General features: G+C 37.9%; 3 protein-coding genes across 7 annotated transcripts; 2 read left to right on the forward strand and 1 right to left on the reverse strand.

Annotated features, from left to right (window-relative positions):
- The first annotated feature begins 6,591 nt into the window (after positions 1-6,591).
- On the forward strand, positions 6,592-12,242 carry LOC135673846 (glutathione S-transferase T1-like). 2 transcript variants are annotated; one of them, XM_065183208.1, is made up of 7 exons: positions 6,592-6,734; positions 6,893-6,966; positions 7,705-7,765; positions 9,142-9,195; positions 10,001-10,080; positions 11,339-11,544; positions 11,853-12,242. In XM_065183208.1, exons 1-7 carry the CDS (start codon positions 6,670-6,672, stop codon positions 12,057-12,059), a joined length of 747 nt encoding a protein of 248 aa, XP_065039280.1. In that variant the 5' UTR covers positions 6,592-6,669; the 3' UTR covers positions 12,060-12,242. The 2 variants fall into 2 exon arrangements, with proteins under 2 accessions (XP_065039280.1, XP_065039281.1); XM_065183209.1 differs by having other exon boundaries at positions 6,684-6,734; positions 7,653-7,765.
- A 1,118-nt stretch (positions 12,243-13,360) lies between these two features.
- Positions 13,361-18,822, forward strand: LOC103973269 (glutathione S-transferase T1). Of its 2 annotated transcripts, XM_065183210.1 has the most exons (8): positions 13,361-13,725; positions 13,822-13,944; positions 14,081-14,154; positions 14,613-14,673; positions 15,738-15,791; positions 16,551-16,630; positions 17,267-17,472; positions 18,451-18,822. In XM_065183210.1, the coding sequence occupies exons 2-8, from the start codon at positions 13,880-13,882 to the stop codon at positions 18,607-18,609; spliced, it is 699 nt and encodes a 232-aa protein (XP_065039282.1). In that variant the 5' UTR covers positions 13,361-13,725; positions 13,822-13,879; the 3' UTR covers positions 18,610-18,822. The 2 variants fall into 2 exon arrangements, with proteins under 2 accessions (XP_065039282.1, XP_018676905.2); XM_018821360.2 differs by lacking the exon at positions 13,361-13,725 and having other exon boundaries at positions 13,750-13,944.
- A 10,391-nt stretch (positions 18,823-29,213) lies between these two features.
- LOC135673847 (valine--tRNA ligase, mitochondrial 1-like) lies at positions 29,214-49,363 on the reverse strand. Of its 3 annotated transcripts, none has more exons than XM_065183212.1 (22): positions 49,114-49,363; positions 46,859-46,906; positions 45,791-45,835; positions 45,050-45,112; positions 44,734-44,903; positions 44,581-44,653; positions 42,743-42,808; positions 42,541-42,624; positions 39,057-39,134; positions 38,777-38,860; positions 38,610-38,689; positions 38,344-38,401; positions 37,967-38,269; positions 37,700-37,870; positions 36,698-36,897; positions 36,173-36,575; positions 32,206-32,457; positions 31,630-32,127; positions 31,463-31,560; positions 30,999-31,098; positions 30,119-30,264; positions 29,214-29,591 (listed from the first exon to the last, which is right to left on the reverse strand). In XM_065183212.1, exons 2-22 carry the CDS (start codon positions 46,865-46,867, stop codon positions 29,435-29,437), a joined length of 3,138 nt encoding a protein of 1,045 aa, XP_065039284.1. In that variant the 5' UTR covers positions 46,868-46,906; positions 49,114-49,363; the 3' UTR covers positions 29,214-29,434. The 3 variants fall into 3 exon arrangements, with proteins under 3 accessions (XP_065039284.1, XP_065039285.1, XP_065039283.1); XM_065183213.1 differs by having other exon boundaries at positions 49,119-49,298; XM_065183211.1 differs by lacking the exon at positions 49,114-49,363 and adding an exon at positions 48,727-48,839.
- Between the last annotated feature and the right edge of the window lie 22,726 nt (positions 49,364-72,089).

The raw sequence follows: 72,089 nt of genomic DNA on the forward strand, positions 1-72,089 counted from the left end.
CAAGCAAACATGTCCGAAAAACACTTCATAGACAATGCAAGTTACAAACAGACTTTACAAGCTCTGAATAGTTGCACAACAAAGGGTAAAATGGTCCATTACAGACCGAAAAGCTCTCGAACGTGTCCACATGACACAACCTTTATTTACAAGCCTAAAGAGGCCACCAACCCAACTAAAATGGGACTTATAAGCCTTCGGCCGCCCCTCTACCTGCTATACAAGGCATGAACATGCCAAAAGACAACGGACAGACATAAGCATTACATCCAACATCTTGTTTAGAAGTTTGTCCGTTACATTCTCCCCCACTTATCCCTTCGACGTCCTCGTCGAAGCCTTTGTGAACACTGCAACTCTTCGCCTTTGCTGAGTCTTCAATCTTCCGCTCCAGTTGCAATGCGCCTCCTGGCTCCCAGCTGCTCTACGCTGCTGTTTTTTTTTTTTTTTTTTTGAGTAGTCGATCCTTTAATCCGCCATGCTGCTACAACTCACCAATGACTCTGACTCTGTTGGGGGGGGTTGGCTGAGTTGTGTTGATCCTTGTCGATTCTTGCGGATCCACCAAATGAAGGAAAATACCATCTTTTCTGCGCCAGTCTCTCAAAATTTCCACATGCTGCTTGAACTGGGTGGATGCTTGTTGGAGCTTTAACGAGCATCGCCTCGTAAACTTCTGAAGTTTTGGGTCCTTCCTCCACAAAATTTGCTCATTGACTCTTCTTTCAGTTAGTTGTCACATCCAAGTAGGTTCGCATCACTTCCGCTTTCGATTGGCATTTCGTTGGGAAATGAAGCGGACGATCTACTCTCAGTAGCACTGATCACCATTGGTGAGGATTTGACAACTATTGTCTTCCATTATCTTCGAAGGGTCTTTGAACTTGTGCAGAGCTCCTCTGCTGGATAGATAAGAGAACTGGGGTACTCGGTTTCGCCCATTCTCTTAAGAGTTGAGAAGGCAAAGGTTACTTTGACTTCGCCCGCCTCCTCGAGGTTGTACTTCATGCATCGAGCTGGTTACTAGTCTTCGTCTGCTCTTTGCTCACACTTCTGAAGCACTTGAAGTGTTTGCACTCCTTGCGTTGAGTTGGCTACTGTGATTCACCTTCTCAATGCCATCGAACTTCTGGAATGCGGGAAGTTTTCACCCCAACGTGGAGTAATTCTCTGATAGATGAGGTCGCCTTTGGGATTGTACCGTCTTCTCCATCAACCCTGCCGCCTACTCCACCGAGTAGCAAAGGTACAGCACCGCGTACTGCCTGCTTCGTTCCTTGGTCGTGCACTCTTGCATGACCCGAAGTCCTTCACTTACGGCTATCTTGATGAGAAACTTGTTGACACCGGTCTTACGAAGTTTCTTGGCCTCTGCCCTTCAGCCTTGTCTCGGTACTTGGAGATTGCCTCTGCATGCTCCACCTCCTCGGCCCTTTTTACGACCAAGCGCTCTCCCTCCATGAGAGCAAGGGATCAATGACTTGCACGGAAGTCCCGCCTCTGCAGTACCATGGCGCTGGCATGCCCATGGCCCTACTATCCGTCGCCTCGCCTCTGTATCCCTTTTCTTCACAATCAGTAGAGATGTCTCCGTGGCACTCCTCTGAGTCCACCTCCATTCTAACTGATGCTTGATTTTGGGTAGCTAAGTCCCTCTGGACTCGTCGTCGCTTCCTCGCCCCTTTCGACCCCCTGCTTCAACACCTCTGTGTTCTCCAAGCAGTCTGTTTGGTCGATGGAAAGACAGACTGCAACTCCCATGCATGGCCTCTGCCATCACGTTGTAGAGTTTGCACCGATTCTGTTCTCCTTAGCTTCCTTGGTAGCAACGTTCGCTTACTCGACCTTGTCCTCTGACTTGTCGGGCTCCCTTAAGCGAATATAAGCTCTGGAGCAGTCCAACTCTCCAGCTGCTTCGATCATACCTCTGTATGATCAAGTCCCTCCCATGGAACTCACTGGTACTTGCATTCGAACTTTTCCCTTGGTGGAACACAGCCCCCATATGCTGATGACCAAGGCTTTCATCCGATGCAAAATTCGATGCACGCCCGGAAGACCCGCCTCTGCGGTACCATGGCCTTCACTCCTTGAATCCATAGCCCTTCTTGCCGTCGTGTTGTTCACCGAAGTGGAGCTTCCAGTAGCTCCCGATCATACCTCCATATGATCTCATCCCTCACGGGACTCTGTCGTGTGTGTCGCATTGCCACGAACTGTTCCACCACGATCCGCTGCACTATGTCGCCTCCTGGTGACATCTCCATTGCATTCTGATCTTTGTGGACTAAACTCGAATTGTGAACCCTCCATGTGTGGCCTCTGCCAATACATCGCAGGGTCTCCTCCACCTTCGATTTTGTTCACTCCTTTGGCAATCGACCTTCATCCACCCACTCTTGGGTCACACCTAGATGAAGCACCACTCTAGGGCAGTCCGTCGCCTAGTAGCTCCCGAAGTCCACCGACTTCACTGTAGTTTGTGCACCATTGTCTGGATCCTGGGCCTCTGCCCCTACCAGCACAATCTCCGCTGCGCACTGCTTCCTTCATAGCAACTTGAATGGCAACACTGTGGCATATTCTTCAAGAGTACCCGCCTCTGCGTCCTCTTGCCCCGTGCTAAGACCTATTGAACCCAACTTCGCCTCCGCAAATTGAGTCGCCTTAGTTCCTCCATCAAATGCTCCTCCGAGATAAGGTGCATGTGCCCAGAAGCTCCCTTCATCTTTGGCACCATGCAAGATGAGTCCGCTCCGTCAGAATGGAGGACCCATGGAACAACATGATCCTACCCTTGCCTCTGCAAGAGTTCATGTCTTTGACCTCTGTCTAAGGAAAGCACTGTGCTTCTGCTCCATGTTCCAACTTCTCTGCTGGCTCCCTTTATGCGGCTTGGGTACTTCGCCAAGTTACACCCAAGTTGCTCCGCTCCTCGTTTTTACATTGAGTCGATGGTGGCCCTCGCGCCCTCCATTCCACGGGTCAGCCCTCCCTTGAGTCCGATCTCCATATCGACTCTAAGTGTGCCTTCATTTAAGTTGCTTCAGGTCGCTCCCCTACTTGATCTCGCAATGCATCTACCAATGCATTCTCTCGAGCGAGATCATGCGACAACTCCTCGCCGCTTGCTCAGTCCATCGAGCTTCGTGAAGTTGTTGTTTGTGAGGTACTCCTCCTCAACATGTGAAGTCTGTCTCACATGATTCTCCCTCTGGAGTGCCGAGACTTATCCCTCCTAGATAACTGTCCCATTGGAGCAACATCTCTCTTCGTTTCGGAGACCCCCATCCCCTTGGACTACTCCGATCTGCTGAACAAACTGTGCATTGTTCTGCCTCTTGCAAACGCACTTGCTAGATTGCGCCTCCACGTCAATACAACCACCGCTGCACCCCTCAAGGCCTAGCAACATGCTGAACTCGTTGCACATTTCAGCCTCCTCCGGACGTATCCTTTGCATGCCGAAGAGAAAGTTTCAATGCTCCATGGCGCCGAGTCTGGGTCGCCTTGGGATGGCCACGAACATTCCATCGTCCGCATACAAGCCCATGCATGAGTACCAAATTCTTCGAGTTAGCAATTCCCCTCACCTCTGTGAGCTTTGCATAACTCTTTTGGTCGTTGAACAACTCATTCCACCTTGGATGGTCTCATTCTTGCCAAGCGCCTCGCTTGCCTAGAGCACCATCAAGTATAGTTGTCAACGTTGAACCGTAGCTCAAACTTAGCCATCCCAACCTTTGTGCGCTCCGAATTCTTCCAAGCTTGCCTGTTCTCGTGGTGCCTCTTGCGCGAAGGGTTGGCCATTCCACTGAATGCCACTGTTAGATGCCCGCTCCTCTGAGCGACTCTTTTCCCTACATCTCCATGCCCGTTTTCCCTCAAACGGTCGCGCGTTGCTGACTGCCCTCAACGCAGCCCCGCAAGGTCCCCCACATTTGCATGTCAAGTGTTTCTATGAGTGCTTGTCCCGCTCTGATACCATATTGTCACGACCTTAGCTGGTTTTGCCTAAGGCGTGCGGCACCCTCGCGCGTCCGTCCGCAAAGGTCAGCCTCCCCGAAGCCTCCCATTGTCCCTTAGGACCAACAAAAGAGAGAACGGGTTAAAAAGAACGCCTCAATCGGGATCCACAAGCAAACATGTCCGAAAAACACTTCATAGACAATGCAAGTTACAAACAGACTTTACAAGCTCTGAATAGTTGCACAATAAAGGGTAAAATGGTCCATTACAGATCGAAAAGCTCTCGAACGTGTCCACATGACACAACCTTTATTTACAAGCCTAAAGAGGCCACCAACCCAACTAAAATTGGACTTATAAGCCTTCGGCCGCCCCTCTACCTGCTATACAAGGCATGAACATGCCAAAAGACAACGGACAGACATAAGCATTACATCCAACATCTTGTTTAGAAGTTTGTCCGTTACAGAACGTTGGCGTAGAATGGCAATGGAGAAGATTGGCAGCGAGAAGAGAGCTTGCTCTAGGCAAGCGGCTCTGATACCATGATAAAAAGAATAGAAGATAAGAACAATTATTGAAGAAGCTTTATTGAAGTAACTTTAGCTTAAATACATTAACATGTCCCTCTCTTATTTATACAGATTAGGAGAGAGGATTTTCCTTAACAGAATAGAGGATTTCCCTAAACAGAGTAGAGAGATTTTCTCATATAGTTGAGGAAATCTTATCTGCTATCACCTCTATATTTCTTTCTTTTGCACTAAATTTTGAAAGCAATTCAGGGACATGCTTTTCATAGGATTGAGGACAGAGGACAGTAGTTAGTTATCGAAACTTCGGTTTTGAAGCTCTTCTATAAGCAATGGAACTATGCAAATTGAGATAGCAAGAAAAGAGCACAAAAATTTTGTGATTCTAAATGTGTAAACTCCTCTGAAAGTGTTGAGTTCCTTTCTTCTTAAGTTTCTAAGTCATTCTAAGGGAGACGTGAGGATTACTTGTAAAAGAGAGTTGTAAAGATTCTCTTCTAAGCTTATGAAAAGGAGAAAATAATTGTAACAAAGATAATTGATCTTCATCCATTGAAAAGAAGATTATTAGTGAATACCGATGGCCTAAATGGAGGAGGAATCGAGAGTGGACGTAGGTCGCGATGATTGAATCACTATAAATTTGATGTGTATTTCCTTTTATGTTATTTATTGCTATTGCTTACTGATTTAATTGCTTACTACACTTATATTCTATGTTAAACACATTTTCGATACTGGTTTCATCGAACAAATTTTCGAATCGATTGTCCATTTTGAACCTCCCTCTCCCCCCTTTTAGTGTAACGATCCTAACATGACGTAACTCATGTGACAAATAATAATTTAGCTCATATGACTAAGTATAACCCAGCCCATGTGAGCCAACATTTCCCAACTAATATGATTAGGTCTTAATTGAATTAAGTTTAGTTTAAGTCAATTAATCTATTCGAATTAGGGTCTAAGTTAATTATGAACTATTGAAAAATTGATGCATCATATATTTATACTTTAATGAACTTCAAAATTTTATCTGAAGGTGTCTTTTGAAAATAATTATTTTTCTAATTAAATTAATGATATTTATGTGATTGTTATTATATGTGACTATGTTGAATAGTTAACATTGGAAACATATGAAAGGAGCTATGGGTTTATTACGGAGTCACTAATAAATATAGTCTAATAAGTCATATATTCTCTCATGAATGATTATGATTGACTATATATCCACCTTAGTCGGGTAGGCTGATTCCCTTTAGGAATTAGTAGTTAGATATAATGGTTAAATGATTTCTTCATCTTTTGTTGGGAGTACGATATAGGTTTTTGCTATCGGTGTTGGAAGGAATCTATCTCGTAAAATATATCTCTCCATCCAATATTAAAAGATTGCACCATCGGATATGATGTCTTTTTTATCATACTATAATATATATCACTAAAATTGATTGCATATTATTGATGTATGATCTTATTTACTGTATAAGAATTATCATTATTTTTTTATTGCATGAGTTTCATGATAAATTGATATATTATAATTTTATATTAAATTATTAATATTTATATATTTTTTATGAATATTAAAATTATTTTTATATTTTTCAAAAGTTTTTAAGATAATATACTTTTATCTTATATTTATTTTCAGATTACCTTACTATTTTATAATAGATCTAAGACTTAGGTGAATGAACTTTTCTCATCACTCATGCCCTACTAAGATGCTTTTATTTTTTCAGTTAAAAAATATTTAGTATTGTAAACATAAAAATTTCAATTCAAAGATATTTTTAAAAAAAATATGAATAATAAAATAATAATTTATTTTTTATAAATATAAGATGTGACATAAATTAATTTTACTGTTGGTTAGAAGTTATTAATCTGAATCTTTAAATGGATGTTAATAGTAATAATTTTTATATATGAAGGATTTTAATATTAGATGGGAGATCTGAATAAACCATTTCTAAACTTTTCAGTGATATATATATATATATATATATATATATATATATATATATATATATATATATATATATATATATATATATATATATATTTGTGTTACACTCAAGGGAAGGCCACATTTGCAGTCAACGCTACTCATCCTAGAGAGAGCGAGAGAGAGAGAGAGAGAGAGAGAGAGAGAGAGGAGATGACGCTGAAGGTGTACGCCGATCGAATGTCGCAACCATCACGGGCGATTATAATCTTCTGCAAGTAATATTTCCTAACGCAATTTCTTTACATTTTCGGTTTAATCTTTTCGATTAGATGTTGGATTGGGAAGACAAATCTCTCGCTTTCTATGTTGGGATTAGATTCGTCTCCCTTGGGCTCTACGATTTATCGTGGGAAATTTTGGTTCTTGAATTCAGGGTCAACGGCATCGATTTCGAGGAGGTGAGGATTGATCTCGTGAAGCGTCAGCATCGCTCGCCCGAATTCAAAGGTCCCGTTTTGCGACTCCAATTCATAGTTATGCCCAGCATATCTGAATCACAGACAAATCAATATTGAATAGTAATACTATGGAGTGAGATTTTACGAAATAGCATCTTCGCAATCTAGCTGTAAATTAGTGCTGTGAAAAAGCATGGGTTTGTTGAATAGTAGTAGTGATTGCAAGATATCTGTGTTATATGATAGTAGAATCTTGAAAAGCAATAAATAAAATAATTTTAAGAGATCGCTAATAATGATGCTTTGTTGATGTTTTTAGTATCCTATAAAGAGGATAACAGAATGTATAATCAACTAAAGATTTTTTATCTAGGGTTTAGGCAATACTATATATGTTCCGGATCAGTAGGAGGAAGAAAGTGGATTGAGCAAGGTTGATTATGGTTATCTTTTATAGCAAAAGTATGCCAAACGAAGAATTGAGAACAATGGAGATTATGGTTTTGTTAGATTACAATTCTTAGAATATCTACCATCATCAGTGGGGACACCAGACAGACACTTATTTGTCCATGATGCTCCTTATGTTTTATTTGACAGAAATAACTACTTTATCTCAATGTTTGAACATGAGAAATCATAATGTGAATATCTTGTTTCTGCCCTTCTGCTCAATCTAAATGTGCAAGCTTGTCTCATCTTTGCTGATTTACTAACTAAGCATACCTTTTTCAGTATACTCCACCTCTTTCTTTTCTGGATGTACTGACTCAGATGCTTTACTCAGAAATAAACCCAATGGGACAAGTTCCAGCTGTTGTTGATGGAAGATATAAGCTCTTTGAGAGGTAGATGTTGATTATTTAAGTTTTTGCTTAAATATATTATCTTTTAATGCTTCTCCTGTCCTTGATTACATGTGATTCCTTTCATGGTGGTAACTGAGTCTTCATTTAGGGCAGTGTCACATATCTTTGAATAATTTGTCCTTATAGTAGACTGCCCATTATACTGCTTTTATTAGGTTTTGTTTCATTGATACAATCAGCTCTTTTTGTTCAACTCACAGGCAATGGTTGCCATGTCATGCTGAGAACAACATGTTTCAAAATCATGTTAAGTTGAAAATTTTCATTTTTTTCTGTTTTTCTTTCCCTTTGCACTTATATGAGCATTTGATGTTGCTTTCATTTCTGGGGAACCAACCATGTGGCTGGTCTATAAATAGGTACTAAAGAGAAAATGAAAAGTATCCTAAACTGAAACAAAATATGTTAGGATTAGGTCTATATGGACTCAAATCAGAGACCTTCTCGAAAAAATAGATTAAACTGATTATTATCAAATAATACAAGCTGTTCCAAAGACCCAACATGAGTTTTGTTGCATTGGGTTCTTTCGTCAACTGTCTTAATGATCAGTAAGTCTACCATTATTGTATTCTAATCTAGGAGCAATACCAAAATGTTTCAATGAAGGGTTACTTTTTTTATACCTTTAACTGGTTGAATTAATCAACCAAATGCTCCTATTCCTTGACTTATGAACAAAACTTGAATCCCATCGGATCCCATCATTCTACATTTGTTTGTTGTTGCAGCACCTTTCTGGTAAGTTGTCATACATCAAAGTGGTATCAGATTTCTTTTCTGTTACCTTGTAATTTATCGCACATCCTGAACTTGATGCATTACCTTTTGAATGGCCCTTATGTAGACATGATGGTTTACTATGAAGATATTAAATTTTATGGGCACTTGAAACTCTAGAATAACCTTGGTATTCTTGAACAAATAAATGCTACAGTAGATATAAGTTTCAGGCCAACTTGAATAGACTCTAAATTCTCAAAGATAAGGGTAAAATAACTAATAACAATTAAAAGAAAAGGCCCAACAAGAACATTATGATGTCTTATGAATAAAGAATTTTCTATGGCAGTCATTTTACTTTCATATGTTTGTTTCATTGTATAATTTCCAAGTCTGAGATCACTGTCATGCTAATTTATCTGTATTATCATATATGCCTCATGAACATCTGTACCTTTCTTACTCAAATTGAATATTCATCTTATTTTAAATTTAATTCTAAATCTTGATAATTTTTTTATGTTAAATTTCATTTTGTTTATTCAATTTTGACATTTAAACATACCAAATATTTTTGTCTGCATCCGTCTTTATGGAAAACTGTATCTAATTGACTTATTTTTTTGGTCCAGTCATGCCATTTTGAGCTATCTTTCCTGTGCATTTCCAGGCATTCCGGACCATTGGTAATTTACAATGTGTCATTTACATTCCTTTGCTCTGTCCATCAATTGTGTGGGTTTATTCTCATACTATATTTTCTCAGACAACCTGATAGTCTCCATGGGGCCTTAGCTTTATGCTGTTGATAAACAACTAGTACATTTCTCTGATGACCTAATAGTTTTCTGAGGCTTAACTCTTATGTTGTCAGAAACAATTTATATACTACAGCCTTCATGTGAAGGTCATGATAGGTCAATTTTCATAAGTACTTATCTCTAATTTTTAAATGTTATAAACAACCATAAATCATCATTGTCAAGAAAGATAAATAAGCATATGGTACAAAACATTTTTAAGTTGCAATGGCATAACTTGGTATTATTGGATACTCCAAAATGATTTTTCCTTCACATTTGAGACAAAGGAATATCCAGTAGTAAAAGAATAATTTATCTAGCCTATCTCTTCTATTTGTTCATATAATGCTGGCAAAAGCTTAACTGGCTAACATTTAACTGCTCGCTCAAGCTACCTTGCTCTAATAATATTAATAAACAAACAATAGGAACAGGAGGAAAAGTGACCTTTGAAGTTATATCTTTATATTATGTAGGAAAACAATGGTTATACATTAAGTGGACTACTTGATACATTGGAAGCATACATCTATTTGATTCTTTATTAGTGAAAGATGTACTATTCCTTTTTGTTATGACATTAGACCATGGATGTCAGATAGAAATACCACTTGTACTTTTGTTTGTGTTCTTTATCATGGCCATCTCAAGATAAGTTTGACTTTGTAACTCGTGTTTTATATGGAAGGTATCCTGCTGATCTCTTCACTAGAGCCAAAATTCAGTCCATATTGGATTGGCACCACACCAACCTACGCCGTGGTGCAGGTATGAAAAAGCTCCATCCTCTCATTTCTATTTTCTGAATGAAGAACATGGACATATTAATTCTTATAATGCTAGTTTTCCTAAAGACATCCATGAGAAGAGGTTGAATTTATGTTAAAATATATCCAAGAAATTAACAATAAAGAAATACTTAAGGCAAAGGATGTGTTCACTAACTTAAAGAATCTAAGTTGCTGAGAAACTTAAATTCATGTCTTTAGACACAGTTGTGGTTGTGACATCTGATTCACCAACCATCTGAAGATTAAACTAGTGATGGTTGGGAATAACAATGGCAAAAATGATGAGTTTTAGTTGATTTCATGGCACATATCCCTATAAATGTTGGAGGGAAGTTCTTAAGAGAAATGAGTTGGAATATGAGCCCTCAGTTTGAGTTTGTTGGTTTCATATAAGACTTGAAGAATGTTGCCTTCATTTATTGGTTGTTCTCTTCCTTATAAGTTTTATTTCATATAGTAGACAAGGATTCCTAACACCCAGGGTTTGCAATACCGTACGTATTGGTCCGCCAGCAGATCGGCACACAAAACCGTCTGCTACTGGGCGGTATCAAGCATTTGGCCTCGTATCGGGCGATATGGGGCTATACCGGGCGGTAACCTTCGAAATTTCAATCATTACTAACCTATACCGGTTGGTATCGTTCGATTTCGACTATTATCGACTTGTACCAGTTGGTACTCGTCGATTTCGACCGTTATCGCCTTAGACAAAGGAGCTAGAGAAACCAAAGATTGATCCCATCGACCTCCATTTCTACAAAAGATTCAAAGCCAATGTTAGAGTGAGTCGAAGCGGCAGAGAACCAAAAGGGTCCTTTACTTGATGAGGTGGGAGATCCTCAACGTCTTGTACGTTTTATCACCGAAGCAATAGAAGAAGAGGAAGCGCATCCCTAGTAGGAGAAAAATCTCCCTCGGTCAGAACGTGACGGAAGGGGCTAGACAATATTTATTTCTAACTTAAAAACCCTATCCTAACCTTTTTTTTTTTTTTTTAGGTATTTTCGGAGGGTTTTATGCTTATTTTAGGTATACCGCTCGGTATGTCGTATCGTACCATATCAAGCAAAGCTCAGTACACTAGTACGATACGAGATTAAGAACCTTGCTAACATCAGAAACCAATGGGCATTCTTCGTCTTTTCCTTTTTCCATCACATCATAGTTCATTACATTTGTGATTTTCTAGTTTGATGAGACTTGACAGCCCGATTGCTTTTTATTATTTGCAGCAACCTTTGTTCTTAACCGTGCACTGGGACCTGCACTTGGTCTTCCATTAAACCCACAAGCAGCGAATGAAGCTGAAATATTTCTTAGAGCGTCCCTTTCAAAGATAGAGTCGCTTTGGCTAAAAGGAAATGCAAAATTCTTATTGGGAAATTTCCAGCCATCCATTGCAGATCTCAGCCTTGTCTGTGAGATTATGCAATTGGAGGTATGTCACTTGATGCATACTCATTGTGTTTTATGACTATTACATACAGTTATGGAAAAGAAAATATAATTTTATTTAAATCCATGCATTTTCTTATCATATCTTACAAACTACTACAGTATCTGTGGTTTTCAATAATTGTAATTTGCAAAGAGAAAAATAAGCAAATATGAATTAGACTGGATACAATATAGTGGGATAACATGAAGCACATGGATGCAAGATGCTAATCTTTGGAGCTGTCATCCAAATTTTGATACATCATAATAATTTCTGAAGCTATTTAATAGTGCATCCCTTTGCTTCAGGTAGTGGATGAGAAAGATCGCCACAGAATATTGGGGCCTCACCCAAAGATTTTGCAATGGATCGAAAATGTAAAATCTGCTACCAGTCCTCATTTTGAGGAAGTCCATGAGATTCTGTACAAAGTCAAGGCAAGGCTACACAGCAGGCTGGCCAACGCAAAACCTAACGATACTCATCTCAGCATGAAACCCAACCCGAAGCTTTAACTTGATCAAACTGGTGATTTGATGCAGCAGTTTACATTGCAGTGACAGAGCACTAAAACAGTGTTGCTATGTGTGTGTTTATTTTAGATGTTTCCGAAGGATTTAAAACAATCATTGAAGTTGTCTTATACGTGACGCATCATAAAAATAATGATCAAATCCAAGCTGCTGCATATTTCCATATGCTGATTGTGAAAGCTCTGCAGTACTGTGATATATTTATATTCCATGTGAGCCATCCTCTTCGGACCTTAATGGAGAGTTTATTTAAGAAGTCATTACCTATAATATGAAGAATTTCTTTTTCATATCACTTAAAACAATAGACCTTTACATGTTTTCTTTTGATTGTCCAAGTACATAGATGTAGAGTCAATTGTATTGCTTTCCTTCCACAAAAAAGGTCACCAGCTTCAGATGTAGAGAAAGAATTTGTTGGATATTTTTTTTGTACCCACCAGAGTGAACATTGGTGTCTTGCTAAAGTTGTTCCTTTGAGATTTTGCAAAATTGTGGATTCAGTTTCCAAACTTTTTACATACTGCATTGTGCAATTGGAAAATTTGAATCTATTTGGTGTTATTTACTATTGGGTGACTTTTCTAAAAATACCCATACTTTTCGTATTTTCAAAAGATATCCTTCTTTTATTTTTTGCCCAAACAATAAATACCCTTAATTTAAAAAAAATTAAAATACCTCTAAAAATTTTCATCTATTTCTTTACTAGTTTTCAACTGTTACAGTATTTTTATTTAACTCATGATAGTGTTTTATTGATTATTATAAATTCTTTAAAAATCATTAAAAAATATTACAAGTGATATCATATTATGACTCCTTAGTTTAAAATTATTACTCATAGATCATTACAATATCATATTTTTATAATTAATTTAATTAAGATTTAAAATCTATTTAGATTATTTACGGTGTTCTTAAGTAGGTTTTACAGTATTTTTATTTACTATGATAACCAAAAATACTATAAATTTTTTTTTGAAGAGTAAGTTGGGTTTTCTTTTAATTAAAGATATTATTTAAAAAATAAAAAGAAAAGAATCGATGGGAAAATACTCGAGATATAAATATTTTTATGGAAAATCGCCCATTATGATTTAGAGGTTAATATGTTGCCGCAACAAACTTTTCTGTTGATTAGTTCATTTAAGACAACCATGTCGTTGTAACGTCAATTCGATTTAGCCATTAAAAGTTCTTTGGATTTGCTTCCACATGAGGTCATATTTAAGTGTGAGGGTTTGCAATGTTATGATTCGTTCTTGAATGCGAATTGTCGCATCGGGAGAAAATGGATGAGAGTGCGACAAATATGTTTCGACTCGGCGGTGGTGAAGTAGATCGGAGATGAGCCCCGATTCATTGCTCGGGATGAGTTCAACTACCGATAGGGATTCGATCAACGCAAGCTTCCTTGGGAAAAAGACATCTCAACATTGGATCCACGACTTTGTGTACATCTTGATTCATTGAACTGTCGAAGAGGACGACAGTAATCAAAGTTCTCCCAGCTATGTGCCAAAATTGGCACCAAAAGATCGGTTGTCAAGCTCTGTTTCCACAGTAAGAAGACAAGGAAGACGAAGAACGGAGACCGTCCAAGAACGCGAAATTGTCCTTTGACAGTTCGATGGTGTTTGATTCAGTTAGTTGGGGAACATTGATTCAATAATAACTGTTGGTTCAATGATTCTTATTATTCGAAAAAGTTTCGTTGCTCATTTTTTTTTCTCTTATAAAGAGGATTTCATACTTGCAATGCACTCATACTGAGGATAGAAGAGGAGAGGAGAAGAGAGATGACGCTGAAGGTGTACGGTCATCGGCTGTCGCAGCCGTCGCGGGCGATTATAATCTTCTGCAAGTAATATTCCCTAACATTTTCGTCTTCGTCTTTCGCTTAGATGTCTCTCGTTTTTATGTTCGGTTTTTTTTTTTTTGTTTCTTCTGCTTTGATCTACATGACTATCGTGAGGGATTTGGGTTCTTGTTGATGTCAGGGTCAACGGTATTGACTTCGAGGAGGTGACGATTGATTTCACGACGGGCAAGCATCGTTTGCCCGATTTCAAAGGTCCCCACTAGTTAGCTCTCATCCTCTTTGTTCTCGTTTTCCTCATGAGTTGCAGGGCGATGGAATCAATCTTTCTTATTGTGTTATCACAGCTTAGTAACTGAGATCTCGAACCCTCCCTCTTTTTGCAAACATGTCGTCCTGAAGGTGAATCGAGCAAGGTTAACGAAAATGGACGTCATCTTTCACAGTAATAGTACACTAAACGAGCATCTGAGAACAATGGACAATTCGGAGGCTCTGCTATCATCAACTCTTTATGTTTTATTTCACAGGAATGACTACTTCATGTGAACTCTTGAGCTTAACAAATCATGTAGAGAATAACTTGTTTCTTTCCTCCTTAATCTGAATGTGCAAGCTTTCCTAGTCTCTGCTGATTTACGAACTAAGCGTAGCTTTCTCAGTATACTCCAATGTTTTCCTTTCTAGATGTACTAATTCAGATATTTTTCCAGAGATAAACCCAATGGCAGAAGTTCCAGCAATTGTTCATGGAGATTTAAAGCTCTTTGAGAGGTAGATATTGTTTCTTTAAGTCTATGCTTAAATATAATTTCTCTATGCACTTCTCCTGTCCTTGCGAAAAAGATCGATCAAAACATAACTCCTTTGACGGTGGTAACTGAGTCATTGTATCACGTTTGTCTGAACAGTTTGTCCTCATAGTAAACGGCCCATCATATAACTTATGCTTCATTTGATAGAAGTAACTCTTCTATCTTAATTCTCAGGCAATGTCTTGCCAAATCATTTGGAGAACACTATGTTTCAAAATTTTGTTTATCATAGCCTTAACTGCATAAAATAATCAACCAGACCCAAGATTTGCAGTACGTGTTGCTCCTGTTGCTTGATCTATTAACAAAACTTGAATCCCATTGGATCCCATCTACTCATCCATCCTACAACACACTGGTGTTGTAGCTTCTCTGGTAAGTTGTCATACATCAAGATGGTTTCAAAATTCCTTTTTCTGGCACCTTACCATGTATCAGTAGTTCTTTAATTTTTTGCAGCTCTGAACTTTGTATATCACCCTTGGGTAGACATGATTGTTCTTCAAGAAGACATTAAATTTTATGGGCAATTGAAAACACTAGAATGACTAAGGTGTCCTTGAAAGGAAAAGACAGATAAAAATAAAAACTGCTACTAGAGAAAGGGTTTCTAAATTTTAAACCGACTTGAACAGGCTCTGAATCATATGCAAAATTTAACATGAAATAAATCTGAAATCCCAAAGACCAGGATGAAACAACTATAACAATCAAAAGAAAGAGCCTCACATGAACATTATGATGTCTTATATAGATTTATCTGCGACAATGGTTTGACTTTCATGTATTTGTTTCCATTTTATGATTCTGAAGTCCGTGGTAGCAGTCATGCCAGTTTATATGTATATCTCATATATGATTTTCTTATATTCTCAAGTTGAATATTCTTAAATACTCTAAATTCAAATATAAATGATGAGGTGTTTATGTTGAAGTTTATTCTGTATTCAATTGTGATTTTACTCCACCATCCATCCATCCTTTCGCCAACCTTAATCTAATGACTTTTATTTGTTTGTCCAGTCATGCCATTTTGTGCTATCTTGCTAGTGCATTTCCAGGAGTTCCGGACCACTGGTAATTTATAATATGTCGTTTGCATTATTTCCTTCGTCTATCAATATGTGTATGTGTGTTTGGTTTGTTTTTTCATAAAATATTTTCTCTTGCAACCTGATATTGTTAGTGGAGGCTTAGCTTGTAGGACGTTCATAAACATCTATTGCATTTCTCTGAGATCTAAATAGTATTCCTTCAGGCTTTACTCATATTTTATTGAGAAGCAACTAATACTACTAATCTTCAAGTGTAGATCATGATAGGTAAAGTTTTGTAACTACCTATCTGCCCCTTTGAATGATATGAAAGACCAGAGACCATCATCGTAAAATGAGTTGAACAATCATATGGTAACAAACCATTTTAAGTTGCAAAGTATAGCTTGGTACATTTGCTACTTTAAAATTATTTCTTTTCCTTCCTGTTTGAGGCAAAGGAATATCCAAAATAGAAAAAAGAATTTACCTATCTATCTCTCAAAATTGTGCATATAAAATAATTTATGGTGATAAAAAAATGTTACAAACTGGTTGATATTTATTGCCCTCTCAAGCTACTGCCATCTCGTGTTACTAATAAATGAGGTAGAAGGAGCAGGGAAAAGATGACCTTTGAAGTTCTGTTTGATTATTTATGAGTGAAAGTTGTATTCCTTTTTGTGATGGAAATTAGACCAGGGATTTCCGGTGACTTTTTTCAATGCTACTATTGTTTGTGTTCTATATCCTAGTCATCTCGAAATACATTTTACCTTACGTTTCCTATCTTTTGTGGAAGGTATCCTGCTGATATCATCTCAAGAGCAAAATTACAGTCCATCTTGGATTGGCACCATTCCAACCTACGCCGTGGTGCATGTACGAGAAACCCCAGCATCCAATTTTTGTTCTGAATGTAGACAGTGAACATGATTTTTCTTATCATGCTAGTTCTTCTGAAGGCATCCATGAAAAGAGTTTGGATTCACGTTGTATCATACGCACCAAGTCAACAATAACAAAATATTTAAGCAAAGGATGATATCACTAACTTCATAGAAATTTGAAGTTGCTGATGAACTTAAATTCATGTCTTCAGACAGTTACGATTGTGAGCTGTGTGATCCACCAACCATCTGAAGATTAAACTAGTGACAGTTGTGTGGAATTGTGGATATTGTCGATAAGACAAGTTCTAGTCCATTTTATGATCCACATCGTGAGAAATGCAGTGGTTAGAGCCATGAGATGAATATGACCTAGTTTGAGTTTATTGGTTCAATATAAAATTGCAAAGACGTCAGAATGCTGCCTTTTCATTGTTTGCGCATTGCCTCCTAAATTTTTTGTTTTTTATTTTTATTTTTAACTTTTGTCTTAGTGGACAAGGATTATTAGAAGCAGAGGCCATTGGGATCTTCATCTTTCCTTTCCCCCATCACACCACATCACCTTCATTAGTGGGATGGTCTGATAAGATTTGATGGCCCTGATGATCTATATCATGTTTTGCAGTGAACTACTGTATCAACAGTGCACTGGGACCTGTACGCAGTCTTCCATTAAATCCACAAGCAGCAATTGAAGATGAGAAAATTTTAAGTGCGTCCCTTTCAAAGTTAGAGTCTGTATGGCTTAAAGGAGAAGCAAAATTTTTACTGGGAAACTTCCAGCCATCTGTTGCAGATCTGAGTCTTGCCTGTGAGATTATGCAACTTGAGGTATGATATTCCATGCAAACTGTACATTAGTATGATACCAGATCTATTAAGTTATGTTCTTGCTGTTCAGTATTGCATCAATAAGGAGAAAAAAAGATGGGTTTGCATGCAATTCATTAGTTTGGTATTATCAACTCTGCAATCAATGTGCTGCCAACGAAACAGAGCAATGAATAGAAATTCATAGTGCAAAAACCACTTCAAATATGGCTTAACCTGATTATTTCTGTTTGCTTTAAACATGACTCAGCCTGACTACGTTCATTTTCAGTGAGTTCTTCTTTCAGTCTTTGCAGTGCAATTCGTGAGCTATTATTTAGATAGTTTTTTGATTGATAGATGGAATTTTTTTTTATGAAACTCTATTACCGAAGACAAGTAGGTCATATGTTAAAGTTTTTATAGGAATCTGATGGAATATCTCTGACAAAGATGCAGCAGCAATTTGTGGTCCTCAGCCTACGAAGTCTTTATTAGTTTAGAGAGGGAAGATGAGTCTCAGTTGATGAAACTTTTTTCACTGCATATTATGCTAGACAAGATAAAGATAATGACCCACCAGAAAAGCATACTAAGTAGGATCAGTAAAGATATTGTTGAGCTATGGACTGAAATCTGATGTGTCGCCATCAAAGAATGAGCAAAGTTGGAAAGCATGCAATTTAGGTGTTTACATAAGAAATGTGCCCTTGGAATGAGAGTGCATTTTTTGGACTCGCAAGGTGACCAAGAGGACCAATTTCATCTTCGTAAGTTGAAGCATGCTAATTAAATAATCTAACACCTATGTATGAATGGTATCAAGAGAGCAATCTGCTTTCTGGAGCTCGACAGGAGTACAAGTAATAAAGTTAGTGGTCTAACAGGATGCAATAATCTTTGGAGGTGTCAGCAAAATGTTGATACATCGTACTAAGTTCTGTAGATGTTTAATAGTAGTCCTCTTTATTAATCATCTTGTGCATCCTTTTGCTTCAGGTTGTGGATGAGAAAGATCGCGAGAGAATATTGGGGCCTCACCCGAAGATATTGGAATGGATCGACAATGTAAAGTCTGCTACCAGTCCTCATTTTGAGGAAGTCCATGAGCATCTGCAGGAAGTCAAGGCAAGAATAGCATTATTGAAGTCAGCCTGAAATCCAACCCGAAACCTTTAATCCGATCGAACAGGTGATCTGATGCAGCAGTTTATATGTAGTAGCTTGCAGTGATTGTAATATAGCACTGAAATAATGTGCCCTGTGTGCGTGTTTATTTTGGGTCTTTGTGGTGTATTAAGAACAGTTCTTGAAGTTTTCCTATGTGTCAAACCTTCTAAATTAATGATTAAAACAACTGTTGTATTTGCATCTTCTATTAAAAATATTTATGTGCATAAGATAATAAGAGATGGACTGAGAGGTTGATCGAATATTGCTGAATTTGAAAAACTCAGTTTTTATCTACTAGGTTATGAGAGTTGAAGTATTTGGTTGAAATTTTATCCAACATATTTTAACATCTAAACATAGGTTTGATGGTGTAATCAAAATTTATCTTTGTCCCTTATCCTTTTAAAAACATATATGATATGGTAGACTAAACACATATTTTTAATTGGTGCACTCAATTTTATTTGTTGATCTCGAAACACGCACGTCGAGTAACAAAGAAAAAATTGGTAGAAAGATCACTTGGTTTTTCTACCAAGTGTCAAGATGGTCAAAACACGAGTTTTCAGATTGGCGTCAGAGTGATATAAATATAAAATACTTTATTGACAGTGATGGATATGTTGGATAGAATATTTGAAAGAGTGCATGACAGGTGAGATGTTTTTCCCTCAAAATTGATTCAAAATAATATTATAATCTATTATATATTTTCTGCCATGGTTTCGATGTTTATTTCTTATTTTGTATTAATTTACATCAATTTTCACTATTATTCGACACGTTTAACATAAAGTATAACAAAAATTAATGTAAACACAACATTAAATATGAAAATATTTGTGTAATGAGTTTATCTTGATAATAGAAAAGAAAATTAATAATAATAAAGAATTTGTGTGTTCTTAGTTCTGGACATTTGTGATTGCTGGAATCAAGCTGAGCTGTAAGGAAGAAAGACTTTCTGTTTTAAAAGTACTTAGCCAGGAAAACCTAACCTAAAATATCAATTATGTGGGTACATTCCATGCTGATAAGTGACCATATAGCATGAGGAGATTAGGACTCGTACAGTTCCATTGCAGTATGGAGCAATTACATGATGATGGCAGCACTTCACTATCTCCGTGAAGTTATGTCAAGATTTTAGGTAAGAATAAATTAGGTTTCTTTCGTAACTGAAAAGTAGACAACATCTCAAGGATGTTCTCTGACATCTAATTGCAAGAAATTGGCTGCGATTTCAGTACCACAGTTTGAGAATTTTAGAGAGGATAATGTTAGTAAACTATACACCAGGGGAATCAGCACAGCTTGGTTTGACTCCGAATGTCTAAGGAGGTGCCCACGAAGACTTTGGATCGGTCATCGGGTCGGGTCAAGCGGAGCATGTCGTCATCTGCTTCCTCGTTGTCAGGCCCTACACACAGGTCGAAGTCGGGGGGGGATGTTTTCCGATCCGACTTTTCCGAAGGTCAAGTTAGTAGAGTTCTCACTTAGAGTCCTTTACCAAGTTGTTCGAGAAAAAGCTCCCCTATCATAGCCAGGTAGTTGGCTTTTATACTTGCGCACGAGGGTTGATCGTATAGAGTTTGTTTAATGACTGGTGACCCCTGTAGGTGGCTAGCTCATACCTTCTGTACGGTTGATGTCTGCATCAGGGCAGTTTTGTACTTGGCTACGTCGTCCCAAGTTCCCGGGATCGACTTTGTACTTGATGACGTTGTCCCAAGTTTTTGGGGTCAGTTTTTATACTTGACGGTGCCATCCTGATTTCTCGGGGTCGGCTCTAATCTTGATGGCGCTGACCCAGGTTCCTCGGGTAGGGTTGTACCCAACGACCGAGGGTTGTACCCAACGACCGAGCATGGAAAGGAGGTTGAGGTAATCCTCTATTCTGTTGAGAAAAATCCTCTATTCTGTTGAGGGAAATCCTTTCTCCTAATTTGTATAAATAAGAGAGGGAAATGTTAATGTATTAAAGCATTTTCATTTCTTCAATAAAGCTTTTTCTCTTCTTCAATAAAGCTTCTTCAATAATTGTTCTTATCTTCTATTATTTTTATCATGGTATCAGAGCAGTGAGAAAAGCGAAGTTTCGCTCTTGCCTTTGGCCAGCGACCAACGTCGTTGAGAAAAGCGAAGCTTCGCCCTTGTCTTCGGCCAACGACCAACACCGCTGTAGCCACATTCCTAAGAGGCTCCATGGCCAATCCTCATAGCAACAATCTGCTTTTTTCCTACTCACGAAGTCTCTCGCTTGTAAACCATTCTTTGTATCGATGCAAGATCGGTATGTATATGAGGAAATCTCTCTATTCTGTTGAGAAAAATCCTCTATTCTATTAAGGAAATCCTTTCTCCTAATTTGTATAAATAGGAGAGGGAACATGTTAATGTATCGAAGCATTTTCATTTCTTCAATAAAGCTTCTTCAATAATTGTTCTTATCTTCTATTATTTTCATCACGTGACAGGTATGCTAAAATATGCCCTATCATTCTCTCCCCCCCGAGAGAACCATGCCTCGATTCCCTTGGGGCGTGGTTTTGTTCCTTGGCTTATGCGGGGCTGTATAGGCATGCAGAACCCATTGGCGGCACGTGATGGCAGATCGCATGCTCGAACAGACTATGTTGTTTCAAAACCGAGCAACTTTGGCACTGTTGAACGAACACTTTGATGCCCCGTGGTTTATCGACTTGGTTCCTTGAGGTTTGATAGTGTCGAACCTAGCGACTCGGATATTTTTTAAGATTGATGATGTCGAGCATAACGACTCGGGCACTTAAAGACTAATGGTGTTGAGTACAGCGACTCGGGCACTTAAAGATTGATGGTGCCGGGTATAGAGACTCGAGCACTTGGAAGACTGATGGTGGCGAGTGGAGTGACTCTAGCACTTGAAGACTGATGGTACCAATTACAGCGACTCGGGCACTTGTGATAAGAATGAATTAGCGCTAAGAGAGGGGGGGTGAGGGGGTGAATTAGTGCTGCGAGTGGAGTGACTCTTGCACTTGAAGACTGATGGTGTCGATTACAATGACTCGGGCACTTGTGATAGGAATGAATCAGCACTAAGAAGGGGGGGGGGGGGGGGGGGAGGAGTGAATTAGTGCTGCGGAAAAATCACCGGTTTTAAAATTTCTTCGTACGATGAAAAATCGATTCCAACGAAAACTGTTTCATAAAGATAAATTTAACTTGAAAGCATATGGAAGAGTGTATTGACAAGGTAAAGTACGTAAGGCAGTTTGTAATATAAGAGCTTAAAGTACATGCAAACTAAGTTTTATAGTGGTTCGATCGTCATGACCTACATCCACTCCGTCGATTCCCCTTCCGTCGAGGCTATCGGGATCCACTAACGATCTTCCTTTAATAGGCGAAGATCAACTACCCTCATAACTCGATTCTCCTTTTGACAGGTTCAGGAGAGAACCTTGACAACCCCCCTTCACTCATCTCTTAAGCAAGACTAACACTTTAGAGTTTAAGAAGTTCACACAAGATTACAATAGTGTTCTATTTTCTTTTTGCTATCAGTTGTGTGTATGTTAACCAGGGATGAGAGGCATATTTATAAGCCTCAAGTTGATTCAAACTTAGAGCCTCAAAAGGTCTCATCCCAAGTTTCCCGAGTCCTGGCGGTACCACTGCCTGTGCTGGGTGGTACCACCGCCTGCAACATTGACATTGGGCGGTACCACCGCCTAGTCTGGCGATACCATTGCCTAGACTGGTGATACCACCTCCTAACATAGTCTCGAAAATAGTGCCATGACGATACCACCTGTTAGGTCACTGTTTGGACCTTTCACTTGCCCAACACAACCTAACCTTGGGCCCAATTGACCCCTAATCGAGTTGGCCCAATTCCAACTCAATTATGTGCTAACTATGAAATTTAAGGCATACACTAAGTTAAATAAATTTAGTAAGTCTGGGTTTCTTTCAGCGAGCTTCCGACGATCTCTTGACAATGTTCCAACGGATTCCCAGCAAGCTCTTGGACTTCATGACGATCTTCTTAGTGAGTTCCAACAAGCTTCTTTGGCAAGCTCCTGGACTTCTCGGTAGAACTTTCGACGAACGTCTAGACTTTCGACGAACTCTCGAACTCCCAACGAAATCTCGTTCTTGACTCCGGGACTTCATTTTTGCTTTATGCTTTGATCACTATCGTAGTTAATCCTGCACAATTAAAACCAACTTCGATCTAGACAATTATTATAAAGCTTGAATCATGTTGTCCGGCATGTCATTGGTTCATCGATGCTTCATCCGATTCTTCGGCACATCATCCTTTCTTGCAACCTATTGCCCAATCAACCAGTTGACCTCCGTAACTCCGATTTTCTTGGCGTAATTTACATTCTTCTTAGCCAGATGCTTGAACTCATAGCTCGAAGGCTTCTGTCGATACATCAACTGATCCTTCGGCTCGACATCTAATCTTTTGACATATTTCTCTCCGGACCAACATGATTCTTCTTGCTTTGATTGTCTCTCCATGATCGAAGCTTCCTGCGTCACTCAAAATGCAGATCAAATCATAAACACTATCAATTGATTTCATCATCAAAATATAAGATTCAATAATCTTCCTCTTTTTGATGATAACAACCAATTGATGACGGAGTTAACCTTAACTCCCGGAGTTAAAACAAACTCCCCCTATCAATATGCCACATTGATAGAATCTTGAATTCAAGTTGAATTCAAGTCAAAGCAATATTTCATCATGAAATCATTATGAGTCCAAGCAACATAAAATTATGCATAATCAAAATTTCAATACATCATTCCATGCATGATTCTCATCGTAACTTCTCCCCCTTTGTCATCAACAAAAAGGAGAAGTGTAACTAGCAAGTGTTTAGACATGCAAGTTTTACAACATACAAGTTAGTTTACAATTTTAGCTTTTTTTTAAGATATGCAAGTTTACAAGTTTTGCTTCTTGAGATAGGCAAGATAGCACTTTTGCTTCTCTTGATATTGCAAGCTAGCAATACTTAATGATGTTCAAGAAAACAAGTTCTTTCTTCTTTTTTGAGAAGTGCAAGCTAGCAATTTTGCTTTTACTTCGAGATTTGTAAGCTAGTAATTCTTGCTTCTCTTTTGAGATGAGCAAGTTAGCAAGTTTTAGATATACAAGTTAGTAAGATAGCAAGTTTTACATCAAGCAAGCTAACAAATTTTGCATCATGCAAACTAGCAAATTTTATATCATTTTAGAACATGCAAGCTAGTGAGTTATTTCTCCCCCTTTGTCATTGATAAAATGAAGAGAATAACACAAAGGTGTAATTCATTTTTCTTTACATCAATTCTTTAAGCATTATATAAGGTATACAACCATAAATATAAAAGAATTATACATAAAGAAAATCATAACGTGAAAGATATCAATATCAAAGATCATGAAGGATCAAGTCATGATTCATTTTAATAAATATTATCTTTAATAAAATGAAAGAATCATGGTGAACGATCTTGATTTAACTAAAGTTTCAAAACATAATTATCAAGATCATAGTTAGTTTCATAGATCTTCTCTTTAGTAAGAAATATAGGAGATATAAGATTTTGATTCATAAATCTCAAGAATATGTAAAAGATTTGGATAAAAGTCATTCAAATTTAAATCACAAAAATTATTTTCATAGTCCAAGAGATTTATAAAAATGATATAAATAGATTCATCAATCACTTTTCGAAAACTCAATAAGATAGGGATTGAGAAGTTTTTTACAAAAATGTATTTCCTTTTTATTTCATACAAGCATGCCTTTGTCATTTATGCTAAATTAAAACATGCATCATTCATTAAAACCGAAAACCAAAGATAAAAATCATCGAGCCTTCCATACAAAAGCCAGCATCATCATCGAAAAATAATATGCAAATAATCAAGATATTCATTATTGCTTCTTTAAAACATATATAGAATTAATCTTTTTAGGCATAGAAGAATTAGATTTATATCTAACATTTTGTTGTATTTTCATAAAACATGTAATTATCATTATTAATTATAAAATTATTAGAAAGAGAAGCATGATATATTTTTTACAATTTTTTTTTACTGACTAATTTAAAAACAACTCATGAAAAGTATCAAGTTATTCCAAAATAAACTAATGGGGTTTTGGTTACCTCGTCATCGAAAGTCGTTAAGGCATAGTTAGCCACCTCACTTTTGTTGGTTTGTTTTTCATCTTCGGATGAATTTGATTCGTTCTAAGCCACCATGAGCGTTTTCTTCTTCTTTTGTAGCTTCTTCTTTTTAAGTTCATTTTTATTCTTTGAGTTCAAGGTTATCATCATCATCACTTGAGTTATCACTCAAGTGGTATTCTATTGTTCAAAGTGCCAAATCCTTCATATTCTTTGGAAGGTTGTTCTCATGTTCATTTTGTGCCATATAACTTATTTCATAGGTCATTAAAGACCAAATAAGTTCTTCGAGTAGAAAATGGTTCAAGTTCTTTGATTCTTGTATTGTCATTACTTTCAAATCCCAATTTATAGAAAGTGATTGTAAAACTTTATTCACAAGTTCAAGATTCGAAAAACTTTTACCAAGAGCTTTTAGACTATTGATGACATCCGTAAACGGGTGTATATATCTCCAATTGTCTCGCTTTGTTCCATACTAAATAATTCAAAATCACACATCAAAATATTTATTTTAGAGCCTTTAACTATATTAGTGCCTTCGTATGTGATTTCGAGTATGTGCCAAATGTCAAAAGTCATTTTGCAAGTAGAAGCTCGATTAAACTCATTTTTGCTCAAAGCACAAAATAGAGCATTCATAGCTCTAGCATTTAAAGAAAATATTTTTTTCTCCAAATCATTCCATTCTTTCATTGGAGTATAAGACATTTTATACTTATTTTTTATAATATTTTATAAATTTAAATCCATAGAAAGCAAGAAAACCCTCATTCGAGTTTTCCAATAAGTGAAGTCTGTCCTATTGAACATGGGAGGACGAACGATAGAAAATCATTTTTGAAAGCCAAAAAGAGTCATTTCTCTTAGTGTTAAATCAAATGAAAAAGGCGTAGCTCTGATACCAATTGGTTTTAAAATCACCGGTTGAATTAGTGTAGCGGGGGGGTAGGGGGTAGGGGGTTAAATTAGTGTAGTAGAAAAATCACCGGTTTTAAAATTTTTTCGTACGATGAAAAACCAATTTAGACGAAAATTGTTTCATAAAGATAAATTTAACTTGAAAGCATACGAAAGAGTATATTAAGAAGATAAAGCAAGTAAGAGAGTTTACAATGTAAGTAAAGAGTTTAAAGTAAATGCAAACCGAGTTTTATAGTGGTTCGGTCGTCATGACCTACATTTTGACAAGTTCAGGAGAGAACCTTTACAACCCCCCTTCACTCCTCTCTTAAGCAAAACTAACACTTTAGAGTTTGAGGAGTTTACACAAGATTACAATAGTGTTTTCTTTTCTTTTAGCTCTCAGTTGTGTATATGTTAACCAGGGATGAGAGAGATATTTATAGGCCTCAATTTGATTCAAACTTAGAGCCTAAAAAGGCATCATCCTGGGTTTCTCGGGTCCTGGCAGTATCATAGCCTGTGCTCAGCGATACCACTACTTGCAGCACTAACACTGGGCGGTACCACCGCCTGAAAGACTGTTTCTGGGCGGTACTACCACCTAGACTAGCGGTACCACCATCTAATAGTCTTGGAGACTGAGTCTGGGCGGTACCATTACCTGACATAGTCTTGGAGACTGTGCCACGACAGTGCCACTTGTTGGGTCTCTGTTTGGACATTTCACTTGGCCCAACACAACCTAACCTTAGGCCCAATTGGCCCGTAATTGAGTTCGCCCATTTCTAACCCAATTATGTGCTAATTATGAAATTTAAGGCATAGACTAAGCTAAATAAGTCCGGTAAGTCTGGGTTTCTTCCGGCGAGCTTCTGGTGATCTTCCAACGAACTTCCGACGATCTCTCGGTAATATTACAGCGGACTCCCGACAAGCTCCTGGACTTCACGATGATCTTATTCGCGAGTTCTGATAAGCTTCTTTGGCTAGCTCCTAGACTTCTCAGTAGAACTTCCAATGAACGTCATGACTTCCGACGAACTCTCGAACTCCCAACGAAATGTCATTCTCGACTCCGAGACTTCATTTTTCTTTATGCCTTGATCACTATCGTAGTTAATTCTATACAATTAAAACCAACTTCGATCTAGACAATTATTATAAAGCTTGAATCATGTTATCCGACATGTCATTGGTTCATTGACGCTTCATCTGATTCTTTGGCGCATCGTCCTCTCTTGTAGCCTATTGCCTAATCGGCTAGTTGACCTCTGCAACTCCGATTTTCTTAGCACAATTTCCACCCTTCTTGGCTAGTTGCCCGAACTTATGGCCCGAAGCCTTCTGTCAATATGTCGATCGATCTTTCAGCTCGACATCCAATCTTTTGAAATGTTTATCTTCGGACCAACATGATTCTTCCTGTTTTAATTGTCCCTCCTTGATTGAAGCTTCTTGCATCACTCAAAACGTAGATCAAATCACAAACATGATCAATTAGTTTCATCATCAAAATCTTAGATTCAATAATTTCTCCCTTTTTTTATGATGACAACCAATTGATGATGGAGTTTGTTAGGATCAAGAGTGGCACTAAGAGGCTCGGGGGGGGGGGGGGGGGGGGGCGGGGTTTAAATTAGTGCAGTGAAAAATTCTTTGATTTTCATATAAAATATTTCGTACGTTCAATGAAAACTGAATCGGAAGGATAGCAACTTGAAACGTATGAAAGCGTAAGCAAGATGAGGAGGAGAAGCAATTTGCTATGAAATAATTTGCAGTTAAAGTAAATTGCACTAATGAAAAGCAAACTAGAATTTAGAGTGGTTCAGTCAACGTGACCTACATCCACTTTCGGATTCCTCCTCCGACAAGGTCTCCGACGTCCACTACATCCACTTTCGGATTCCTCCTCCGACAAGGTCTCCGACGTCCACTAAAGGCCTTCCTTCCTTCAATATGTGAAGACCAACCACCTTTTACAGCGCTTTCTCTTTTTCACGAGTTTAGTGTTGAATCTCGTATTTTGATGATAAAACCAATTGATAATTATGTTTATGTTTTAATCTGTATTTTGAGTGACATGGGATGCTTCGATCAGGATGAGACAATTAAAGTAGGAAAAATCATGTTGTGCCGGAGGAACATGTCAGAAGATTGGACGTCGGGCCGGTGGATCGGTCGACGTATCGATAGAAGGCTTCGGGCCATGGACACGGGCTTCGGGCCAAGAAAAGTGATTATTGTGCCAATGATATTGGAGTTTCGGAGTCAATTGGCCGATTGGGCAATAGGCCGCAGGAGATGACGATGCGCCGAATAATCGAACGAAGCGTCGAGGGACCAATGACATGCCAGACAACTTGGTTAATTGCTTAGGATTAATTGTCTCGATCGAAGTTTTGTTTTACATGTGCAGGATTAACTACGATGGAAGTAAGACATGCAGCAGGTGTTGCATCGGAGTCAAGACTATGATCACGTTGGGAGTTCGAGAGTTCGACGGAAGTCCGGATGGTCGTCGGAGGTTCTGCGGGAACAAATCCGAGAAGTCCAGGAGCTTGCGAAAGAAGCTCGTCAAAACTCGCCAAGTGGATCGTCGCAAGTCCAAGAGTTTACCGGAAGTCTGCCGGAGCATCGCCGAAGGTTCGTCGGATGTTCGCTGGAAGTTCGCCGGAAGCTCGTCGGAAGAAGCGATTGACGCGCCGGAACAAGTTGTAGTAAATGTCTTAAGAAATATCGTAGTTAGTATGTAGATTAAGTTAGGAATGGGAGGTGATCCCATTAACTTAATCTGGGGGCAATTGAGCCCTTGATAGAGCCAAATTGGGTCGAATGGATCAACCCACCGCCTAGGAGATGGTCTCCCAAGAAAGCTGGGCGGTGGCACCGCTTGGGCTTAGTCTCTGAGCGAGACTAGGCGGTGCAACCGCCCCTATCAAGCGGTGGCACCGCCAGAGCTCGGTCTCCGAGCTTTGTCATGCGATCGTACCGCTCAGTCTGGCGGTAGTACCGCCAGGACCCTAGAAATCCAAGAGGTGACATTTTTTAGCTCCAAATTCAAACCAGTTTGGGGCCTATATATACCCCACCCTTTCCTACATGAAAGGGCACCGAAAATCCAATCTTACTCTGTGATTTTTAAAGCTCAAAAGTGTTGTAAAGACTAGAAGTTCTCCCTCTTTTCTTCCAAGTTTTGATCTTTCAAGAGAGACTAGAAGACCATAAATTCCACCAAATTGGCATTGGTTACACAATCTTTATTGTCTTAATCCAACAACTAACTATCTTATCACAAAATTCACATATATTCTTGGTTAACACGTACATTGTGATGTAACAACAAATCATCTCATTAAGCTTCAACACTTTATTTTGCATCATGTTAAATTTTAGGATCTCACATGTAAAAAATGTGCATATATACATATATAGCCACTTTGCCCACATGACTAGACTAGGCTAGTACAAGGCAAATCACAATAAGTAGCCTGGAATGAAAACAAAAATTTGAAGAAAGTAGTCATGTAATAACATCAACAGCCTGTACGACCATACAAGCAACTAAAAGAAGCAAACAGAGAAATTTAAAATCTCCAAGTACCTAAGTATGTTTGACCAATCATTCAAATAACTTAACAATATTTGGCGTACAAATTAAATACCAAAAGCAATCAGAAACAATTGGTGTAGAAGTCTTTGTAATTCGTTAGATTCCTTATATTCTCCTCTTCAAATCCTGTTCCGCCTCGTCAATTAACTTAAGTTCATCTAGATAAGAATTGAGTTTCTTCATCTGGTCTTCCTGGATGGTCAGAGGAGCCTTTTCCTTGTAACCTAAACTATTCATCTCCTGTGCCAGAAGATCATGTTTCCTGCCAGTACCATGAAGGGAAATGAGTAAAAAATATTCATAAAAATCCAACATTATAAGGAAACACAGAACAAAGAATAATTAACTATTCAACAGAAGAAATGGTTGGCTACCATAGACTGGTCCAGACGGTAAAACCACTAGAAAAAGACGCCAGGTACTAGAATACAACCTGTATCAGTAAGTCTCAGGTGGACAGAAAGCATTTGGACTAGGAGAGTTTAGACAGTTGCAGTGCTCACGGCCAATGTAACTGAATTATATTCAATTAACAAAGCAACTAAAACATAAGACAGTGAATTACAACTATTTGGGGTTGGTGGATATCAAAGTGCAGGCTAATGCCAAAAGTGATATCCTTCCATATGAATCAATTCATATGCTGTGGAAACATGAGTGCAACGATGTCTCATAAGCAAAGCATACTATTAAATAAAGATGCATCTTCAAAGATTATCGAATAAGAAACCCATCAGCACACAAGGGAGAGAAAAAAAAAGGCAACATGCAGCAAAGTAAAGAAATTACTTTTGTGTCTCTTCTCTTCTTTTCCTTAACTTTTCCCATTCAGCTTCTGCATTAAGTGTTCCTTGAAGTTGAAGATAGACAGAAAGATTTTCATTCACGACATCAACTGCACATCCAGCAGGAACCGAGTCATCCTCGGTTAAAATCTACAAACATTTACAAACATCCAATTCAGTATTTAATTAGGATACACTAGTAGTACATAGAGACAAAAAAATAGGTTAAATAACCTATCAAACCACAAAAGCACACAAGAACAATGCAGATTAAAAAGAGACAAAAGAAGGGAGGCTGCCATCTCTTTTTACCATAAAGACTTCATTTTTGCATGATTAGCACATGAAGCTGTGGGCTATAGCATGCATATGACTGTAGGTATGATAGCCATTTTATTTTTATCTTTCCATACACAATAAAAAAAAATGAAAAGGATTCATCAAGAGTCTCAGGTCCAAGGTGCGCATACCATCAAAGGTACCTTCCACCAACATGCATGTGCAAACCTGACATCTCTCTTACAGCAAAATTTTACAAAAGTCAACTTCAACCCAACAATACATCTTTAATTGACTAAAACAAATGTGCAAGTGATTGAAACACATTAATGCTGCCACCTAAAAACTTTTTCCATGTGATAATCAAGGTTTAAATAAAGTGAAAGGATAATTTAGTCCATAAAAATCATATAATCCAAGCAACAGAGGAAACATCTCCAAAAATCAGAAGATCAATAAATTAACTAAAAGCGTAGAGTTGACAACAGAAAATTTTACAAATGATGCCAAAAAAAATTTCTCTTGATTGTTTGAAATTACAGAATATAACCAGTATAGATGCTTTGACAAGAAGTATTAAAGGTTTTCTTAATATAAAATAGAACCTTCAGGGAAGATACAGTGGCGAGTGTTAATATCTCTAGCTCATAGGCCTTGATGATGTTGGAGACATCATGTCCCCGGCAAAGTGCAAAGGCGGGATATCTGAAAACAGGAATATAAAAAATAGTCAATGAAATTTGTCAACAATATAGACACCATCTACTATTACCATGGATTCAGATAATAATCCAGGCTGACTACATGACCCTGCACTGGTGCCTGGTATACAAGTTGTACCAACATCTACAGACTTCAAAAATAGTTATGATTTCATTGATCACAATTATTTCTTATGGTACCCACCAGTCCGACACCATATCAGTATATAGTAAGGACCAGCAACAAAATCCTTGACTGCTATTACAGTGGTTAGGTAACAAGATGTCTGTAAGAAAAACCTGACCAGCAATTAAATCCTTGACTGATATTAAAGTGATTAGATAGCAAGATAGTCTGTTAGAAAAACCTTTCACTCTTGTCACTTTGTGGACGTAAGGATCTGAGCTTTCTAACAGCACCATTGACAATCTCCATAACACTCTCAATTCTCTCATTTGTCCAGGCCTACGAAGTTATGTCAAGAATTAAAGTTTTGAAAATTGATAACAGTATTAAAAGAAGAATAACACTTACTTCTACAACTGACGGATATTCTGATATCATAATTGACTCTTTCCTGCATGTTCCTTCTGCTTGAGGAAGACGCTGCCATAATTCTTCAGTAACAAATGGCATCAAAGGATGTAGCAAACGCAAGCCTGTGTCTAAACAAACCCACAAAGTATCCCTGGCGGCTTTTCTAGCAGATTCAAACTGTGATGAACCCATAAAGTAGGGTTTGATAGCCTCAATAAATACATCGCAAAGCTGAAATTGCCACCACGAGTATACAGCTGTAGTTGCTTCTGAGAATTTACATGATTCAAATGATGATACAGTTTTTGCCACAGCCTTGTTTAGAACAGAAAGTATCCATTGGCAGATGGATGGCATAGATTCCACCACAAGCATCTTAGGGGGAGCATAGTTATCTCCAAGCTTGGTCATGGCAAAACGTATGGCATTCCACAACTTATTACACCACTGCCTATAACCAACAACTCTCAAGACATCCAGATTGATCTTGTCTGACTGAAACAAGGAAAGGACATGTTAGTATCAGCAACAAGGCAAGCTTAAAAAGTTGGTTAACTTGGTGCAGAAGAAAACCTGGGCTGTATAAGAAACAAGAGCAAAGCGGAGGGCATCAGCACCGCATTCAGGAATACCATTTGGAAAATCTTTAATTTGATCCATTTTTGCCCTTTCCAATTCATTTCGATCCAAATTACTTGCTTCCAACCGTTTGTGTAACCCTTCTAGTGATATGCCATTTATTACTTCAAGTGGATCAACAACATTGCCTTTCGACTTTGACATTTTCTGGCCATGCGCATCACGAATCATAGGATGCAAATAAACCTGAGGATGATTAAGAACAAAGTATCCAAGTGGGTTAGCCAGTCTCTGCAGGTGTTCAGTAACACAAGCACTTCCTAACATCTCCATACCCCTGGATCTATTCAATATTCATTACATCAAAGACATATCTATTGGAAAGTACTGAATCATCCATCTCAAACTACTGTCACATATTGCACACTTAGTGAACTGTACAAAGTGATCACCTGAAAGTCACATGATAAAAATGCATCGATGCTGATAAATGGAAAAATTGGCATGAAGAAAACTTGATGCATATGATGAGTAGGGGTGTTCAAATCAAACCAGAAAACCAAACCTAACCAAAATAGAATCTGAACCGAACCAGTTCACCAATGGTTCCGTTATGAAGGCTATAAACGGTTCTGGCTCGGGGGTATCCTTCTTTCGTTCGGTTAACCAGTTCAAACCGAACCTGATTTTAATTTAAAGGATATCAATCCGGTTGAGATCACTATCCTAAGCACTTGACTGGTTCAAACCAACCAAAAGGCCTAATTTTACAAATAACGTGGGATTAATTTCAAAATCTTGTTGTATCGCCCAATTGGACCAAAATTCTGGTTCAATTCAATTCAATTGAATTGAACCGGTACATTTGAAATATTTTTTTAAAATTATTTGAAATTACAAATTCATTAACCAATTAACCGAACCAGATTAACCGGTTTTGAATCGGTTCGGTTAAGTATATCCGAATTGGTTCCGGTTCGGACTACCTTCCTTTAACCGAATCAAACTGAAAAAACGATTCAGTTCGGTTCGAACCGGTTTAAACACCCCTAACGATGAGGTATGCACAGACCTGCCTTGGCAAATCAAAACACAGCAGTGTAAGATTGCTGCCAACCAGCAACTGGTGCTGCAAGATTTCAAATACTGGTCTGATACTGGTTTTAGTCATTAAAGAAGTAAAAAAGAGCCCAACTCAGGTTTCATAAGGCTCACAACTCTGGTACTTTGTTTATTCTATGGCTCAAAGCACATTGATATCATGGAAAGATCGACAGAAACACTAAGATGGTGTGGCATAGTCAATCACCAATGCCACTAATGTTGATGGCAATGAGTACCTGTTAATGGAAAAGATGCACGTCCATTTTTCTCTGACCATTTTAATACCTCATTTTTCCTTCCTACCATTAGCATACCAAAGTAAACAAGGCAGTGGACTACACCATGCCACTACGATTGCAATAGTATAAAACTCCTAGACCACCACGGCAATGGCACCTCAGATGGAAATCTTAGAATGAAATCAAGACTACTCTAGTCCAACATGATCACATGTAACCAATATATGAAAAATAGGATAAAATCCAACAAGGAAGAAACTCAAATAGACCAAATAACCAACTACACACCAATTAGCCTCATTGACCATATTATCAGGTTTCCTCCCAAACCACTGGAATCAAGATCTAGGTTCCTCATCTTGATACACGATAATTTAATGTCCTGGATCATTGTGGACGCAAACTTAAGAGGTGAAATTGGGGATTCTATTTCACAAATAGCATTTGGTTCTATAAATACAGAGCTAGCTAATAACTAGTATAAGCTATGGACATTGCTATTCTCCAAGAAAAGCAGGAAACATAAATCACTAAATGGCCAAAAAAAAGGTTAACAAGTTTAGAGGCTTTATGACTCTAAGACTTCTAGCAACATTGTTATTAACAAATTTTTAAAACTAAATCTAATGTACCAAGTGACTCAAGTGATTCATTATGTATCAAAACTCAAATAACAAACCAACGGAACCTACAGTCCACCAGCCCAAACATTACTATTCAGAACCCAATACTAAAAATAAGATGTACCCGTCCTGAGACGCAGGCCATTCCACGTTCTGGGCAACTAAATTTAATGTAGGATAAAAACTATGATATCAAATCTGATATAAAACAAGTTCAATACAATAAATTTTTTCTTTTTTAGGAATATAGGAAGAGAAAAAAGAGGAAGGAAAAGATAATAAACAAAAGATACTACCAAGCTCACTTCGACTCAACAAGAAAAAGGAAGCCAATAAAAAATGGAAGAAATCAAATTTTGATTTAATTGAAAATTCCATAAATAAAAAGGAAGAATCATCATTGTTCAAAGATAGAAGACTATCAATAATATATTTTATCAAAAGAGAAAATTGTTTCCCAAGACAGATCTAAAAATTTGCCTTTGATAAAAAAGATATAAATGATTGATTTATCTTTGTTGTAATATATTTTATTTTTGTATTTTTTTCTTATATTTCGGTATATAACAAAGGAAAATGAATTGTAATTGAAGATCTAAGAATGCCTAAGTGATAATATGTTTTCCTCATAATATACTAGTGGTGGAAGAGACATAATTTAAGTCAAAAGATATATATTTCTCGACATGTAAACTTATCCTACATCAATATACTTGGCAGCTCAAAAAACATAGACCACACAATATATTTGGTTCTGTGTCTTATTCCCTTTTAGTATTTCTTCTGTAATTTCTCAATCCCCTTCTTATAGTGCTTTCGACCTTGCTTTATATCTCCATCTAATTCTCTCGACCTCCAGAACCTATGTTGTTCCTTAACATAGAATCCTCAAAAATTTGGCAAGGCAAATAAATTCAGTTTTCAAAAACTATGCCTAACCCAAGAAAAAATATTTCCCTGTTCCAATTCTAAATGTTTCATGGGATTACAATTCCCTCAACCTCCTGCATCGCTAAGTCAAAAAATGACTGACTAATGTTTAGATTTTTAATTGCCTTGAATTACCAGCTTTTGCTCATGTTTAACGAATTCTGTTAAGAGTTATCAAGGTTGAACATTTAGAGCTCAATTTGTAGTTTTGTTTCACTTCCTCGGTTTGTCCTTATCGTTCAAAAATCCTCGGCTGCTCTGGACAAGTGAATAGGTTCCACGAAAAAGTAGTCCACATGTTTACCATCAGATTAGATTTAGAACGAAAATTCAAGTGGTGCTCAATTATAAACTTAAACACAAGGTTTGACTGACTCCACCTTTCCTGCTTTACACAGTTAAAATTTGATATACAGTCTAATTTCTTTGGTCCTTGCTATTCCCTTAGTAAAAAGGATGGTCCAATGTACAAGTCTCCAGCCAATGAAGACTGTAGAGAAGATTTTACGGTCTCCCAAATCCTAAAACAGCCCAGGCTGCATCACAGTTTTAGAACTATGGGTTTCAGAGTATACTTTAAAACTGTGACCTTTTTATCTATAAAATCAGCTGTCGTAAGATAATTCACATAGTCATGCAATAATTCACATTGCACTTTCTTGGCTGAATAGCCTAAACACAAGGTTTACAGGGAGGGGAGTTGAGTAAATATTCTGTTGGAAGTCAATGTTGACAAACATTTTTCGTTTCTTCCGAGTACTCAGTCTCTATTCCACTAAAGATCAAAAATCATGGTCCAGTAACAGTTCTGATGATCTACCAAAACAGCACAGTACAGGTGTACCAGACTGACATGTAGCACCAGATACCAGCCTGAAAAAACAATAAAAAATAAGACCGACCAGTATAGGACCATATGATCAGATAACAGTCCTTTGTTGGACTGGTAAATATCAGTCGGAACCATGCTGAATGATATTTGTAACCTTGGACCCACCACGAACAAGTTCACCCGTAATCCCATAAAATTCCTACAATATATGCGTATCATTTTCATGGTGTTACCTTTCTAAAGGGCACATCACCTCCAAGTTTCATTCCCAGCATAACCATCCGAGCTACCCAGAAAAAGAGAATATCGTGTCCAGTTTCAAGCAAGGAAGTTGGGTAGAATGCCTTGAAATCTGGTGTAACTTCTGGCCAGCCAAGCACAGACAATGGAAAAAGACCAGATGAGAACCATGTATCTAACACATCTGGATCTTGTGCAATCTCAAAATTCTTCCCTGGGAAGATCTTCTGTGCCTCCAAAACTGCTTCCTGCTCATTTCTTCCAACCACCCAATGGTCATTGTAAGAACCCATTTCTTTAAGCTGGTCATCTTCAAGTGTGACATACCAGGCAGGAATGCGGTGACCCCACCAAAGCTGCCTTGAAATGCACCAATCCCGTATATTCTCTAGCCATCTGCATTGACGAAGATCAGAAAACCAAATCATCGACTCCAATATAAGTTACCATATAACAATCTACACAGCTAGAGAAATATACAAGCAATGTCACGTTTATGATCCAAGAATTTGAATCACCTTTTCCATTCTTGTTCATACTGATGTGGAATGATCTCAATTTTCTTGTTGTCTCTACTCAGGACGGCATCAAGAGATAGTTTTGCCATGCTTTTACAATCAACAAACCACTGAGGTTTTATCATTGGCTCTACCACATCATTACTTCTTGAACAAATGCCAAGCTTCATTTCATTCTTCTGAGTTCCTCTGTACAGTCCCTGTTCCATGAAATATTTTGTTTTTATGGAAACTGACACATTAAAGACTTTGTAATGAAGCGAAGGGAAAGAAGCAAAAAACTGCATTTGCAGTGGGTATAAGTGGCAACTCTTAGCAAGTTAACTTAGAGCTAATTACAAAAAATATCAGTTCCAACAATGTTATATTACAGGTGGAAAAGGTGCATATATCCTGTTCAAGTTTTTGTCTTTTCTGTTTTCCACCAAACTAGCTTTACTTTATGAGCTGATACAAACCTAAAAACATGTGCAAAGTATGACCATAGCCACAGCAATTTCTACTACTGTATGGAAAATTGGCATGATCCACAGCAATTAGCAGTAGAAAAGAAACACACTATTTGCTAAATAAAGCACACAAGAATACAAAACTTTTCAATATCCACAAGATAGTTAAAAATTGAGATGTTTGACATTTCCAATACAAGCTTCTATAAAATAATAATCATAACTGATAATTGCTCATGCTATTGAATACTCCACGGCTGCTTAGATTAACAATATTCCATAAGAACAACCAATAATACATCACCTAATCAACTTGACAAGTGAAAGTTTACAATTACACCAGGTCAAAGTGCTTTCCAACTCTGGAACACAACGAAGAGGTTAAAGGTAGAAAATGGTATACAAAATGCCGAAGGTAGAAATGGTGCACTAAATGCTACTGATAAGTGCAACCTTTAGATGCAATGAATCAAATTAAACAAGGACTGGAGCTGGATTATAATGGATATGTACTGTTACTCTGTGGCCATTGAAACAGCAAATAAATTGATACCTTTGCCTGCAATGCCTCAATAACAGCCACACGAGCTGCAAATCGTGGCATCCCTTCAAAGTCTGCACCACCATTGATATTGATCTTCCCTTCATCAGTAAAGATATTAATGAAATCAAGATTATGGCGTTTTCCAACTTCAAAGTCATTAGGGTCATGAGCTGGCGTAATCTGCAATATATAGATATAAAAGAATTCAACATTCAGAGAAAGGCACAAAGAATGGTCAAGTAAAAAATTTTTGTTGAAGATGTACAATATGCTTACTTTGACAGCCCCAGTTCCAAATTCAGGATCAACAAGCATATCATCACAGATTATTGGAAGGTTCCTCCCATTGAATGGATGAACTGCAAATCTTCCATGAAGATGAGCATAACGTTTATCTTTAGAATGAACAGCAATTGCAGTATCACCAAGCATTGTCTCCACTCTTGTGGTGGCAACTACAATCTCACCCAAACCTCCCTCAAGTGGATAGGCAAAAGAAGTCAAAACACCAAACTGAACATCATGATCATAACCAGGGACTTTTCTAAAAGTCTCTTCTTTGATGTCCTCATGATCAACCTGATATTACCAACCAGACAAAATAAGAATAAGATACTCATAGTTGCAAATTAATTATAAGAATACACCCACACCTCAATATCAGATATTGCTGTTCGTAATGTGCAGTCCCAATTCACAAGGCGATGATCCCTGGAAATAATACTAATTAATTTGATTTGATAGTTCATGAATCTACTAAATTTGAACATGATTAGTTATAGAAATTATAGACGTATAGGACAACAGAAAACCTATTTTTACAGAAAAATTTATTATTTCCAGCTCTAGGAATGAGAAATTTTCTAGCATGTCTGCAGTTGCTTAAAATAAACTGAAGATACTGATTATGCCAGCCAACCTATAGATTAAGCCTTCTTTATAAAGCCTGACAAAAGCCTCTGTTACTGCCTTTGATCTTGCCTCATCCATTGTGAAGCACTGTTTTATGAAACAAGGGCATGATATAAGAAACTCATTTTCTGAGATAGTTAACAAGCAATCACACTTGGAATCTCCTAAACTGACCTCACGAGACCAGTCAAGTGAAGCTCCCAATCGACGCTCTTGGTTTAGTATGGTGCCTCCATACTTATTTTTCCATCTCCAAACCTAATAAACACAAGGAGAAAAAAAGAGAATATCAATTGAGAAACCACTATGAAAGCATTAATTTGGCAATAACAAAAAGTTCATTTATTGTGATAAAAAAAATACATACCAAAAATCAGCTAATAACAAAAACATACAGAAAATGTTTTAAAGGGTAAGAGGAGAAAAAAACATTCATAAGAAAGCAATAACCCACCTCAGACACAAACCCTTCACGCCCAAGATCATGCCTCGTTAATTTTCTTTCCTGCATCAACTTCTTCTCCACGACCACCTGAGACATGTTAATCGAGTGATCAGCTATCAAAACCTTCAATAGACATATCAGATAACACACATTGCAAAGAAGCAAACAAGTTATATTGATGACAATAAATTATAAGGTGCCATGATCCAGAAAATTTAATAAACAAACTGCGTTTGGGGGATGGTTGTACTTGTACCAGTGGAAGCACTTCTACTTTTGCCATTTATCCATAACATATAATGTGGCAGCACAAAATCATTAGAAGAATTCTGAAATTGGATTTAAATTCTATATCAAAGTATGACAAGGTTAGCATTTAAGAATATACTACAAGAGTATTGCAGAGAGTTCTACAATTTACATCATAATATTTTCTATTTTAAAATCACAATTCCCTCTACATCAAACTATATGGAAAGTAACAGTAATAACAACTCATTGCTGTTAATACTCTGTTCGTAATAATTAACTGGCAGTGTAACAACCATGCTACAAAAATCAGTATCTAGTCCATTATTATATCAGTTACCAACCATATCATAATGGTTGATATATGACATACTAAGTCCCATACCTTACCAGTCCATAGCATTGGAACCACAACATTCTGATGAAGTACAGGTATCACTATTTAAATCATGTTGTTAATAAAATATGTTGTTAATAAAATACATATATACGTAAAAATAACAAACTCATAAAAGAAGGCACTTGAATTGATTGAGTGTATTTTTCACGACATAACTCAGCATCTGTTCATGATAGATATTGCATAGTTAACTTTAGGGAATCGAATGAGAAAATCATTTATCAAAAGGTAAGGCAAATAAGGCTAAGTAATTGCTACTTAAAATAACAAAATATAAGTTGTTTTTTTACAAGCAGAACTTTATTTGTAATTCAGGGATAAGGATAGTCTGAAACAACTAGAACAACAGCTCAATTTTGCTTTCAATTTTCCACAAATGGCATTGAGAATAAACAGGGATGCAAAAGCCTTGATGCAGAAAGTCAAAAATCACATCTTGAAATCAATGATCCCAACAAGATGGGCATGACAAAATGAATTTTGGTCATAGCTTCACACATTCTGAAGCCTATTCAGGGGGCACAAGAAAGGCTCTTGATGATCAATTTTAGCAGCATAATCAAGGAAATATGATGACATGATCTCTCAAGGTCACTAAATGAACAGATTTAACTATCTGTCACTATGCTAAGACTAATTTAAAACTACAAATAAAAAGTTGCTGTAGGTTTTTTTGTGGCAGAGAAGAGGAAAAGGAAGCATGAGAGAGAGAGAGAGAATAGGATAGGAGCACAAAATAGAAAAAAAGAAGGCATGCACTGCAATGATGTCCTCAGACACACTAATTACTGTTCACACAAATAATATATCCTAAAACTAGACTCTTGAAATGGAAACCCACATGCACCAGGCCTGCCTGTTTAACCTAATCTTTCCTTTTCAAGACAATTCCTATTCTCCATGACAAGCTGCTGCAGAAACTTGAGTGAATCTTACACAGGATTTATTCAGCCATATTTGTCAAACATATAAGGCTCCCTTGCAAAAAAGAACCATTGTAATTGGAAGGTATTTGCCTAATTATGAAACATTAATTGGACCTTTCCATCTTCCTACAACATAACAAAACTGAAAAGATGACTGAAATTCAGATTAGATCCAAGCTTGACCACAGTGGACTCTAACCTAGACATGACTCGACCTTTGACAGCATTAAATATGGAAAATACCAGGCATTGCTGTACCACCCGAAATGGTACGATTTTGCCGGTACATATCGGTCCGGGCGTGGACCAATACATGGACCACCCCGTTTTGAGCGGTCTGCAATAAAATAATAAAAAAATCAAAAAATGGTGAGCCCCAGTCCATTTCGGCGTTAAAAAAAAACATATTAGGGCTCTTCTCATGTACGAAGCTGTGGCATTGCCTCTTCGCCACTTCGCCACTGCAGTGATGCTACCTCTTCGCTGATTTGCTACTGTGATGCTGCAGCGATGCTGCCTCTTTTGCCGCTTCGCCATTGCAATGCTGCAGCAGCACTGCCTCTTCGCCGCTGTGATACTACTGCTTCCCAAGTATCGCTATACTTCTCCTCTCTTTCTTCTTCTTCTTCCTTCTTCCTTTCTCCTTCCTCCTGTATTCCTCCACTGGACCTTCCTCTTCAACCTCTTTTACTTCCTCGTCGAAACATCAGTACGCACCAACGTACCGTGTTGGTACACAGATACGGAGCAGCACGTGCCATGCCACCGATCAGTCGACACACCGGCTCGGACTGGTAAATCAAACCTTGGAAAATATAATTTAAATAATGATCGAAAACACTGAAAAAAGCTTCTAGCTTCACAAAGCATTCATCATAAGGAAAATAGAAAGGTGAGCATACACAGACAATGTAGATTTTCTTGTCAAGAGTGGGGCTTTTACCTTATATGAAGGACAGATCAACACACAAATGATTAACGGTGTAACTACTCTATAGGCCTATGTAAAAACTAACCACAACCACATTTGATCAAAATTGACAAACTTGCTCAAAAGATTCGCTAGTTTAATGGACAATATAATTAACACCCCAATACAAACTAACATATTAAATATTTTCCATGACAGAGATTCTCCAATGTGAAATCATGTTTACACAATAACAAAAGTTTAAAGGACTACAAAAATGAGTCACGAGATCAACTACAAAGTTCTTGTTTGTGTGCTTAGAAGCATCAATAAAGTTTGAACTTGACTTTCAGTTAAAATGTGCTAAATGGACATCTTGTAATTAAAAAAAAATCTAACATGACCAAGATTTAGTCATTTCAAACTTACATCCAGTTTAGCTGATCATGTTCTCAAGTATTTCATACTTCTTGATACAGTGAATCAACAACAGGAATATCTTTATAGTGATAATTCCTTCTAATGCACACCAAAAGGACCATATTGATAATTTTAATGAATTTTGAAATGATTTATAGGTCTTTGCAAATAGTAAAGTGATTTGGCCACCTTTCAAGATCTACAACTCTTTGTCATGAACATCGATGTTCTAATAAGGCAGGCAGATCCTACATCAATAATCTAAATTCTGTTTGAACCAATAGAAACAGCACCAAGGATATTTTGACCATTTGAATCAAACTTGAGCAGACTAGTTGTAGCTGGAGACTAAAGTCTTTCCACTCAACTTAAAATGGAAGAATTGCCATCTCCCACAACTTACAAACAATAATTTGAAAGGTTCAAGCAACAACATGCACATTCAATTTTCAATCCCGCTGTAAAAGCATCATAATTGTCATACTCAATATTGCATAGTAAATAAAAGATCATGTCCTACAGCTTCATGGAGATCATAGAAGATCAAGCTTAGAATAATTTACAAGCTGATATATAAAGAATTACTACCTGGGTTGCTATGCCAGCATGGTCCATTCCAGGAACCCATAGAACATTGTAGCCCGACATTCTTTTCCAACGGATAATTGTGTCCTAGATCAGGCAAGCATGCCAGACACAAACATTAAAAGTAGTACAGAAATGAAGCATTGATATACAAAGCAAGATCAAAAGATGAAACCAGAGAAGAAAAGGCTTAATGTACACTCACCTGTATAGCAGCAGTAAGGCCATGACCTATATGAAGAGCACCAGTCACATTTGGAGGTGGAAGTACCTGAGGAAGAAATAATGATAAACATAAAATAAGTTGTGAATATCTGTATCACAAGTTACTCATAGTTCTAAGCATGCTAGTATTTCCAGATCAAACCATGCCAAGCGCTCATAGATATGGACTAGTTTGGTTTCGTACATGTACTTCCCATTAAAAAGATAATAGCACATGGCAGAGTCTAATAAGCAACAAGATATATGCAGACTCTCACAAGCAAGTTTCCTTGTTAGTATGTAGTTAAATTGTGACCAGTAAGACAAGATACAGGTCAGGCAGCATAGCTCATGGACCCACACTGCAGGCCTTTCCATTATAACAAGATCATCTATAAAAATTATAAAATTAAATATCTTGTCTACAGAAACAACAAGGGCATAATGTCCCAACTATTTAGGATCGACTATATGATTTTTTTCTATAAAAAATCATATTCTTAGTTAGATTAAAATTATTTCAATCCTTATTAATATTTTCTAATAAAGTCTTTCTAGGTCTCCCTTCACCTCTCCTAGTACCAATAATATAAATTGTTTCACATCTTCTAATTATAACATCGTCCTTGTAACACATATATATATTACTTTAAATGATTCTTCCTCATTTTATCTTCTATTAATTATTCCATGTCTTCTATTTACAACATCACCTTCTTAACACATATCCATACCATTTTAAATTATTCTTCACTTAATTGTTCACAAATGAAAGCATTCTTGTCTAAGCATATAAAACAAAGGATTAGATACCAATATCATGCCAAGATGGCACAAAGAAAGTAGATAAATAGTCAAGACAGATTACATATCAGTTCTTGTAACCAAAAATCAAGAAGTATTTGCAACTATTCTTCAAAATTGCAAGAATCTAATACTATGTTTTAAGTTTCTATGGCCTATCAATTCATTCTTCCATGATCTTTATTTATAATAATGAGATGGTGATTGTCTTATCTTTTGTTCATAACATGTTTCATTGAGAACTCAAATACACAAAGAAGGCAATAATGAACGAAAACTAGAAAGATAACAAATCCAATTAGTTTTTAGCCTCTCCCACTTGTTTTCATCTTCTTGGCTCCCACTTCCTCCTAACATTTTATTCTCCTACTAGGCATCCCCTTTCATTTTATTATCGCACTATCCTTGTTGATATAGAATATATAAAAGGAGTAAATCAAATCAAAAGTACAAGAATCAGAACCAAATATTATACACAACTAACCTCCTTCATATAGAGAGAGTTTGTTTATTTTCCACTTCACACAATCCTATAGATAAATTCATATCAAAGGACAAGATAGTCAAATTATTTTGGCCAAATAAAGGAGAAATACACCAATTTAAGCCACACGACTTCCCCCATATTATCTTTTTCTTTGTTTGATTGATCATCTCCTTACCATCTTTTACGTTGCCCTCCCTTGCTTGGTTTTCTAAGTTCTATAGCTCACAAAAATTAATAAGGTAAGATCAGCACAAATCCACTGTAAAAGGCAACCAAGGAACCATTTTCTGATGCACTTACAAAATTGTTACGTTGTTTATTTAACTAGCAAATATGTCAAGATAGAATCATGCAGTCACTGACAAGAATTAATAGTCTTCAGCTAGTTGTCTGCTCTCAATTTTCCTATATAAAGACTCGATGATCAAACAACTTCTCAACTAATTAAACAATAAGGTAAAATTTTACTTCATGGTCAATGCCAAAGTAAAACAAATACACGAGTCATTTCCAAAGTAACAAATTTTAAAAATCTGCAAAACACTTACAATAACAAAAGATGGTTTTGAGCTGCTTGCATCTGCTGTAAAGAAATCTGATGCTTCCCACCATGAATACCATCTAAGTAAAATGAACAACAAAAGATTATTAGAATCTACAATAATTTTAATTCCTATTTGAAACACTCAAAAAATATTTACGATTTTTCAACAGCACTGGGATTATATTGCTTGGCCATTTGACGAGAAAGCTGCTTTTTCTCTCCAACCGGGGTAAGAGGGTCCATAAAATCCTCGGGATTCTCTTCTTCAACATCTCTTTTCCTTTGTTTTCGCTCACTCTTCTTAGCTCCATCAGATGACCTTTGTGCCTATCAAGCAACATTATTGAAGAGATTTAAGATCTACATTACCAACTGAAAATTACATATTGTCTAAAAGAATTAACTATAATAACAACAACAAAGCCATAAGTCTCAAACACATGCCAGCTTGAAAACAAGTGACATATTGTTACCTGGAGTTTTGCAGCTTCTGCCTTTTGTGCAGCCTTAAGTTTTTTCTCTTCTTTCAGTTTAGCCTGTTAATGTGAAGTAAGCAAGTTAACTCTGGAACCAAACAAAAAAAGCAGTTAAGGAAACAAAAATAACTAGGCAACATTCTGTGTTGTGATCAACATCCTGAGTTTGGCTGCCACTGGGAACAAGAGAGGTGGAAAGACAGAGGAAAAAAGGAAGCATGTATGTTCCCCAATCCTCCCCTTTTCTTTTTTTAATTTTTTTTCTTGACCAGTACCCGAAAAAAGGCACCACGTTGATCCAACCAAGGCCTGTATTAATTCCCAAACTGACAGATCAAAACTTGCAAGGAACAAATGGGGTCTAGTAGATTCTGCACACAGTAACTGTTCTCAGTGGCAGAAATAGAATCTTTCAAAGACATGAAAGGGAAAATAATTCACCAGAACTTAGTGTGTAAGTGTCAATAACAAAGAGAAAAATCTAGTTCCTAATTTCATTATTAAGTTTTAAAAAAGTTCTGAATGCAAAATCAACACAGTACTTCAGCATCAATATGTTGCTAGCAATTTTAAGGTATTAAAGAAGAAATCTTGGTAGAAAAGAACCTTAAGCATAATAATTGAATAACTTCAAATTAAGGATTTTACCATATTTATAATGCTCCTGAAGCATGTAAAGTGGCATACATCTTTTAGTGGAAATAATAAGTAGGGAATGGATTCTCACAAACAACAAACCTTTTGCTCCTTTTTTAGTTTCCTCTCCAGATCTTGATCTTCAATCTGCAAATGCCATTAATAAATCCGAGTGAAAATGTTAAATTATTTGGTACAGAAATAGGAAGATAGTACATAGTCATTTAGAATACAAAGATGCAACCTCAGAACCTTGGTAGAATTATATGTGGCTTAATTACCCAATCAAAATATTAAGAAACAAAATATACCATGATTATTAATTTAATGGGATACAAAACATGAGTTTGAAGATAATGCTCAATAAATTAGCAATGATAAAGTGAACAAAAAGTGTATCTAAAATAGATATACAAATACAAGAATTAGTAATAATGATGCAACACACAAAAGTAGGATCATTTACTATTATTGGACTGCACACTAAATAAAGGATTTGCAAAACCATTCAAGGAAAATGAAGGCAGTTAATACTTAATGCTTTGAATGCCAACCACAAATATAGACTTGCAAACAACAAGTCGTTGGACACAATTTCAGAATTTATGCACAGGCCGGTATCCAGAAAGTTCCAAACAACATTCAATCAAAAATAAAAATATTGTCATAGTATTACATAGAAAAATTTACACTTGCAAATACGAAATGGATTACTCAATTATTAAAGATGCGTATAATGAATAATATATTTGGTACTATCATTAAAAAGAAGGAAAATAAGACAATAATCAACAACCGTATTTTCCTCGTCATCCTTTCCAACTCATCCTCCTGAGACTGCACAGAATTTATAGACAATTCTAAATCCATTTCTTTTTGCTTATAATTAGTCTCAAAATAACTACAAATCTTCTTGGAAAACCTATTTGAAGAGAGGATATTAAAATAGTACATTGAAGTTTGCACAGGAATGTATACATGGTATAAAGGACACAATTCAGTTCCTCTTCGATTAGCACTAAATTAGAAAGCATATTCAATCATCAAAACTCATGAATTTATAGAGAAGTTCAAAACCAGGTGGGTTTTAAAGTTAATTGAGGAAGCAATTCAATGTGGCTACTGGCCACTACTACACCCTATCAAAAATCAATGAACAAGTTGACTTACCGGATCCATCGTGTAAGTGGTCACCGCAATCGGCCTTGATTTGAGTACCTTATTAAATTTCAACAACAATATACAAATTCCAATAGTTAGTGAAACCAGTATTCGACGACTTTATAAATTGCATATATAGAAGGAAGAGAAAATTCAAATTGGCAATATCCCAATTAATATAAAGAAAATGCCAGATAAGTTAATGGTACTTCCAAAGCTAAATAACAAGGCTTTACAAACAGAACCAGGATTGACAATTTTGAAAAAACCATTGAGATAGAATAGGATCGGCTGGATTGGACAACACAGATCAGAGGATCAGGTTTCAGAAAAAAATGAAAAGAATATGAAAATCAACTAAAATTTAAAAAATTTAAAAAATCTAACACAAGAACATAGAGACAAATTATGCACTCAAATCTATCTATTTTACATACAAAACATCATTTAGTTTTCTTAATTGAAATCTTGAATTAATTGCTTTGTGAATTTAAGAGCATAATCTTTATTTTTCCTTTCTTGAACCACATGAATGTTATGCCATTTTATATAATTTATACATTTTTTAGCATAAACTTCTATTTTTATTAATTCTACTTTGCAACACCTACATGAAAATAAAAAGTGCATAAACTTTCTTTAAAAATAATAAAAATTATAAAAAATAATAAATAGGTAATTAGAGACTAAAGAACAAAATTATTCCTAAAATAGATATTCTTAAAGCATCCATGTGATTTAGAAATGCAATGTAATTGATCAAAGATTGAAAATAACGAGGACGGGCCTTGGTACAACAATAAGGTTATTCCTTTGCGTCCTGAGAGACCAGGGTTTGAATCACGAAAACAATCTCTTTAAATATTTAAAAGTAAAACTACATACATTGACCCTCTTCAGACCCTACATTGGCATCAAAAGAAAAATAGCCACAAATCACCCTTTTTTTCTAAAATTTTCTACCCTTGACCTTAAAAAATTTCAATGGCAGACCCATTGAGGTGCACTCTTCAAGGAAACCTCCATTCCATCTGAGATTGCAATAAGTCCACTGTCCACTTTAATGAGTCTTGCCATCCATCCATATTAACAACGACACCTCTTTACTTCCAAGGAGATGACACAGAAGCATGGGCCTTGCAACAACTATGGCCATATGAAGCTGGAACTGCAAGATCTATGCTTTCTTATCTCTACCTTACTCTTTTTTTCTTTTTCCTTCTCTTTTGCAATTGGTGCCCCTGGATCATCCCCAACTGATTTTTCAAGGAGAATTTGATGAAGTTTATGTAAAACACTATAAGATGCTTCATTAAACTTTGAAAACTCCCAACACTGACCATATACTATCGTATTGGCTCAATCCTCCATTATGTAATTAATACAAAATTGCTTTAAATAAAAAAAACATACGTACACTGAATAAACTTAGTTCAATAGAACCTTATCGGTAATCATATTGAAATATTCAATCACCGTTACTAGGCATACAAAAAAAGTAAAGGGCCGCACTTGGGTTGAGATCAATATGGATTTAATCATATTAGGAAAATCCTATTTAAAAGTCCGGATCTGCACATGCATAACCAATAAAAGTTTAAAATTTACATCTGGCTCAGCTTGGAAATCCCACCCAACCCATCCATTAGTAGGATTGTTTTCAACTGTAGTTCCAAAAATCAGATTGTTACACATCCACTTACATAATAATTCAATACGATTTTTAACTTGGCTTTCATTTCTTTATATTACACTCAAGGTGCAATTTCGTACCGACTAGTAGAAGAAAAGAAGAGGAGGCAGCGAAGAAAGTGAAAGGAGGAGAAAGAAGAAGGAAGAAGAAGAGGCGGTGGAGGAGAATGAAAATAGGACCGTACCCACTAAGCGACGCGCGGTGGAGCATAGAGGATTTAGGCAGCGGCGGGCCGGCAGCAGGCCGGCGGCGGGGAGGTCGCGCGGAGCTCGATATTAGGGCGATTACGAGCGAGAATTTTTTTTCATTATATAGTGATCGGACCGGACCGGTCCGGACTGCCTAAATGGATCGAGTCCGCTACCGGTTCATATCGACACCGAAAAATACCGATCAATACTTAGCGGTCCAGTGTACCAAGCTTCCATTATTTACACGGGAAAAAAGACGCTGTCTCGAAAGTAGAACGATAAACATTAAGGTATTTCCTAATCAAATTGCTCTAAAGCCAAGCGAAAAAAGAACCAGAAAAAGGCATAACAAAGATGATCGATAAGAAAAAACTCTCCACCTTACAAAAAAATCGAAGAAAAAGCGGTGGCACGACGGCCCCCCGCCTGAGATGGTGGAGGGAAGAGAACGTCTTCAATCCAAACGCCACTCCGGCCTTCGGTGACGGAAGTCGCGGAAGAACTCTTCTTAGGCAGCCGGGAAGTCAAGGATATACGGAGAGGGGGGACGATGCGAGCGAATAGGAATCTCAAGAGCGGAGTTGAGGAAGATATTGGAGAATCAAACCTAGGGTTTATGCATTCACTCGACGTCGTTAGATCAAGAACAAACGGTCATCAGGTGGCCAGCTCTCAGATCACGAAAAGTGTTCATCTGATCAAACCACAAACGACGCTACCTTCTTTTTTTTAATGACAATTATATATATATATATATATATATATATATATATATATATATATATATATATATATATATATATATATATATATATATATATATAAAGTATGTGATTTGCATATTTATTTCTTTAAATTTGAATTTATTATACGTATCATCACTACTTGAAAATTACATGTAAAAATTATATTATTTCTTTCTTCTTTCCGCACTTGAGTGATAGGAAGGATGTCGATAATAATTTAATCAACCCAACTTATATCGCACTCAATATGGTTTAGAAATCTTTTGATGTACCTTAGGAGGAGGCTTCAAACTATCGAGTCGATCTAAAAAAGTTAGGTAAAATTTTGAATTTGATCCCTCTTTTAAGATTAAAGTGAAGAAAGAGATTAAACCTCAATAATTGTGCTTGTGGGAGCTTTTGTAGGCTTCTCCAATTACAAGTAATTAGAAAAATATTATCCACGAAGAGAAAAGAATCAGATTGACATAGGCCAATTTGGTGATCTTAACTTGTGTTTGTTCTATTAATTAGGATGTTATATATCTTAACTTGATAAACATTATTTCTATGATATGTCCTCCCTCCTTCCCTCTTTGAATCGTGAAGTTTTTATAAGGACGCATTGAGTAGATATCATATGCTTAGTCTAAGGATATATCAAGTAACTCTTAATGTCTAACTTGAGGAGAGTGTATCGGTTATGCTTGCTAAGAATAACATATTAGGCATGTTTTTGGATGCTTAGCTTAAGAATGTCATATCGTGCAACTTTTTGATGCTTAGTTTGAGAAGAGCACATCAGGCAACCTTTGAATGTTTGGTCAGATAAAGATACATTAAGTGATAAGTAGATAAGATTTTCTTAAGGCAGTTGAGGAAATCTCTAAGCAGTTGAGAAAAATCCTCCATGCTGAATGTGTATAACCTCTCTACTGAGTGTGTATAAATAGCTATCAAGAGCTCACTATCAAAATGAACTAGACAATTACATCTTATACATTTTATAGTTTCTTCTACAACTTCTATCTTTCTATATTCTTCGTTTAATTTTTATCATGGTATCAGAGCCTTCTTCCTTGCGGATGTAGGCAGCTCTGTCGAAGCCTTCTCTTTTTTGTTCAGTTGGAAAGGGTAGTGCTGATGCTTACCTCTTACCTCTCCTCCGGTGTCGCGGCCACCTCCTACCCTCACAAGAACCTCGCCTACATTACCGTGGTGGCCGTCATTCTTGCAACTATTCCTCAGCCAGCAACCTCTCCTCCTCGTTACCACATCTCACTTTAGTGAGAAGTGTTGCTGCCGCCATCCTTACCGCCACAACCATCACTGCCTTCGTACGGCAATAGGAACGATTGCAGTTTTTATAACTTCCATTTGCAGTTGCTTCCCTCTACCGCAGCAATTTCTCTACAACTGTAACTACTGCAGATTTTTTTTCTTTCTTTTCACCTAATTGCTGCAGATTTCTTGCTCATCGCTGCAGCCTCCTCTATAGTGCATCGCTGCAGCCTCCTCTACAGTGCATCGCTGCAGCCTCCTCTACAGTGCATCGCTGCAGCCTCCTCTACAGTGCATCGTTGCAGCCTCCTCTGCACTATTGCTGCAGCCTCCTCTGCACTATTGCTGCAGCCTCCTCTGCACTATCGCTGCAGCCTCTTTTGCAGCGCATCGATATACTTTTCTCCTCCTCCATCCCTCCTATATCTTAACATCTTTTGTAAAGATCACTTAAACCGCCACAAAATATCTGGGATGTCTTCATTTTCCTCTTCCGATATTCCTATCCCTATTTCTGCAGGGACTCTAAGCACTTCTCAAAGTCTTGTCACCATCAATGCTGCAGTACTTATTCCCTTCAAATTATCCAAAGGCGGCAACTACGCATCTTGGCGGGCACAACTTTCTAATCTTCTATTTGGCTATGATTTCCTAGGTTACGTTGATGGCTCTCTCCAGTATCCACTTGAAATGATCAACATCTTATATGAACCCAGTCTAGTGCCAAATCCAGCCCATAAAACTATGATTACGTCAAGATCACCTCATCCTCCAAGCTATTCAAGCTTCTGTTGCTGGATCCATTGCCCCGCTGATATCTTCATGTACGATTGCTGTAGAAGCATGGTGTAAGTTACAAACAACTTTGGCAAATCGCTCGTGTACTCGCATGCTCGGACTTCTCTCAAATCTGATGAAAATGAAATAAGAGGGAATTACTATTGCTGATTATCTACAACATATCAAAGTTATCATCGATGATTTAGCTTTGATAGGTCATTCTCTCAGTGATGAAGAAGTCCTAATCCATACCCTCAATGGCCTAGGAGGCGAGTACAAAGAACTGACAACAGCACTTCGGGCACGCGACTCACCAATATCATTCGAAGAACTTTATGATAAGTTGATCGACTATGAGACATAATTGAAGCGTGATGATAGGTTGCCCGGACCACCTATTACAGCTCAGGTCAATCAAAAATCCAAGAGGAAGAGCAACCAGTACAATAAGCACGTCAACAACGATTTGGCTAAGTTGCCTCTTAGCCCTATGGGGCCCAGACTAAACCCCCCTTATCCATATCAAGGTAGTAACTTTCAACCATCGCATCCTGTCTCTCTGCTTATGGTATACAACACCTCAAGTCACCCCCATATACTCCCTAATTGGTTGGCTCTACCGAACACAAACATCGGCATATAGTTGAAACTGGTCTCTTCCTTCTACATCAAGCATCCATGCCACCACATTTTTGGTCAGTAGCTTTTCAAACTGTAGTTTATCTCATTAATCGTATGCTCACTCCAATTTTACAATACCAGTCATCATTTGAAAAATTATTCCATAAGCTTCCAAATCTTCATAAACTCAAAGTTTTTGGTTGTTTATGTTATCCATGGCTTCGTCCCTATGCGTCACATAAGCTAACACCACGATCTAAGCCTTGCACTTTTATAGGCTACTCTCTTGAACATAATGTTTTTCGATGCTATGAATCTCAAACTAAAAAAAGTCTTTATATCACGTCATGTTATTTTTTAGGAGTCTGTCTTTCCTTTTCAAAATAATCCTATCATGCCAGCTACTTCGATAAACATGCATCACTGGAATATCCCTCCGATCTCATCACACGAACCTCCAATGACACCATCCAGTCCTTACCCTCAAGATCCGCATACTACTATTACTCCAGTTCAACAGCTTCTCACTCCCTCTATTTCTCCACTCCCTTCCTCACAAGTTTCCCCTATTAATGAAGCAATACCTTCGGCAACATTGCCACTAGCTTTACCTTCTCCTGGACCTAGTGACATTGTCGTGCCGACGGTTGGCCCGGTCCATGACAGTGACTCGCCCTCGGCTATACCCCCAACACAATCTACCACTTCTATTCCCCCTCGACATCCAATGACATTACGCTCTAAAAGTGGTATTGTCAAACCACGTCAAGTTCTTGACTTACATGTTAAAACAAGTTCCTCCACTAAGGCCAGTGAACCCACTACAATCACTAAAGCTCAAAAATCTTCTCACTAGCGTAAAGCCATGTGTGACGAATATGATGCTCTCCTCCATAACTCTACATGGACCTTAGTACCCTTTCATCACACACAAAATATCATCGGGTGTAAATGGGTCTTTCGAATTAAGCGAAACCCATACGGATCCGTTGCCAAATATAAAGCACGTCTAGTCGCCAAAGGGTTTCATCAACGACCTGGTGTCGACTTCACAGAGACATTTAGTCCCGTTGTTAAACCTACAACAATCCGTCTTATCTTGAGTTTGGTCATCTCAAAGGGCTGGCACATACGACAATTGGATGTTAACAATACCTTTTTACAAGGGACACTTACTGAAGATGTCTTTATGCAGCAACCTTCTGGTTTCGTTCATCCTTAATATCCGAGGCATGTCTGCAAACTTCAAAAAGCTATTTATGGACTTCGTCAAGCTCCAAGGGCTTGGTATAACGAGCTTGGATCGTTTTTGACCTCAATTGGCTTCATCAATTCTAAGTCTGATACCTCGTTATTCATTTGCCAGCACAATGAAAGCATAATATATCTTTTAGTATATGTGGATGATATTATTGTCACAGGAAATGATCCTTTGAAGACTCAGGCATTTCTAAAGCACTTGGTCGATCGATTCTCCCTCAAAGATCTAGGAACTTTAAGCTACTTTTTGGGAGTGGAAGCAACATTTACACCTTCAGGTCTCTTCCTATCACAAAGAAAGTATATTCAAGATTTATTATCAAAGACAAATATGTAGGATGCAAAAGAGGTTACAACTCCTCTCTCTACCGGTGAATCACTTAAATTATATGATAGAAGTCCTACTACAGATTCGACTCAATATCGACAAGTCCTTGGCTTCTTACAGTACTTGGCTCTCACCCATCCAGATATTTCATTTGCCGTCAATAAATTATCGCAATTCATGTATCGACCATCTACTACGCATTGGTCTACGGTCAAACGAATTTTGCGGTATCTTAAAGGGACTCTTAATCATGGCATTTTTCTTCGCAAAAATACTTCACTCCATCTCCATGCTTTTGCTGATGCTGATTGGACAGGGAACTTTGATGATAGAACTTTTATGTCCGGATACATTGTTTTCCTTGGAGCTACTCCAATCAGTTGGAGTTCAAAAAAACAAAAGACGGTTGCACGATCTACATCAACTCTGTGTTTCTCACGTACATACAGCTGATCAACTAGCAGACTCACTCACAAAGCCTCTCGCCCCCGTAAATTTTTTTCATCTCATCGGTCTAAGATCGGCATCCTTGATGGAAGCTCAATCTTGTGAGGGCATGATAAGTAGATAAGATTTCCTCAAGGCAGTTGAGGAAATCTCTAAGCAGTTGAGAAAAATCCTCCATGCTGAATGTGTATAACCTCCCTGCTGAGTGTGTATAAATAGCTATCAAGAGCTCACTATCAAAATGAACTAGACAATTACATCTTATACATTTCATAGTTTCTTCTACAACTTCTATCTTTCTATATTCTTCGTTTAATTTTTATCATTAAGTAGCTCTTAAATGCTTAACTTGAGAAGGGTGCATCAAGACTTTTGCTTTGATGATTTCACTAATAGTCAACACTCTTGAGTCGATGAGCGAGATATAATTGACAAGGTAACTCTCAGATAAACTATCATATAAGTGAGAACTCATTTTGAGTCCTCTCTCTAAGTCTCTTTAGCCTACTGTCTCCACCTTCTACTCCTCGGACTTTCAAAGCATCACTCATTTTCTTTTATCTTAAGTTGGGAATATATCCTCTTTTTAGTCATTCCAAGCTTTGACCCCTTAACTAATGGATAATTAAGGGGCTCAAAGTCGTCGCCTCATATAGTTAAAGGGAGGGGGGTGTGTCATCATCTTCTTTCTTGGGAGAGATAGCAAGGTGGATCTAAAGGTTTTCATGAATCTTCATATTATAAAGGATAATTATGATCATGATTCTACCCTAACTCCCAAGTATATTGAGCACTTGCACTTTAAGTACTCAATCCCAATTGGGTTCCAATTATACCCATGATCCGATATTTAAATATATTTGTCTCTTTATCGATGTGTTTGAGGTTAGGCTTAGGTCCCTCTTCATCCGTTGATCAAGTTGTGACTCCAATTGTGGAGGACATCGCACCTCAAATGGTGTTTAACTTATGATATTATCTCATTACACTTCTGTTTTCAGGTCTACAAGAGGATCATTAGTTATTATTTTATAGTTTGAGAGGTATTTAAGGTGAAGGATGACCTAACCTCCACAAAAAGTTTGAAAAGGCGTTACTTCTTCATCGAGTCTTCCGTCTTAATTGTTTCATATACACCATCACCAATACTTTTCCTTTGATATTCAAGGAAAAGGGTCAGGTGCTTTAGTGTTGAAAAATTTAGGGGCGACATCACATGCGCAACGAAAGAATATAAAAAATAAAAACTCCAATTCCCAAATATGTGTTCGTCATCATGCGAAGATTGGTGTGCAAAATCCGCAAAATAGAAAATTATGTATATTAAAAATTATATTACCTAGGGAGATCATATATCCTTGAATCCTACAGATCTCTAGGAGAGAGTGAAAGAGGTCAAGCGCCCTCCTATCTGGCGGTGATATACATAGTAGGGCTACGATGATGCTCCTTAAAACTCCAGGGCTACTATTTGAGGTGGAGAGAAGGAGGAGAATAGGAGAGACAACAAAAAAACTCTAGCCTATGAAGCATTAGTTTCCTCTTATTTATAGAGGTCCCTTATCAACTTAACCCTAATAGATCCTACCATATTGGGTATTGGATCTCCATCAAACTACCCAAGCCTATTAGATTAGTGGATCTCTATCCAATAATATCTCATTGGCTCTTATTTGATCTCATCTATAGGATCTAATAATTTAGAGGTTTATTGGATATCTAATAAGATAGGGGCTCCGACGGATATCTCATATTCGAATCTCTACTAATCGCAACGCCTACTATATATGTGTGACTCTCTAGGCCCAATATCGAGCTAGCCATGAGTCATACTTGTCAGAACTCCTTCTGGCTCAGTGAATTATTATCTCTATATTAATTCACTCGACTCATCTACTACGAACGTACTAGGCCACTACGCCGTAGTCCCCAGATGATACAAAGGAATCCAATCCATTGGACCTATCTGTCCTCAATTATCATATACTTATAGTCCCTCATCCATCTAATATCCCAGAGATTGTATATCGGGCATGGTGTTGTCAGACCTATACAGTTTCTACTCGAGTTTCGCTCAAATTTGATTCTCTCGGAGAACTCTTTCTCTCTCAATCCGAATGACCTTGACTAGAGATTTGTTTGAGCAAGAACACGCGAGATATTCTTCTCATGACACCGAGAGTGGATGATCATTTATCGACACTCAATAGTCCTCGTAAGGTTGGCTATCACTCACGATGACCGACTGTACTAGATTTGAAACCTCCTGACCTATAAGTCCAGTATCAAAGAGTGGAGTACTCATACAAAATATCCTTGATGTCTCAAGTCTAAGGACCAGATATACCATTGGGACTACAAAATTACTGTCTAACAATAAGGCCTCATCAACCATCCAGCATTCCATAAGCAGATCAATTAGTGAACTCATTCTCCAATGAATACATGTACTGTATCCCTAGTGTCGTCACATGAGCAGCTATGAGACCAATTGTATCCATCATATAGACGGGTATACAATATACTAGCCTATATGGTTATCTCGATGTCCCTCTCAAGTAACCTACGACCAAGATTATTTAAGATCTCTGTTTAAAGGCGAATCAGTCTCATTATCATGATCTCATCGTGATCCGATTCCCATTGTACAGATCCATAGACATCACAATATATTCAAGCAATAAAAATATAAAATGATAAAATATAAAATAATAATAATAAATAAAAAGACTACGTGTCAAGTCACACATGTTATCACTCACGTGATTGGTTTGTAGGACACCTATAACTAGCATTTAGTTGGTAGAAGCCTTAGCCGCTTCCTTAGGTATCAAAAGGATAGATGAAAATTGGTTGATCAAACATCGCCTAAATCTGAATCCTCGAGAGATGCTCTTACAATATATTTTTTTTATCTTATTGAGCAATTTTTTTTCTTTTTGCCGCACCGAAGCTACTCTTTCAAAGCATAGTGGCTTAATTCTTACTACCGAAGCTACTCTTTCAAACATCGCCTAAATCTTGGGGCACTAAAGATAAAGAAGGCAGGATTGTCCATCATAGTGGCTTAATTCTTACTACCGAAGCTACTCTTTCAAAGCACCACTGCTCCCGCGACTTTAATCGAGTATGCAATGATGCTTGGGACTCCAACCCCTTCAGCCTTTAGAGTGCTCGTAAAGAGCACATCAGTCAACATGGTTGCCGCCAAAGCATCCTTTAGGAAATATGACGTGGTCCTGAAGAGAGTTTCAAACGAGACCTTGGGTAGCTAATAGCCTAATATGGGAGTACCTGTATAGAAGAAATCAAGGTGATAGCTCATAGATGACCTTTGTAAGGAATAGGCCGTACCCTCTTGGCCATCCAAATATCGAAGCTATCTGACCTGATAGAAGGGGAGCCCTCGGTGCCAAGGTGGGAGGGGCTAAAGGTATCTGAGGTGACCAGTAGGATGGACAGCATACTATGGAGTACCTCTTGGCGGTCATTGATCCCTTTTTTGACCAAGGAGGTGCACACCTTGTCCTTAAGGGAACACACTAGGACAAAATTGATGGTTGAGATGGTGGTAATAAACTCAAGTTATCATTCAAACTAGGAGAAGTGAATTGTGATAATATGACCAAATGGTCTTTCACACTATCAAAGGCTCTGTGTAACATTCTTCAATATGTGCAAAGTCATTCAGGTTCTTCAATGCTTGAAAGAATAGGAAATATTTGTTGTCGGACCAAGAAAGAAAATGACTAAGTGATACCACCGAAGCCATTTGTTATTAGGCTTCTTTTATTGATCGAGAGGGACATATTTCTCATGTGACTTACACCTATTAGGACCGTAAAGACACTAGGAGGAGGGGGGGGGGTGATGGGGATGAATCGGTACTTTCGAAAGGTTTAACTTAAAAATGTTCATAAAAGTAGTGAGCAAGTAAATTAATTTATAATAAAAATAAAAAAATATAAAATAAATACAAACTAATTTATAGTGGTTCGATCGTCCCAACCTACGTCTACTCCCAATTCCTCTTTTGTCGAGGTCACCGGCTTTCACTCACGATCTTCTTTTAATGGGTGAAGATCAACTGCCCTTGTTACAACTCTTTCTCTTTTTCACGAGCTCATAAGAGAAACCTTTATATCTTTCTTTTACAATTAGACCTCACTCCTCCCTTAGAAGACTTCTAACTCTAAGAGGAAGAGACTTAATAACTTAAGAGAGATTATAACTCTTTTTTTCTCAAGAATTCTTTTCCATTTTCTACTCTTTTTCTTACTATCCCAAGCAAGAATTAGTGGGGGTATTTATAGGCTCAAAATGACTTCAAAAAATAGATCTAAAATTTAAATCCCTGGGTTTTCGGGTTACTAGCAGTACTACCACCTACACTGGGTAGTACCACCGCTTACACTAAGCGGTACCACCAATCTGTGCACTGGAGGTACCATCGCCTAGTCTGGACAGTACCATCGCTTGACAATCTGGAAGACTGTCTAGGTGGTACCACCACCAGTCTGGGTGGTATCATTACATGACACTGGGCGGTACCACCATTGGCCCTAACGATACCACCGTCGGGTCTTTTGAAAAATGTACACTTTGTATGTTCCAACTCATAGGTGATTCCATTACTTGGTCCGGTGATGCCACTACCTAACCCATTTGTAGATTTCTGTATGGGCCTTCCAATAGACCCAAATTAGTCCTGATTTAGGCCCAATGTGCCTCTAATTGAGTTAGCATGGTTACACTCAAAATTAACTTAATTAAGACCTAAACTATGACGATTAAGATATAAATGATTATAAGATATAAATCTTATGTTATTCGGCTTGTCATTGGTTCATCTAGCGCTTTATCCGAACCCTCGGTGCATCATCCTCTCCTTCAGCATATTGCCCGATCCGTCGGCATGTCGACCTCCCGTAATATTTGATCTTCTTGGTGTAATGTTCGATTCTTCTGACCCGATACCCAAACTCATGACATGAAATCCTTCCGACACGTTGACCAATCCTTTGGCTCGACATCCAATCTTCTGACATGATGCTCTCTGGCCCAACGTCTCATTCTCCTATTTCAATTGATTTATCTTTCCATGATCGAAGTTAATCCTGTATCACTCAAACGTTCATTAGATTATAACTTTATCATTTGATTTTATCATCAAAATATGAGATTCAACAACACCTTCTTGAGATTTGTATTTATTCCCTTATAATGTAAAATAAAGTTTAGGTACTTTCCCAAGTTGACCACAAATATTTATTTAGCTAGGTTAAGGCTTATCTTAAACTTTTTAGTGTGTAAATTTTTTTTGCTAGATCGACAAATTATGTGTCTATTGTTTTACACTTCACATTTATGTCATCTACACAAGCTTCAAATTATGTTTTATTCATGTCTTAAACATTCAATTCACCATCCTTTGGTGTATTATACCTATATTTTTTTAATTCAAATGTTATAATATAATAGTAGATGTACCTCAATCGATGATATAAGAAGTATGCTCTCAATCTTTAGGAGTCATTCTGATTTGATTATATCCCAAGAAGACATTCATAAATATTAAAAGTTTGTGACTTGAGGTGGTGTATGTTAGGATCCATTTATTTTATGAGCTTTTAAATAATTTTTATTGAGTTTTTTTAGTTCAATAAAAGTTGGATAGGGATTTATTTAATATTTATTTATTATTAAGAGTCCAAGTACTGGTGAACTCTAGGTGGAACTCTATAAATAGGGATGTATCTATTTTTTTTAATAATCAATGAAATATTATTCTATCTTTTGACAAATCCTAGGAGGTCGATCCCCTTGAAGTGATCAAGGAGGTCAATCCTCTCAAAGCAATCATCCCTTTTCTCCCTCTTATTCTATGATAAAACTTTAGGGATCTTATCATTTGGTATTAGAGTAGTGATATTCGGCATTCCCACTGTAATTTTTTATATCTCGCTTCATCGTCTCAGCCATCATCATCTAAAAAAAAAAGGTTTGAAACCTGCAACCACGCCCTATCCTGCTCGAGTGAGAAAGGGGCGCCTCATCCGACCTTTCACCACTGTCATCCTCAATCGAGCCTTCACCAGAGACAATGCTACCAGCGTCCCATCCCGCCATAGTTGCACGATCGTTTCCTAGCTAGAGTCCGTCGTCGCCCGCCTCCCCTTGGATCACAATCGCAACCGCTCGACCATCCCTCCTGGTGGTGATTGAAATAGGGCAACCATGACCACTGCAACTGCCATTGTTTCCTCCTCTCTTCGCTACCAACACTAACAACAACCGCCTCCCAACCACGCCCTCAACACTGCCTCGGTTAATGCTCGCTTCCCAACCATGACCCTCGCTACCTCCCCTTGGGTTGTAATCGCAACCGCTTACGGTGATGTTTCCGCCCCTTAGTCACGCCTCATCCCATCATCGCTTGCACCACAAGTTCTCAACCCCCCCCTTGCCCTACATCCTCTGTCGCAACCCTTGGCACTCTTACCCCATGTAGCGACAGTTGTAGCTTCAACTCCGATTGCTCGACGACTACTCCCTTAGGTCGCAACAACTGTAGCCACACTAATGTCGTCGCCTTCTAGCCCTCGGTGCTCTCACCCCATGTACCGATAACAACAGCTTCAACCCTGACTGCTCGGTGAGCACTCCCTTGGGTTGCCTGGCTACTTGGTTACCACTCCCTTAGGTAGCAGCAATTGTAGCCAACGACACCGCCTTCTAGCCCTCAGCACTCTCACCCTACATAATGACAAAAAAGGGCAGCAACTTTTTCTCCTCGTAGCGATCGCAACAATCCTTTAAGCTACCCTCGGCATTGACAGTGCTGATGCCCTTAACTAGACATGAGAAATAAGAAGGGAATTATAGATTTGTAGTCTTATTGACAGTGCTCTTGATAATTCAGTGAAAGCTCTAGAAGCCTTGAAAACTAGAATTGAGAATCGACTACAAGAAACACTTAATTATTTCAAAAAGAGCATACTGGAGAGCTTCAGTAAGCTTCAACAAGATGAAAGTTTGAGTCTTACATTGAATTGATCTAGAGACATAGGAAAAATGAACCAAGAACAGGACATAAGCTACCCATGCATGAAGGTAAAATTTCCAAGATGGGAAGATGGAGATTCAACCAGTCGGATCTCTAGGGCAGAAATTGTTTTCCCATTTTCACATAACCTTAGAAGAATCGAAGATGGAAATAGCCTTAATCTAGCTAGATGGAGATACAATCCAATGGTATGATTAGTACGAAACTTGCCATGAGGTTCCCTTATGGGAGCAATTCAAGAGAGGACTTTTTATTCACTTTGGGCCATATGAATATGAGAATGTTGAGAATGTTGATGGGCAGCTTGCCAAAATTTGTCATACTTTCACAGTGTTAGAATATCAGAGCATATTTGAACAATTATCAAATCAAACCATAGATTGGTCTGAACGACAACTAGTGGGTATATTTATCGAAGGACTTAATCCAGATATCTAGTATGAAGTCAAAGCTCGCCAACCCCACACTATGACAACTGTAATATCATTTGCATATTTATATGAGGAAAAAATTTAGCGGGAAAAATCGTCGAAACATAAGTAACAAAAAACATATGGTCAGCAAGCCACCTGCTCCATTTATTCCTAATCGGAAACCCTAACACCCGAAGACTAACTTGAGAAGAACTCAAGAAAAGATCAATGAAGGGTTTGTGCTGGCACTATGATGAAAAGTGGAGTAGAGAGCATCGATGTAAACAAGAGCAACTTTTGATAATTGAACTAATTGAGGAGGAACCGGAAGCTAACAATGTGGACTCTGATCATGAAGGTATGGATTCCGATGAAGATATTAGACCTATCATACATATAGTGCATGCATTAGTCGTCTACTCTAACCTACAAACTATGAAAGTTGAATGAACTCTAGAACATCAGTATGTTATAGTTTTGATTGATACTAGTAGCACTAAAAATTTTATGGACAGTAAAATTACTGACCGATTGGCCTACCACATTGAAGGCTGTAATAGATTCGAAGTAAAGGTTACTGATGGATGGATTTTAACTTGTGATAACAAATGTTCAAAGACAAAATTGATTGTATAAGGCCAAGAGTTGCTTGTGGACTTCTTTTTGCTACCCTTGGAAGACTTTGAAGTAGTGTTTGGAATTAAATGACTATTAGTCCTGGGTAATGTTTCTTAAATTTTTTCTAAACTAATCATAAGGTTTTTTATTGATGGAAAGCAAGTGATCCTAAAAGAAAGATGTGGAAGTAAGGTCACAATTGTCACTAGCCATCAGATGGAGAGGGTTCTCTAAACGACTACAATGACTACTATCTTGAAACGCCGACCTATTGCTTACTCTATCAAGAAGTGGAGACCATATTTACTTGATCAATGGGTTTTGATGTGCCGCATATACCCTGTAATTGAAGTATTGAAGGAGAAGCTTTCCGAGTTTAATGTTACTCAGCCTTGGGGACAAGGCTAATTTGAAGGGGGAGGAATTATTAGGATCCCTTTATTTTCTTAGCTTTTGAATAATATTTATTGAGCTTGTTTAGTTTAATAAGAGTCGGATAGGGATTTATTCAATATTTATTTATTATTTAAGAGTCCATGTCCTGGTGGACTATGGGTGGAACTCTATAAATAGGGATGTATCTGTATCTTTTCAATAATCAATGAAATATTATCATGTCTTTTGACAAACCCTAGGAGGTTGATCCCCTCAAAGTGATCAAGGAGGCCAATCCCCTCGAAATAATTATTCCTTTTCTCCATATTCTTCTACGATAAAACACTAGGGGTCTTATTAGTGTTTGTCAGATGATCGATGCATGGTAGTGGATAACTATCTTTTAGGGAAGTTTTATTCAGATTAGTATAATTAACACACATCCTCAAATTTTCTTTATCTTTTTTAACAACTATAATGTTTACAATTCATCATAGAAATTGAACTTTAGAAATAAAATCAACACCCATCAACTTGTCGACTTCAGTGTTGATAGCTTGTTGACGATCGAGTATGAACTTTTGGAGCCTTTGCTTCATTAGTTAGGGGTTAGGTGCAATGTTCAAATGTTGTTGCTATATGCTCTAGTCAATTGCTAACATTTTTTTCATGGGCCATGTGAAGTCTTTGTCATTTACCTTGAGGAAGTTGATGAGTTCTACCCTCCTCACCTTGAATAATGTTGGCACAAGTTTGATCAAGGGGTACTTGGATGAGAGACTTGACTAGATCGAGGTGAGGTGAAGGTTTAATGGCATCTCATGGGCCCATTGAGGGTGGCACCTTCTTTAGACGAGAGATTGTTAATAGGTAGCACTAGTGAGACTCCTTTGTATTACTCTTTAATTCTTCAACTCTTCATTGATAAATGATAAGTTGACACTACAACCTAGAGCTTGTTTAATGTGGGTTGACCAATAATTACTTTATATGCTGATAGGATATTGACCATCATGAACTTTATCACCATTGTCTTAGAGTGGGGCTTTGAATTGAGTGTTACATTCAAATTGATAGTTCTGAGGGAGAATATCGAATCACTAGTGAACCTTATTAAAAAAAGATATTATGATAAGGTCATTAGTAGTCAGCCTTAGCTTCTAGAAAGTATCAGAATATGTTGACACAACTACCTATATTGATCATGACCCTCTGAACTAGATAATTATTCATTTTGATTAAAAACAATAAGGACACCATTATGGTTGGTGTTAAGGTACTCAATCTCATCTTCCATAAAAGTAATTTCTTGATCCTCTTCTAACTTTTGACATGTCTCGATAATAACTCTAGCATATGCCTTATATGTTATGAGATATCTCTTTTGGAGGTTGACCTACCGAATATGATGTCAATACACCTCTCTACTAGCCTTTCGGGCCATAGGGATGATTCTCGACACTTACATATAAAGTATCTAAGATGCTCTTATCAAATGAGTTTTTCTATATACTCTTTTAGATTAAAACAATCCTCAGTATTATGGCCATTGTCATGATGGAATCTGTAATAATGTCTTGTCACAACTCCTCGATAAGGACTATTGGGAAATAGTAGAGAGCATGACATACGTAGCGAAAAAATAAAATGAAAATCAGTTCCCAAAAGAATCATATTTGATCTTCGTGCGACAATTGAGAGCGAAAAACTCATAAAACTGAAAATTGCATAACACGTGTGAGACTTCTTACCTATGGGAGATCATATATCCCAAATTTGCAGATCCTAGTCTATGGATGTAGGAGCTCTCGTAAACTCCTCTCTAACGATGATCCACACAGCGGATGAAGTAACAACACACCTGCTCTCGCGATGTATTCTTTCCTCACCTTTGAGCACCATAATGCAGTAGTAAACACAAGAAGGGGCCGACTCTTCTTGCTCTTATTATTATTCTCATGCTTCAAATAGGGTTGATGTAAAAGGAGGAAAGGGAGAGAGGAGAATATGAGGTACATGGTAACTGAGGATAGATAAGTCCATGGTAACTAAGGACAGACAGGTCCACAATAACTAAGGACAGATATGTCCAATGGATTAGATTCCCTTGTATTATCTGGGGATTACGATGTAATGGCATAATACGTTTGTAGTCGATGAACCGAGTGAATTGTTATAGAGATAATAATTCATTAAGCTAGAAGAAGTTCTAACAGGTATGTCTCACGGCCATCTCAATATTGGGCCTAGAGGGTCACACACATATGGTAGGCGTTACGACGAGTAGAGGTTTGGATTTGAGATATCCGTCGGAGCTCCTATTTTATTAGATATCCAATAAGCCCCTGAATTATTAGATCCTATGATGAGATCCAATAAAAACAAATGAGAGATTATTGGATAGAGATCCACTAATCTAAGAGGCTTGGGTAGTTGGATGAAGATACAATACCAAATAGGGTAGGATCCATTATGGTTAAGTTGACAATGAGCCTATGTAAATAGGAGGGAACCAAAGGCCATAGGCTAGAGCCTCTTTTGGTTGCAATCTCCTATTCTCCTCTCCCATTCTCCTCCTCAGATAGTAAGCTTGGAGATTCGAGGAGCATCGTTGCAGTCCTACTGTGTGGATCACCGCTAGAGAGGAGGATGCTTGACCTCCTTCATCTACTCCAACAGATATGCAGAAATTTAAGGATATACTATCTCCTTGGGTAAAATACTATCTTATATGTGGATTTAAGTTTCACAGGTTTTTGTGCACTAATCTTCGCACGATGATGAACATATCTTTGGAAAATTTATGGATTTTATTTTTTTTCATGTTCTTCCGTTATACATATGATGCCCCCCAAGATTTTCCTATAGTGGTATCAGAGATAGGTTGTTCGTGTGAAAGATTAGTATTTAACTATGTGTGTTGTGTTTTAGAGAATATTTTGACGTCAAAATCGTTGACGCAACAACGAGAAAGGGCAGCAACTAGTGCTGCCCTTACTACCCTCGCAGATGGCAATGTTGTCATATGTGTGTAGGTGCTTGTGGCCTGCTTGCAGTAGGCTTGCGGCCAGTGGGCTGTTGTAGTAATGGTCGCATGTGCACAAGCATTGCACTCGTAGGCAGAGCTGCTTACAACGGTGACTGCCTACTCGCGAGCATTGCGTCCGTGTGTGAGTCACCAACGGGGGCAGGGCTCACTCGTGGCTGCGCTTGCAAGGGCAGCGCCTGCGAGGGTGACGGTCGCCCATAAGGGGCAATGCTGCCTGCGGGCTAAACACTCGTGGGCGAGCTGCCCATAGCGGTGCCCACAGGGACGACACAGCTCGCGGGCGAGGTGCCCGTGGGAACGACACCCATAGGGGCGCCCGCCTACAAGGGCGCCACCCACGGGCACACTTGCCTATAGTGGTGTCGGCACCCACAGGGGTGGCGCTGCCCGTAAGCACATTGCCCGCGGGTAGAGGCGACCGCCTTGCCCCTTGTAGTGGTCACCATTGGTAGGGTGGCGACGTTCACAACGCAGGAGGTAGTGAGGGGGACTAGGGTTTTTAGGCAAAAATTATTTTTGCCTCTTGAAATTTAAGAAATTTCAATTATCATCCTTTCTGTCGAAATTATCAAAATACCCCTCATAATTCAAAAACTTCCCTACATATCCTGAATTTCAAAAAATATTTAATTAATTAATTACTATTATTATTATTTAGTAGTCCTACATAATGATATTTACATGTGATGATGTATGATATGCACGGATGATCATGGACCGTCTGATGTGTGTGTACTTATGATTATTATTATTATTGGGACCTACGAGCCTCCAATTTTATTCTCATTTATTATCGGGTCTGCATGCTTATGATTAAGTTATAATCACATGAGGAGGCACTAGCAGGAAAGTGAAAGTAATAACGGGACCCACGAGGTCGAGACGGACGATCGCAATGCATGGAGATGCACTGAGATACCGATGAAACTAACAAGGATGAGATGGACAATCATAGGGCATAGAGATGCACCGTTGCACACATATATCTTGATGTGAGTGATTAGGCCCACTAGCTCGGGCCTGATCACACTAGGCTGTGATCCATAATTATCAGGTGTGATTGCTCATGTGATGTGTGATTTCTTATACACATACTAAATATGTATATATATATTTACATGCGATGTAGATATATATATATATATATATATGTGTGTGTGTGTGTGTGTGTGTGTGTGTGTGTGTGTGTGTGTGTGTGTGTGTGTGACATGTCATATTAGGAGACCAAATCAAAATCCCCTCTCTTGATAATATTAAGTCGGTAAACATGAGGTAATTAAATTAACCAATGCGACCTTCCATCATTATAGGTAAGGACCGATTCTCGATGTAGGTTGAGTTGGTCGAATCCCTCGAGGCTCACCTATATCGTGATTCGCTATCTTGCCTATGACATAGAGATGTCACTAGTGACTTGAGGACATGGTATGCTTGGTCGAGTCTCTTGAGGGTATATCATCGAATCAGACTCATCTTGTAATGATGGTGTTGACTTAATCGGACATCATGGTTACGGGAATTACAAAGAGTTGTGATCGATAACAAATGTCTACCTTTTGGGCTGTGTGATCCCCACTAGAAGTTTGCCGGAGACTTCCGTTTTACGTGCTTAGGGTATCACGTGACTCTCTAGAAAAATAATAGGAGTAGATTAAGATAGAAGTCCATATCTTATTTGTTTATTTTTCTACAAAATCTATATGGTCGCTTTCAAATCCCTTACGTAGGGGATACTGGTTCAGTCTTAGCGGATAACTTATGTGTGGATCTTGGAGAAGCTTTAGGTACATTCATGATCAGTCTCGATTTATGAAACTCTTATGATAACACATGTGTCATGACCCGAGTTTGATGGGCTAACTAGCCTATCAACTTTGTTTGATTCAAACCATTGACCAAAATGCTTAAGTTGAAGTTAATAATAATACAGTCATCAGACCCTTATAAGCCAATCTTAATCTTGCTCGCTTTCGATGTTGGACTAATCAGGGGTGTTACACATGTGTATTAGATACCAGTAGTGCTTATCACATTTGTAATTAGTTGCAGGTTCTGACAAAGACCTAGGAGATTGGTGAGAGGCGAGATGAACCTCAAGATAGGCAATGAAGCAAAAGTTACTGTAATAGCTATTGGCGAGTCACCGTACATCTACTTGGTGGAGCTATTATTGTAATGGATGCATGTTATTTTGTTTCTTCTATTATCAAAAATATTATTTTTATTTCATATTTGATAGTTAGTGGATATAAATTAGTTTTTGAGACCAATGGTTGTTCAATAATATTAGATGATGAGATCTTCACGAGAGGAACATTGCATAATGGTTTGTTTATGCTAAACACTACTTCACATATCATAAATGTAAGTATGTCCAAGAGGAAACGAGATGAGGTGAATAGTCCATACCAATGGCATTGTAGGCTAGGTCAAATCCACGAGGAAATAATTTAAAAGTTACTAAAGGATGGATATCTAGATCCATTCGACTATGAGTCATATGAAAACTGACCAACTCTATTTTTAGTGGAGCTAGAGAGAGAACCACTGAGCTGTTGGAACTCATACATGGTGATATATGTGGACCCATGTTAACTCATGTCACAGGTGGTTACTCCTACTTTATTACTTTTACTAATGATTTCTCAAGGTATGGACGTGTACTTATAAAGTATAAGTCTAAGGCCTTTGAGAAATTCAAAGAGTATAAGAATGAAGTAGAGAACGAGACTAGAAAGAGTATTAAGACTCTTTGATCAGATCGAGGAAGTGAGTACTTGAGTATAGAGTTCACCGAGTTCTTTAGGGACCATAAAATTCTATCCTAATGGACACCTCCTTATACATCTCAACTCAATGGTGTATTTGAAAGGAGGAATCGTACATTGTAAGACATGGTGCGATCTATGATGAGTTACACAGACCTACCCATCTCATTCTGGGGATACGCCCTAGAGATCGCAACTTACCCTTCTGAACAGAGTTCCAACTAAGTCGGTAGTATCTACACCATATGAGATATGGAAAGGCAAGAAGCCTAATCTTAAGGTTGTTAAGATTTGAGGTTGTCTTGCCCATATTAAAAGACATAACCCCGATAAGTTGGAATCGAGGACGGAGTGATGTAAGTTGTGGGATACCCCAAGGAAACTTATGGGTTTTATTTCTATCATCCTGAGGACCAAAATATCTTTGTAGCCAAGAGAACAGTGTTCCTTGAGAAGGAATACATTCTTGGCGGAGATAGTGGGAGCGTGATAGAGTTGAGCGAGGTTGGTGAACCTGGCTCAAGCACCACTCCATAGCCTGAATCTCTTCAAGTACCTAGCGTACAAGTTCTGACTTTACTTAGGTCCGACAAAGTATCTCGTCCTCCTTAGAGATACGTGGGACATATTGTTGAATCTCGGTTTTTGATGATAAAATCAATTGATGGGTTAATTGATCTAATCCATATTATTGAGTTAAGTGTGCAGGAGTAACTACGATAACCAGAAAACACAAAGCAAGAATACTGGAGTCAAGTTCGATGGACGTTTAAGAGTCCGAAGAATCGTCGGAGATGCTGCCGGAACTAACCGAGAAGAAATCGGGAACCTGTCAGAATTTTCGAAAGTTCGCCAAAGAGATCATCGGAGGTTCACGGAGATCACCGAGAAGGCTCGGCTACTCGTTAAAGTCATCACAAGTTCGGGAGCTTGCTGGGAGTCCGTCGGAAGAAGTTCGTCGGAAAGCTCGCCGGAACAAGACTCGACGTTCGCGATTGAAAACTTGCTTAGAATGTGTTTTGTTATGTAGTTCACTTGTAATTAGGATTAGGATTAAGAGATAATCCTATATCCTGGTTAGGGGCCAACTCAGCCCAAAATTAGACTTGGTTTGGGCTAAATTTGAAGCCCAACAAGTGAACCGAAGGGTCTGGCGGTGGCACCGCCCAGCACCCGAGAGCTGGGCGGTGGCACCTCCTCGGCTGGGCGGTGACACTGCCCAGCACCCGAGAGTTGGGCGGTGGCACTGCCTCGGCTGGGCGGTGGCACCGCCGAGCACTGTCAATGTCTGACAATGACAGGCGGTGGCATCGCCAGCATCGGGAACCCAAAGAGAATTCAAATTTTGGAGCCCAAATTTGAATCCTCTTGAGGCCTATAAATACCCCTCAAATCTCAGCTAAGATTACAACTTTTTGAGCAGCAATTGTTTGAGAGAAAGGCCTTAGAAAAGTCTTAGCTAGTCTTGTTTTCAATTTGCTAGTGTTCACCTCCTTCTTTCTTACTGAAAATCTGTAAGAGAGTGAACCGCTTGTAAAAAGTTGTAAGAGGGGTATTCACCCTTCCCTTTCAAGAGATTTGCTAGTGGAAGGTGGGTGCCTCATCGAAGAGGGGCCTCGCAAGTGGATGTAGGTCACTTGACCGAACCACTTTAAAAACGGCGTAATCTCTGGTTTGCATTTCATTACTGCTATTTACATTACTGCAAACCTTCTTACTTGCTTTATTTCCTCGTTACATTTGCTGCACAACTTTGCGAATACGCTTTCAAGTTAAGCACTTCCGATTCCGATTTTTATCGTACGAAAGATTTGTCAAAACCAACGTTTTAATCCGCTGCACTAATTCACCCCCCCTCTTAATGCCGCTCCGATCCTAACAATTGGTATCAGAGCTAGGCTCACTCTCATATTTGGTTTAATACCCAAGAGAGATGGCTTACTCCGGCATGCATGAGGGTCATTCTATCACACGTCCACCCTTGTTTAATGGGCCAGATTATACTTATTGGAAGACTCGGATGAGGATCTTCCTCATTTCTATGGATTTCGAGCTTTGGACTATTGTTGAAAATGGATTTTAAAAATCTTCTCTTCCGATGAGCGAATGGAATGAATCAGAGAAGAAGGTTTTTACTTTAAATGCAAAGGTTATGAATGCCTTGTTTTGTGCACTAGACAAAAATGAATTTAATCGTGTTTCAATTTGTGATTCAGCTTTTGATATTTGGAGAACTCTTGAGGTCACTCATGAAGGCACTAGCCGAGTGAAAGAGTCCAAAATCAACATCCTTATGCACTCTTATGAACTTTTCCGAATGAAACCAAGTGAGTCCATCGGAGACATGTACACCCGGTTTACGGATGTCATCAATGGACTCAAAGCTCTTGGTAAAGATTTTACTAACTTTGAACTAGTAACTAAAATCTTAAGATCCCTCCCTAAAAGTTGGGATCCAAAAGTTACGGCCATTCAAGAGGCCAAATACCTTAAAACATTCCCTCTTGAAGAACTCATTGGGTCTCTAATGACCTACGAAATGACATGTCAAGCTCATGACGAGCTCGAGAACCCCCTTCCAAAGAACATGAAGGATATGACACTCAAATCACAAGAAGACCACTTGAAAGGAACATCAAGTGATGAGGACAGTGACAATGACATTGCACTTTTGACTCAAAAATTTAAAAAATATTTAAGAAAGAACAAATTTAAAAATAATACAAAAAATAAATTTGAACAAAAGAAGGACCAAGTGATTTGCTATGAATGCAAAAAACCAGGACACTACAAGAACGATTGTCCTCAAGCCAAAAAGAGAACATCAAAGAAGAAGGCGCTCAAGGCAACATGAGATGATTCAAGCGCGTCTGAAGAAGAGGAGTCCAACACCGAGAAAGTTACTCATTACGCCCTAATGGCCATCGGAGATGAGGTAACAGATTTAATTGATACAGATTTACCTTATCATGAATTGTTAAATGCTTTCCATGAGTTATTTGATGAATGTAAGACAATTAGTAGAAAATATAAATTGCTAAAAAAGGAGCATGATAGTCTCACTTATGATATCGATAAATTAAAAACTGAATATCATGATAGTTTAGCTCCATGTATAAAATGCCATTATCTAGAATCTCTCCAAAAGGAGAACTTGCTACTTAAGGACACCTTGAAGAAATTCAAGGTTGGTAGCAAATCTTTGAACATGATCCTTACAAATAAGGGTCACATTCCTAAAAGAAGTGGAATCGGATTTGTGAGAAGTCCTCACCAAAATCCAACCACCTTCATTAAAGGCCTTGTCTTACATGTTCGGCATTAAAGTAATTGCAACTTTTGTTGCAAATATGAACATAAAACTTATAAATGTCCATTCAAGAAAATTAGTCCGAACAAACTAATTTGGGTTCCTAAAGGAACCATGATCAATTCTATGCAATATGATGAACAAGTTTTTAAGGCACCCTTCTTGTAGAAACATACACCATCACAAGCTAGGAGCAAGAGATGGTATCTAGATAGTGGATGCTCAAGACATATGACTGGAGATCCATCTCATTTCTCTATGCTCACTAGCAAAGAAGAAGGGTATGTCACCTTCGGAGACAACAACCAAGGCAAA

Source organism: Musa acuminata, chromosome BXJ1-5 (genome assembly GCF_036884655.1).
Source record: "Musa acuminata AAA Group cultivar baxijiao chromosome BXJ1-5, Cavendish_Baxijiao_AAA, whole genome shotgun sequence".
In the NCBI taxonomy this organism is placed as follows: Eukaryota; Viridiplantae; Streptophyta; class Magnoliopsida; order Zingiberales; family Musaceae; genus Musa; species Musa acuminata.

Coding starts and splice junctions, on each gene's coding strand:
- LOC103973269 (XM_065183210.1), top strand. CDS start 13,880: ATGACGCTGAAGGTGTACGGTCATCGGCTGTCGCAGCCGTCGCGGGCG. Junction 14,674..15,737: donor GATTTAAAGCTCTTTGAGAG/GTAGATATTGTT, acceptor TTGTTTGTCCAG/TCATGCCATTTTGTGCTATC. Junction 15,792..16,550: donor CCAGGAGTTCCGGACCACTG/GTAATTTATAAT, acceptor CTTTTGTGGAAG/GTATCCTGCTGATATCATCT.
- LOC135673847 (XM_065183212.1), bottom strand. Junction 44,654..44,733: donor CCCAGTGCTGTTGAAAAATC/GTAAATATTTTT, acceptor CATTTTACTTAG/ATGGTATTCATGGTGGGAAG. Junction 32,458..36,172: donor GTGATGTGCCCTTTAGAAAG/GTAACACCATGA, acceptor AATCATCCTCAG/GTTTATTTGCATCCTATGAT.
- LOC135673846 (XM_065183208.1), top strand. CDS start 6,670: ATGACGCTGAAGGTGTACGCCGATCGAATGTCGCAACCATCACGGGCG. Junction 6,735..6,892: donor GCGATTATAATCTTCTGCAA/GTAATATTTCCT, acceptor TCTTGAATTCAG/GGTCAACGGCATCGATTTCG. Junction 6,967..7,704: donor TCGCTCGCCCGAATTCAAAG/GTCCCGTTTTGC, acceptor TGCTTTACTCAG/AAATAAACCCAATGGGACAA.